General features: G+C 34.1%; 3 protein-coding genes and 1 non-coding gene across 6 annotated transcripts; 2 read left to right on the top strand and 2 right to left on the bottom strand.

The window, feature by feature from the left end:
- Positions 1–30153: 30153 nt before the first annotated feature.
- Positions 30154–32775, top strand: LOC132617714 (caffeoylshikimate esterase). The gene has a single exon (XM_060332787.1). The coding sequence runs from the start codon at positions 30236–30238 to the stop codon at positions 31190–31192; it is 957 nt and encodes a 318-aa protein (XP_060188770.1). The 5' UTR covers positions 30154–30235; the 3' UTR covers positions 31193–32775.
- A 443-nt stretch (positions 32776–33218) lies between these two features.
- TRNAQ-CUG (transfer RNA glutamine (anticodon CUG)) lies at positions 33219–33290 on the bottom strand. Its single transcript has one exon. It is a non-coding gene; the product is annotated as a tRNA-Gln (tRNA).
- Positions 33291–34954: 1664 nt separating this feature from the next.
- Positions 34955–47304, bottom strand: LOC132618056 (helicase-like transcription factor CHR28). 2 transcript variants are annotated; one of them, XM_060333112.1, is made up of 12 exons: positions 46931–47304; positions 42752–42791; positions 42339–42641; positions 40829–42048; positions 40311–40382; positions 39208–39285; positions 38210–39092; positions 37467–37597; positions 37157–37378; positions 36034–36582; positions 35736–35945; positions 34955–35535 (listed from the first exon to the last, which is right to left on the bottom strand). In XM_060333112.1, the coding sequence occupies exons 1-12, from the start codon at positions 47087–47089 to the stop codon at positions 35431–35433; spliced, it is 3972 nt and encodes a 1323-aa protein (XP_060189095.1). In that variant the 5' UTR covers positions 47090–47304; the 3' UTR covers positions 34955–35430. The 2 variants fall into 2 exon arrangements, with proteins under 2 accessions (XP_060189095.1, XP_060189096.1); XM_060333113.1 differs by having other exon boundaries at positions 42339–42638.
- A 15178-nt stretch (positions 47305–62482) lies between these two features.
- On the top strand, positions 62483–70451 carry LOC132617989 (protein GID8 homolog). 2 transcript variants are annotated; one of them, XM_060333057.1, is made up of 6 exons: positions 62483–62676; positions 64272–64431; positions 64532–64638; positions 69260–69391; positions 69591–69747; positions 70060–70451. In XM_060333057.1, the coding sequence occupies exons 1-6, from the start codon at positions 62626–62628 to the stop codon at positions 70179–70181; spliced, it is 729 nt and encodes a 242-aa protein (XP_060189040.1). In that variant the 5' UTR covers positions 62483–62625; the 3' UTR covers positions 70182–70451. The 2 variants fall into 2 exon arrangements, with proteins under 2 accessions (XP_060189040.1, XP_060189041.1); XM_060333058.1 differs by lacking the exon at positions 62483–62676 and adding an exon at positions 63943–64068.
- Positions 70452–72089: the final 1638 nt, after the last annotated feature.

Genomic DNA, 72089 nt, shown 5'->3' with positions numbered 1-72089 from the left:
TGAAAAAATATGGCTTTTGAGACTGTTTTTGATGAAATGACCTATGGTGGCTTTGAAATTAAAAGTGATCCCCCTTGGCTTATTTGGTCACTGGACCATACCTGGTTGTTAAATTAGTTAAATATGATCACTACTAGTTACTTAAGTTCATTTTAGAGTAGTATACTTGCTTGATGTGTTGAAAACTATCTTAAGTTAGTAAGTTTTTCCTTTAAAATAAGTTATGAAGCTGTTTGTTAAAACTTGAATGAAGTTTTTCTTAAAAACTAAATATCTTGAAGTAGCTTTTGGTTTGATGTTTATGGTCTGTCACTCTCTCTGTTGTCAAACTGCTAAAAATGATATACACTAGTGTTAAGTGCTTGATAGCTTGATTTGTGATTGGTATACTTACAGTTTTTTGTGAAAATAATCTCAAGTCATCACTAGAATCTAGTTTGTTAATTTGAAACTTTGGAAAACTGCTTAAGTGTCTATACTATATTGAAAGTGAAAACTGAATGGCTTTGATTGACTTGCTATCTTCTTTAAGTAGTTTAATGGGAATAAAAAATGGACTTAGTGTCTCTCTTATAGAAATTTTTAAACCTTGGAATTGTTATGAGTAGATTGGTTAAAGTTGAAGTCTGTGTTTCCTAAAAAAATGAATTATCATTAGTCTATGGGAAATTTATGCTTGCCTCATCTGAGATTTGCATAATTAGAACATGAAAATGGCTTTAAAGGTGTAGAACCCCACTGAATTGTAATCTTGTCTCTCTTTTACTTAAAAATAGTTTAAAATATGAACTTGTTTAACCTATCTTTGTACAATCTGCTATGTGTTTTGCTCCTGGTGCATCTTCATGACCTAGAGTAGAGACCATACACCCTCTAAGTTCTTTGCCTTAAATTTTCTGTAAGTTGGCATAATGTTTGTAGAAAATTATCTGATTTAAGTGACTTAAAATGGGAAACTTACCTTGAAATCTGCTATTTAGACCAAACTATGTTCATTTAGATGTTGTTTGAGGACCATTGTGATCCATTTAAGATGGAAATTGCTTCTGAATGTTACTATCTACTCCAACTTATAGTTTGACATTTCTCAGAACTTGTCTTTTGAAAACTGAGACTGTTATTAGCCAAGTATGGCCTTTAAGGATTAAAAGTTGTAAAAAATGAATCTGTTTTGACCCTAGAATGCTAAACTGTGACCATGAGTTACATTGTAATCTGTAGTTTTGATTGTTTTCCTAAGTCTGGAAATTAGAAACTAAATGGAACCTACTTCTGTGTCATGATTGCTTCTATATGATCCTTGTTAATTGTTGTCCTACCACTTAAAATGAACTATAGGATTTAGACTAGTGCCTCTTGTCTTACTTGTTTTGGTCATACTCATAATTTGATGATGTTTTGACTTAGTTGGAAACTGTGCACATCATTTAGTTGAATAAGGATCATTTTTAGGCAATAAATTAAGAGAATGAATTTGTTCTATTTTTGAAGTAGTAAGCTACGCCATTTGTTATCTCATAACTTACAAATTGTTGAATTCTTGAGACTGGATTCTAAAAATAAGGCAAGAACCTTTGTTGTGTCCTGCTTTGCCCTATTGATCCTTGTGTTTGTTGCTAAGCTGTGGAAGTAGGTTGTTGAACTACACAAAACAAGATTTGTGAATCTACTGTGAAACTGTTAAAACCAGAACTTGTTTTTTTTTTCCTTAAAGAATTTTACCCTGCACTGTGTTGGAAACCCTTATATGTATACTTAGTCCAAAAATGTTTTTGATCAGGTTTGGCACTGCAGATAGACATTTTAGGACACTATTTGTGTCACTCCCTAAACCATGGCCTGGGTGAAACACGGCACTCGGTGCCTTACTATATGTGACCAAGCGAACCACATGGCTTGTTGAATCATTATGAGACGTATCATAAGCGGAATAAGACATGAATGCATAGTGAGCCTTTGTAAAACATAGTAAGTCATAATATTAAATAGAAATACTTATTTAAATCATGAATGTAGATAATATGATAAATGAGCCAAAATGGCTAACCGACTCTGAAAGTCTGACATAACGTAACTGACTTGTCTAGTCCATGAAATCATTATCATGAGTCTGACGGGAAAGCATACTTGCTGGGACAAGGCCCCCAGCATACCTTAAATGCATAGCTAATCATAACATAAAGAGTTGACTAAACTCCGAATGAGATGGGGCTCACCAGTAAGCTAATAAGTCTAAAGTCCTACTGAGCAGGTGCGTCGTCCTGTAAATCTGAAGCTGCATTGTGAAATACAGGCCCCCGGGCAAATAAAAGGGGACATCAGCACATTGAATGTATTGGTAAGTAAAGCAACTGAATGAAATAACACGGGACATGAAAATAACATAATAGAGACTGAACTGAAACATAATCATAAACATGAGTACATATACATATATAACATGTGCAATGTATTGTGAGTAGAGAGAGTAGTAAATATGACTGGCAACGTGGTCTGGTGCTTGCGTCCTACCAGCAGAACACTCATACCTTGCTAGGGACATGAGATTTAATAATATTATGAAAGGATCCAGTCATTATGAGAGATTGTCCTAAGCATGGGTGGGGCGATCCTCATCCTACGGAGGCTACGTAGTTTCAGGCTGCTTGAAGCCTTCTCGGTAATTTATGCAACTCCCAAAAACATGAACATGGAAAATAAGTGGCACTAGCTGCCCATGGCTTTTCATGAATCATAACTTGCATGTACATGGGTATCATTCATATTATTCTTGCATGGAACTTATAAAACATATATAGCTTTTCTTGAAAATATCATAATAGTTCATAAACTTGCATGTAAGAACCCATGGAATGCAAAGTATGGGTTTTCATGTATTACAGACAAATTCTCAATAATCATAATGATGTATCAAGAACACAATGAGGAATTTATAACAATTTAATACATAATATAACATGGGGCGTGGACCTAGGGTTATCATGAATATGGTTAAAAACCCTAGTTTGTAAAGCTTCATACTTTATGGAAGAAGAAGCCTGGGGAAGAACAATGATATTTCCACACGTAGATAGCAACCCTACATACCTGGTAATGCTCCAAACTTGTATTAAAAATCTGTTCTGGGAAAAAGTATCCCAAAACCTAGTCTTGAATTCCCTTTAATTGGGTTTTCTTGAAAACCCTAGGTTAAGAATGATGAATTCTTGATTAGAATCCATGGATACATGTTAGAATTGGCTTAGAATGCTTAAAATAGGCTTACCTTAGTGTTCTTGATGATAGGAGAGAGTAGAGGTCGTTTTAGGGCTTGAAGGAAAGAAAAATAATGATTTGGACTGATATGGACGAATATATACTTTTCTGGAACATTGAATTTTACGCCCAACAAAATACTGACCGTGTTTTGTGATACTGGCCGTATTTCGGTCCGTATTTTTGGACTGCTTTGCGAATTTTCAGTAAAATGGCCATAACGTTTTGTACCGATGTCTGTTTGACCTCCATAATATACCGTTGGAAAGGCATTTCAAAGATCTACAACTTTCATCAAGGAAGTTTTCATAAATTCCCAAATAATAAAAGGGTTATGGTCGCTGCAAGTAAGACCTTCTACAAACAATTGAAAACATGCCTCGTGGAGTGGCTTCTAAATTTGTTTTGCCCAAAGACTCTTCTTATGACTTGATTAGTTTTCCAAAAACTTCCTCTATCTCCCATATTGGTTCCATTAAACCCCCCCCCCCCCCCCCCCCCCTCTAATTTACATGTTAAACCATAGCCCGAAGATTCGAGATGTTACAGTTTGAGACACAACTTGTCATTTGCTTGGAACTTTATGTCTAAAGTCTGTTTTTTTGATATAATTAGGAGAGGCATTATATGGAGACTTGGAAACTTGGCTTGATTATAACATAGAAAATGGAACTATATGTGTGTGTGCATACTGTTTTTGTGACTTAGTTGTTTATGCTTCATTTAAGTCCTAGAACCTTCACTATTAAGATAAGATGACTCAGATTGATGAAATAAGAGTAGAACTTGATATTTGTCTAGAAATTTGAAAAGATGAAAACTGCCTACTTATTTTTGTTGATCAGCTTAATACAGTTTCCCCTACCTAGTGTGATCAACTGATTTCTGAAACTTCTTTGTGAAAATCTACATGAACTTATGCACTAACATGGTATCATCTACAAATTACTGGTTGTAACTATTGCATTTGAATCATCTTCTCTTACCTTTTCTTACATGATACTTGTCTAAAATTATCTGAAGTTGCAACACTAAATTACTTATTCTCATTAGGAGATTCTGCAAACTTGAACTTTGAAAAAAGCTTGGGAATTTGCAGTTTTGTGCTTGTTTGTCTTTGATTTTTTCTTGAATTGACTGAGTTTGAACTGAAAATTTTACTTGTGAATCATATTTTTCAATCATGTACATCTACTTCTCTAAAACTGAAAGTTTGAAAACTTTAGTTGAGTGAAAATTGTTCTCATTTTAGACTGTATTGACCATGAACTTTAAGTGTTAGTTTGACCTCAAAATCTGTGCAATATACTATGTTTAAGATGCTAATTTGTCTAGTCTAAATTACAGACCTTCAGTTATTCGTGCATTATTGATCGACTTGCTTAAAACTTGCTCTACCTATTTGTTTGCATCACTATTAAGTTCTGAGTATTTTTGTGGAAATTTGGTGCCATTTTTGGGTAGTTTTTGATGAATAATTTGAAAAGAAACATGAGGCAAACATAGTATACAATAAGTACATGTGGAGGGTATGCCCCCTTAAGGGGTTTTGCTCTCTACATATGGGTATATCACGTAGTATATTGGTATATCCAGGTTCCAACACTTAGAAAAAATTGAGCTTATATGACTACTTGGACAACTTGGGCTAGTTTTGGGCCTAGGCATCGATCAGTTGAAGTTTCATTTTAATTTTTGTTGCTTTTGCATGAAAAGACCCTTTCCCTTTATAGTTAGGAATTAGGGGCTTGGCCCAATTGTTCTTGTAATTTAATTTTTGGCCATGTAATTTTATTCATGTCCTTAAGTCAAATACTAATGCATTATATACCCATCTTATTCTAACCCCCCCCCCCCCCCTCAATCCGTTGGTGGGTCCAACGAGACCCATTAACTTTCCTAGATCGATTCAACCTCATTATGGACGGCCTAAACAATTGGAGCAGATTTGGAGCGGACAAGTTTAAAATTGCATTTATTTCTGTTGTGCTTGGTAGGCCCAACCCCCTTTACCTCGTATTATTTACTTAGCGAAATTGATGAAATGTCTTGGAACCCTTTTAAAAATTGTCATGAATTTAGAGTTTCCAAAAATCATTTTTAAGTTTATAAAAAATGATTTTTGATAAATGTCAACGTGCAAATGATTTTTTGAGACTAAAACCGCCTTATGGGTAAAAATGGGCATTCTTCAAATGCAAATCATGATTTTGGACAAGAACGACTAGACAAATTTTATGGACATTTGAGACAAAAATGATTATGGACCGTGCATATGGACATTTGGACAAAAATTAGACTTGGATTATTTTTTGGGATAATTTGGACTAAAAGGACAAAAGTCTAAAAACATAAAATATGGATAAGAAGAGTATGCCAAAAAATAATTTTTGTATAACTTAAACTAAAAAACCTTTTTCTAACTCGGGTGGGCTTACGTAGTGTTCTGCTTAGGTTAACGCCTCTAGGTTTTAATATAGCTGTTCTAGTCCGAAACCTAAAATGCCCAATTTTGGGCAAAACTCTACCATTTTTATTTCTTGAAAAGAGTATTTTTGCATAAATGACCAACCTTCATTTGCAGAAATATAAAAGAAAAGAAGTTTTATCAAAAACAATTTATATCTTCAAGGCATACTATTAGAACCCGTGGGTCAATCGTATTTTACGGATCCTTAATACCGGGATGCCTAACACTTTCCCCGGGGGATCACCAGAACCCTTACCCATACTTTGGTATAGATTGGTTTCTTTTAAAATTTAACCGTTTTAAATGAACCCTTTGGAACTGGTTTTCCTAACTTACCTATAAGTTAGGTGGCGACTCTAAAACAATGTCCATTTAGAGCACCATCCTCGTAGAAGTTTGTTCTTTTTTCTTTAGATCTAATATAGCAAAGACTTAGTAGGCGTTTGGCCGTGAAAACCAAATATTTTTCACTTTATTTGAAATTTTTAAGTTGGTGTTGAAGATGGAGTTTTGTTTGGTTATAGTTTTTGCAAAGAATATTTGGTTGCTTAAATGTACTGAAAGTGAAAACAAGGTTTTAGGTGTTTTCTAAATTTCAAATACAACTTCAAGTTGTATTTGGAATTTTCATGGCCAAACGTTGATTTTCAAATAAAGTGGAAAAATATTCCGGAAAAAAAGTGAAAAATTATCATGAGCAAACGGGTCCTTAAAATAAAGATGGTAATTTGTTTTTTACACTTCGTTAAGCGTTTTAGATATTCTGACTTGGAAAAGGTAATAGGAAGAGAAAATGATCAAAACGGTCCATAATGTAAACGGATTCGACCATTTTGGTCCTTGATCTATACTGTATTACTTGATAAATATAGTCCTTAATATATTAAGTATAAAAAGAAGTTAATTGTTAGTCCAAATCCCTAAAAGTTAAGCTAATAGTTTGTCAACATATAAGATTGAAAATTTTGAATTTCCGTTGAATATTACTCCGTCCATTCCAATTTATGTGGCATTGTTTGAATGCGACAGTCACAGCGAATGTTACTTTGATCACGACTTTTTTATATACCCTTTAAATATTTAAATTGTTAATAATTATAATTTCTTGTGCTTTTATGTAGTTTTCAAATACGTAAATTTTACTTTTATAAAAAACTGTAAGATTTTATGTCTGAATGGACGATCACGATTAAGAAATTTGACGCTCGAAATTCGAATTATGTCGCATAAATTAGGACAGAAGAAATACTATTTTGTGTGGTAAGTTATTGTGCAATCAAAGAAAATTAACTAATTAAAGTGATAATTAATCATAAGTACTTATGATAAGACTAATGACTTATCACTTATCAGACTTAACACCTTGATGCTCATCCACATTAGTTAACCTGCAAGTTCCTTTTGATAGTAAAATTGGGGTTGGATTAAAGCTGCTCAACTTTAATAAACTTAAAAGAATTAAAATTGCGCGAGGGCATAATTAAAGGGTGAAAACAAATCTACCCAATATAAGGGGCAATTCTGATTAAATTTTAAACTGATAAAATCTTACCTGAGATCAACATCTCAAGAAATAACCAGATTGGCTCCATTGACAAATGAAAAAAGTATTACTAACCGCGTCTCAAAAGATGTAAAAGAAGAAATTGGTTATAATTTTTTTTATTACTAACCGCGTCTCAAAAGATGTAAAAGAATAAACTTCAAATAAAAGTATATATAAATTTTCTTTAAAAATATTTAAGGTTTTTTTATTAAAATTTCGGTATAGACTGCAAATTCTATTGAGTCATCTCCGCTTACATTTTGGTCTTTTTCAACTAGAGAACAAAATGCAAATACGTTGCGCAATTATGTTACCATGTAAACATCGGATTGGGTTCCTCTCTATTTTCCTTCTCTCCATTTTCCCCAAGTTCTATCTTGGATTAGAGACACATGGCATGGATTAGAATTAATGGTCAAGATTTAATTGATTAAAACAAGACCCTAACCATGATTACATAATTAATAACTTATCCATTAATATATTACAATATTTTTCTCTCTCTATCTATTTTACTTTTCCTACCCAGTAAAATATCTTTTCTGATTTACCCGATTATTTTTTGCCACTAAATTTTTTCCCTAATAGACCCATTATTTAATTAGTGATATTTTCCATTTTTTCAATTATGATGCTTACTAATTCACATAATACAGACCACATTATTCAATTGGTAATTGTATATTTCTGAAAGAGTTGTATACATTATGAAAAATATCACCATTAAAGAGTTGTCATGATTGAAAAAAAAAAAGATGGAATGTTAAAATAGGAAGAGAGAGAAAATATTTTCATATATTTATGGATAAGTTATTAATTATATAAACTATAGTTAGGGTCTTGTTTTAGTCAATTAAATCTTAGTCATTAATTCTAACCTATGCCATGTGTCTCTAATCTAAGGTAGAACTTGAAAAAAATGGAGAGAAGAGAAATAGAGAGGAGTCCAATCCGTACACGTCTATGAGGAGCTATAGTTAAACAAGTCATATATTGAATTTATATATATGATATTGGATCTAAGTTTATATAAGCTAAGACAAGGACAGAGAAAGTTGTAAATGAAACTTTGTAGGTAAGCTAAAAGTAATTTGGAAAGTAATAAGTGAATTAATATGAAATTGAGTTGATTGGCTCATGTCTTGATAGCGATATCTCCTTCTTTTTTTAGTATATTGGAAAGTACAAAATAAATTTAAAATCGTTCGAAAGCCATATAGCTGAAATCTTAATTTCTTTGAGCGCATCTACCGAGATTAGAAAAAAATATTTATATTTGGGACCTTCATTTTGCCAGAAAATTGACACATTGATTTATCTCCTTCCATATATGTCCAATAGTAGTTGGCTTTCAACAAATATTTACGATCTTCAATATAACCCGAAGAATGTGATACTACATGTCCTGCTCTTTGATAAGTTAACAGCAAGTAGACAGGTTTTCACTTCTAATTCTTTGTATGATAGAAAAATCTCCATGGCATGTACTTACAAGATGTGTTTCTTATAGAAGAGAAGTTGGTCGTTATTAGGTCTGACTCACTATCTCAACGTGTGTACAAACTTTAGCTCTAAAAGTTGGGTATGATCCAGTCAAGGTAGTGTAACTGGCATACAACCGACCTGTTTGGACATTACTAATCGTGAAAGCTATGAATGTAATGATCAGGTTGAAGAGTGAAAGGGAACAAAGCGATATGATATGTTGCTTGAGCATTGCGCTCAGGAGGTTCTATTCGACTTAAAGTGTACGTACAGGAAAAAACTACTCGGATCAACGTAATTAATCAAGATTGATGTAATTGAGACAGCTAATTAAGTTTGAGGATCGGAACATTTGAAACCGATCTATATATATGTTATATAACTCTTACGCTTTTATAACTCGTACTATTTTATATATTTGATGACCTTGTTGCTTACCTCATTGACTTGCTGAATATTCAATCGGGCCAAAAGGGATTCTGTATATCCTTAAAAAACACAAATACTTTTCAACTATACCATTTTGTTACATCTTTGTCTCATTGCATGGGCATTTGAAAATTAAGTTACATGTGTGTGAACCATATTCAGAAAAACGGCCATGGCTGCAAACCCTCTTCAATATTTGATGACTATTTAAGTTATCCGTACAAACAACAACAACGATGATGTGTACGTATTTTAAACATATATAGGTTTTAAATTTATCGTATTTGCTTAAATTGTAGTCTTTCTTACGATGACCACACATTATATATATTCTGAGCACTTTTCTTCCTCTTGCAAACTAATAATGGAATTAAAAAAAATGAAGTTTGAGATGCTTCTAACATAGTTTTTTTTTTATGACTTTTCTCTATTTCTGTTTCTCCTTTTCTACTTCATAATGCAAGAGCAATTAATCTCTTCTCAGTACGACTTAAAAGAGCAAACTAAAATACTATTCAACTACACTTTTCATTTTTGTTACATCTTTGTCTCGTTGCATGATATTTGAAAATTAAGTTACATCTAAAATGTTTTAGTGCGTGAACTTAGAGAAAAAAAAATTGCCATGCCTGCTAAAATCTCTTTCATATTTAATTTTAACGACTAATATAGTTATCCGTACAAATAACAACAACCATGATGTTTAATTTTGTGGGGGAAGTTTTGTTTCCATAAACACCGACGATGACGTACTGACTTAGCACGCTTGTGGCCCATGATTTCCACATTTAGAATTTCCATAGTCCGGCAATTTTCGGGAGAATTTAAATTCCTCTCTCCGTTTATTTTTACTTGTCCACTATACTAAAAATAAATATTCACTTTTACTTATCCACTTATATCAAGGAAAGACAAACTTTTTTTCATTTTTCACGCTTAACATTAATAACTCATATCCAAATCATTCTCCAAGTTCAATGAGACTATACACCAATTAATATGGGTGTTTTAGTAAAATACATACTTCATTTATTAATTTTTAAGAGGTGTACAAAGTCAAAAGTGAATAAGTAAAAGTGAATGGAGGGAATATATACTGACAATATAAAAAATGTAGACTCTTAGTACTTGTTAACTGTAATATTTTTATGGGATATTTATTTGGATACGCTAATTATTTAACATGTACCAATTTCGACAAACATTAGCTAAACATGTAGTTTCATATGGCTGAACTTCAATTATATGAAATTTCATACCCATCATATATAAAGTTATTCTAAAGTGGGTAGACGTGAAAATATTATAAACTTAAGGTATAACTTGAATAGTGGATATGTTTGGTCTGACTCTAATACCATAGTAAGAATGGACATTGTCCTAACTCAACCTAATAAAATAATTCATAAGGTGAGTAATTGAGTATTGTCCAAGACCATATAAGGAAATCAAATAACTCAATCTCCTACGACGTGGGAACTCAATATCAGTAATTAATGCCTACTGGTCTATAAAGTGATGCTTATTATAAAACTTTGTTAACCTGATTATTTACATATTTTTTGACGCGGTCGTTTCATAGAAAATTTATTTTTTGAATATGGAATGTATCATATCTCTCTATATATAGACCTGGTTTCCTTGCATATTCCTGTTGCACCTCGGAAAAATTTTCGTCCATGCACAGTGAATTGACTAACGAAGGGCATGATGCATACGATGTTTTGATAAGTAAGAAATAATATTTAATGATTCTAAATGAGATTTCAAAGACATTGGAGGTAGGAGACGAAAGTTGTTAAGGAAAGCAAGATATATGTTGTGTGTCGGGTAAGAATTTCGAATATCGAATTAATGATGGCTTAATGACATTTTGGAGAAGATTTATAATGTCCCTTATATTGGTAATGAAGTGTGAAGTAGGTGTCAAGAAGGACCCATAAGCCAAATATGGGCATAAGCCATCCAAAAGGGCAAGTTAAGGAAAACATTTTCGGATGATCTGACTTGGAGGGGCCGAAACGCTATTATAAAGTTGGAATTTGGGAAAATCACCACAGTATGAACGTTGTAGATAATTGAAAGATCTTTCTAACCATAGGTTGTGGGCCCTCACAGCATATCGGGAGCAAACGTTATGGCCATTTTACGGCAGATAGTTCATCACGTTCTGGCACAACATGCGACTCGCATGTTCAACATGCGACTCGCAGATGCAATCGCAAAGCTTGCCAGTGAGAGTTGGTCAGCTGGCATGATGTGCGACACAACATGTGACTCGCATGTTCGACATGCGACTCGCATAGAGTGTCGCATGTTGTGCCAGTTCAGAACCTTCTGGACCATTATATATAGACCCAATTTCGTTTCTAACTCATTTCTTTCACCATTTTGGTCCTAAAACCTTTGGAACCCTCTCTAAACTTTCATCCACAAGAAAAAATCAAAGGAACCAAGATTAACAACATCAAATCCATGAATCAAAGTGTATGAAACCCAAGTAAAGTTCATCTTCCTCAAGGAAATCCAAAGAGAGAAAGTAGGGTTTTGGTGCTAGAAGGGAAAACTCCACTCAAGGCTTGTTCAACCATCATTCAAGGTAAGTTTCATGACCATTACATGTTGTTTAAGATATTGGGAGGCTAAGGTACTCGACTTGTAGACAAGCATAGCAAATGGGTCATTCAAGGGTGAATAGTGTCATGTTTGGATAGTAGTTGAATTGAATCATGAATGATAGGGTGTTGTGAGTATGAATATGTTATAAATGACTTGTAAACCCTGAGATAAAATGTGATACGTGGGAAAATACGATATTGAACCCATAACCATAAATGTGATGAAATTGGATAGAAGTGGTGGATTTTTCTAAATGCACACAGATGATGATTGTTGATTATGATATTGTGAGTAGCATTGGGAATGTTGGGAGTTGATATAGAACATGGGAGAAGTAGTATAAACAAAGGAAGTGCTGCCCAATTTTTCCTAGAAACTAACGACGCGTTCTCATAGTTATTTAGCTAATGTACTTCACATTCTTTAATGAAGGTGACGACGTGACATCGGAGGTGAATGAGTGACCGATAGCTTAGCTAAACGACAAAGGTATGTGAGGCTAGTCCCTTTCTTTCTATGGCATGAATCCGATGGTATGATTCTCCTTTCTCTACATGAATTCTCTATATATATCCCGGAAAAATCAAGAATTTATGATCATTAATAGCTATATGAGACAAGAGATATGTTATGAGTCCAATGATGATAAGCTTGAGTTTAAAGATTATAGAGTTCATGTTATGACATTCCTATAACGCTAATGATGTCGTATGTTGTATACACTCACCTTATGTATTGTCCCTTCAAGGTGAGGCAGAACACTATTAAGTTACAGATGTCTGTTATGGCATACACCCACCTTATACACTACTTCCTTCATGGTGAGGCAGGATACGTATAGATGTCCATAACGAAGTCGAGAGATCACGACCCTACGTCACCCCGACAAAGTATAGTTATCCTTGAGTTCTTATGCATGTTTTATGATGATGATATTACACCGCTCCTATATGGACGGGCAGACATACACACCACTATAGTGGGCAGCTTATACCCCGGACGCGGGAGGCCTGGACGCAGGCTATGATTATCACACTGCTCCTACATGGACGGGCAGCTTATACATTATCACACCGTACCTATATGGACGGGCAGCTTATACATTATTGCATACATGAGATGATGATGATTATGAGTAAGTCAGCATGTGCTATTTCTTCTATAAGTTACAGTCATATATAGCTGCTCCGTATTGATGCTTCATTTATCTCATTGACGTATTTTCATTGCCATGCCTTCCATACTCAGTACAATATTCGTACTGACGTCCGTTTTCTTTGGACGCTGTGTTCATGCCCACAAGTAGGCAGGGAGGAGAGTTTGACCCAGATTCGTAGTAGCTGTCAGCTGTTTTGAGAGCACTCCATTGTTCCGGAGGTGCTCATGATTATCTTTTTGTGTATGTATTCACGTATGTGTATTTTGGGCATGACGGGGTCTTGTCCCGTCCTTATGTTTAGCACTCCAGTAGAGGCTCGTAGATACGCAGTGTGGGTTAGATGGTCTCACGAGATGCTATTTAGTATAAATGTTATTTTGATGGCCAAGAGGCATATGTATATATAGATATATACATAAGTATTTATGTTTTATATGAAATATGATTTTCCTACGATTTGAGTATAAAAGTAATAAAAGAGCATGAAATGAGTATGATGAGACATAGAACGAGTGGTGCTCGGTGGTTAGCCCCGGGTACCCGTCGCGGCCCCTAGCTGGGTCGTGACAATTCCACCATCAGTCTCTCAAAACATCACTTCCCAAAAGAGCTAAAGCTAGCTAAGATATCACCTCTTAATTAGCTTCTCTTTGCGATTCTCATGGATTCGTCATCATTGTCTTCCATTGAATCTCTTGTCAATGAGATCAAGAAAGAGTTATTGATCTCAAACCAAGATTTTAACAACACTTTTGTTACCCAAACATCTGCCCATGACACTGCTTGGTTGGCCATGATTCCTTTTAATAATCAAGAAGACATTTCTATGTTTGAGAGTTGTCTAAATTGGATTATCAACATCCAAAATGAGCAAGCGTTTTGGGGTGAACCCAATGGTGAAAATCTTCCCACCATTTATGCTCACCCTACTACTCTTTCTTGCATGGTAGCACTCAAGAAATGGAATGTGGGTGAAAGCCACATAAGAAAAGGTAAAATTAAAGTAGAGAAAAAATTGCAATTATTGTTACCTAGATTCTGTACTGTTGCTCGGATTCTCCAAATTACTATCGTGTTTGTGTCAGATTCTATAAAATTGATAATTTTTGAAGGGTCTAACAAACACCGGACAACATTCTTTGGAGAATTTGAGCAATATAAAATACCTAGATTTTGTGTTGCTCTCATACTCCAAAACGCCGTTGCACCCGTATCAGATCTTCAAACAGTTCATAGTTTTTAGATATTATGTTTGTGTTGGTGTATGTCAGATCCTCAAAAAATGCATAATTTGATGGATTCGACGGGCATCTGACAATATCTTTGAAGGATTCGAATAACATGAACGTGGATTATATCTGTCTCTTGGGCCTACTTTTTAAGTTGTCCATCTACTCTAATTTTAATAAAGATGCAAAATAAAAACATTCTCTGATCACCTCCATCTTTTGGATGAAAAAGACATCACTTGTCTTACACATCCAGCTCTATCCATGAGAACGGATAGAGCTGTACAGAAACATATGAATATATATCCCTCTAATTCACAGATGGAAAAGTTGTACAGAGGGATATGTTTTTTGTAATTCACATATGAATATATATATGTTTCGTGTCAAAAATATACGAACCCCGTAATATGTAAGCTTCATCCGCCTCTGACCAATACATGTACTAGATAACTTTATCAATGAAAATTTAGGAAGATGAAAAAAGATATCTAGCGTTTTCTTTTTTACTGAAATTTAAATCCTAATTTTCCATGGCATTTGCCTCATATTATTGAGATCACAATTACAATTATTGCTTAGCTGTTTGGCAGTGCCTTCAAGATCTCCAGTAGATAAAGAGCTAGAAATGCTTTGCATGGTTGATAACATACAAAGAATGGGAGTAGCTCAGCACTTTGAGAAAGAGATTCAACAAATTCTTGACCTGAGAGATTATACAAGGACTCATTGGCTTTTAGGCTTCTCAGATTGCAAGGCTACAAAATAAATCGAGGTACTTTAAAATTTAAACAAAAACATTATTATATCAATGTGTTTCGGTGTTTGGTATGACAGAAGTTATTTTCAGAAAAATATATTTCAAGAGGAGATTACCGTTTAGGCGTTTACTATTTGGTTACTGGTTAGGAAAAACATTGTCATCAAACACGAAAAACATGACTTTCCTCGCAGCCTCACTTATGGGCGAAAGTCATTTTCTCTTACAATTATCTTAACTTCTAATTTATCGTTTAGACATTATTATCGAAAGCCATTATTATGGAGAATCCATAAATACCTTACCAGAGTATGATGAACAATTATCTCTTTAGTAGAAGTTTAGTTCGGTCTCAATGGAAAAAATAACTAGATTTTTTTCAAAAAATATTACACCGAAATATATATTCCGAAATTATTTTCCTAACTTGCAAAATGACTTTAATTTTGTCCTATCAAACACACTCTGTGTGTACTATTTTACCTGCAACTACTGAAATTAAGAATTTCTTTGTTTGGCTATGGCAGGGAGTTTTTGTTGGTTTCTTAATCAACCACACACAAGGTGTGCATATGCGATGTACAATGTGTACAGAGCCACAGATCTAATGTTCAATGGAGAATCTGAAATGGAAGAAGCAAGATCTTTCTCCAGAAATTTTCTTGTAAACAATGACAATTTACCAGTGCCTCCAGCACTTCAAAAATTGGTTAGTAGTAGTACTACACAATAGTGTTTGAAAATGAAAAGTTTTTGAAGAATCTAACACATCCTAGTATATTATTTTCGAAGAGTCTAAACAACGTATATAAAAGTGTATACAATGGTGGAGCCACTACACTGAAGGGCGTTCACTTGAATACTATTCAAATAGAGTAAAAATCGTTTTTTTTTAAATAGCGATGAAGATAATTTAAAAACTATTTTAGATTCCAAATTCGAAATTTTTGAATAAATTAAAAATAGTGAAGCTTCTGGTTTTAACTCTATATTGTGGGGATAAAAAGTGTGTGTGTCTGTGTGTTTATTGTCCGCGGGGGGGGGGGGGGGGGGGGGGGGAAGAACCTTTCTTTACAAAACTTCAGGTGGCTTTTTTCACAATTGATGTGATTTCTTTATCACAAAAATAAAAAGATATCTGTGTCTCTCTCATTTGTTTCTTTGTAACTAGTTAATATTGACATTTTCATTTTATTATTCTGAAAGACCTTGTAGGAATGTACTTAATATAAAATTTCATTTTTTATAAAAGAAGAGAAAATAGAAAATATGAGGAGCTTCAACACCGCTCATAAGAAGTATACATTTTAATACTTTATAGTACAGCCCATTGACAAGTACACCTTTCTTTCTGTTTTGTCATTTTCTTTTACCTTTTTTACCATGACGTGTGAATTAAAAAGCCGAGTCTTGTCATTTTACGAGTTGTTTCAGAACAACGCAAGCTTAAAGAGACATGGCTAAACCCGAAATGATTGCCTAGATTTTATTTTATTTTTAAAAGGAAGAATGACATCAACAAAAGGAGTCAAGAAACCTGGTCTCTGCAATTCAGGTTAATAGTCTCTTTAGCACCTGCATAAAATTGAAACTGTCATTTAAGTGCCATGTCATCAAAATTGCTTCGCTGAAATGCATAAAACTTCCTCCAAACGTTACACCTTTTTCTAACCCGACCCAATTGTCACTTTTACCCTTTTCAAGTACCCATAATAGCTTCTCTATTCCCTTACTTAAAATCAGAAATTCAAATCACTCTCTCACCTCCTCTCATCGTCACACAAACCTGCTCTCTCTCCCTCTCTCTCAGAACCTTCTTCATCCTTCTCTAAGGTAAAATATCATAATGTCTAACAAAGAATTCACCTCTCAAGCCCCTTCTGAGACAAACCTCACCTCTTCTCCACCCAAATCTAAAAATTCACCTAAATTAAATCAGCCTTTGTCTTCCCCAAAACCACAAACTTGCTCAGATCAAAACCCCTTTGTCTCTTCACCAGAGTATTCTATCAATAGTCACTCCCCTAAAGAGTCAGCACTTCCTCCAAAACCGTCAGACCAAGTTGAGAAACCTAACTCTGTCAGTAGCGAACACACCGCGTCTGTCTCAAAATATTATTGAGATACTGATGAGATGGAGGGACAAGAAAATGAAGTAGAAGTAACTAGTCAATCTATTGAAAGAACAGAGAAATCTAGTCAAAAGAACAAAAATCGATCTCTCAAGACATGCATAAGGAAGAAATTGTGTGCAATAAGAAAGAGCAAACTGGAGAAATCAACAAGGGAATTGAGGAAGATAGTAATGTGAAAAAGGGTAACTCTCTTACTTCTGGTGTCATAGAGAGGGAGATAACTTAGTAGAACAATTAGCAGAGGAATCGCCTATAAAGATTAAATGGAACCATCTCTGGGATTGCTCAAAATCGATCCAGTAAGATGGATAGCGATGCCATTCTTATGGCAGGTTTTGTAAAAACCTTAAGTGAAATGGGGAATGTTGGACTCTCAGAAGAAGAAAATGAGAGACCCGTTCTTTCAATACAAGAAATGTTTGAATATGAACACATGACAATTCCTGTGCGCGATGAGACACCAGGTTCTCCCAACATGAGCCGAGACTTGATGTTAAATCCTGAACCTATATCCCACAATGTTGCACCCATGGCGAGATTGCAACTGAGAAATAGCATAGTCAAAATGATCAAGAAAATGAATCTGATGAAGAGAACATACCACTTGCTTCAAGTTAAGAAAAGGATCTAGGAGTAAACCTGCATCCAAAGTGAGAACTACTTTTGCTCGAACAGCTCACTTAACTCCTAAGACAAACAAAGCAAAAGGTACTAAGAAGATCAGAAGCACTCCGGTGAAAAGTCGATTGCTGATGAAATTGAAGTGGTGGATGTGGAAACTGCAACCGCAAATAATGATGATAAAGAAATAGTGGAAGAGGGAAGGTCGTTTCATTTGAGGAAGAAAATTCTGGAAAAAAAAAAAGAAATGAAGAAAAGAAAAGGAGCAGAAAACAAAGTGTCACACCAATTGGGGGTGATAAATCAAAATCCTCAAAGAAAAGGAAAAGTTTATGCAATGAGGAATCAGATTCCTCAAAGAAACAGAAAGTGAGCAAATCTGTTGCTCAGGGTGAAAATGAAAGAAGGGAAAATCTAAATAAGCAAAAGGTATTGCTTGGTAGGGTGGTCGACCCAGAAATCGCTGACAACTTTAGAATGAGGGAATTGCTTGAAATCATTAATTTTCATAAATGGAGTCATCTGTTTGCTCCACCAATTCCAAATACTTACGAGGCACAGGTAGTTGAGTTCTTTACAAAATCTCTACTACTCTGACGACCATGGAACCCTTATCGCATCAGTCAGTGGAACAGAATTTGAGTTAACTGAAGAGGTACTAGGAAAATTTTTAAAAATTCCCACTGAAGGAATAAGGACCATCATTAGGACAACTTTAAGAAACTTCAAGATCATGATTGCCCAAAACATGGTTGACAATGCAGGTGCGAGGGCAAGAATTATGAAGAAGGAAATAAAAGGAGAGTATCAACTCGTGTTCGAGCTGGTCAACAAGCGCTACTTCCTAGGTCCGAGGGCCGCACCATTGCCTCTATCGCATACCTGGTGCTTATAGAAGCATTAGCCAACTTTCAACCCATCAACCTTTTTACTACCATGTTTGAGCACATACTCAAGGTGGTAAATGCACCAGAAGAAAAACATGGATTTCCCTATGGTTTCTTTCTAACCAAAGTATTTGAGCATTTCAAGGTGAGAACTGACAAAGCTACCAAGGGATCCAAGAAACACATATTCTCCATGGCAACTCTAGAAGAGTGTGACTATATACCCAGGAAAGGCGACGTTGGAATCACCTCTACAATCTCGACTCTGCTTGAGGCACATGAAAGGATGACTACTGAACTGCAAAGGGTCAAAGCTGAGAATGTCCTTCTTCAGGCTTGACTAACCAAAAGAGAGAAAAAAGTTGGGTCCCAATATGACTTGAAGTCTGCAAGAACTAAGATTGAGAGGCTCAAAACAGAAAATGAGAAATTAATTCTGAAAGTAGATAAGCTCAAGGATCATATGCTTCAGGACCAACATGTCAACAGTGAATGCATGGACAAACTTCTGAATGCTCTGACCTCCCAAAATCCTTAATCTTCCCATATTTAAAATCCCTCCTTCTATGCTCTCCTATTCTGATCTCACATGTTTGATTTATATTTGATGCCTATGACTTTTTATGTGATGTACTTTCTGATCTGACTACTATGTTTTGATAATACATTGACTCATTTGGGCATTCATTCTGTTTTGATAAATTACTGGTATAACTTCTATCTTGTTGTGTTGATCTTGTGGAACTTAGTGTTACTTAATTTTTGATGATACCAAAAGGGGGAATAATAGGATTTATCATCAGTCATTTCTCTTTAATATGTGTATAATTGATGGGATTGATACTTTGATCATCACTGCTTCTTTAGTTGCTTATGGCCTGGTTCTCAGGGGGAATGTAACGACCCGTTTGGTCGTTATAGTGTTTTGACCCATTTAACCTTGTTGACCCTTTCCCCAAGTCCGGTTAGTATGATCTATGACTTAATGAAGTCATTGGGTTGGTTTCCGCAAGGTTCGAGTGTAAATTGAGTCATTGATGGAGAAGTTAGTTAAGTTAACGAGTTAGAGTTGACCACGGTCAACGTCGATCTAGGATGACCCTGTGACAATGTTTTGAAAGTTCCAACATGTTAATATGATTATTTTGAACTTGTCCACAAGTTTTGTTGAGGTTCCGAAGAGTTTTGGATGGGTTTGGGTTTTATCGCGCTCCTATTCGATGTTTTCGCCGTAGGTCTGTGGATAGAAATGATTCCATATTGATCAAATGACCTTTGTTTTGAGTTAGGTTTGAACCATTAGGTTTGTATCAAAATTACGAAGCTATATCAAAAAGAATCGTCGCGTTTCGCCTCCGGATGAGGGAGTTATGCCTTTTTTAGTGCGAACTGTTCTAGCAGGTCTGCTATAGCGACCAAGAGATTGTTATAACGGTACCGCTGGAGACCGCCACAGCGACCAACGGGGTCAGAAAGTCCTATTTTTATACCCCCAACTCCGAACCATTACCCACAAGACCCCAAAGTCAGTTTTCAAGAGAGAAAGAGGCAAAATTCATACCATTCTTTGGTGAAAGCATCTTAGAGGGTAAGTCCCCATCTTTATTTGTTCCTTTTCCTTTCTTCTCCAAGTTCCATGATTATTTTAAAGCTCCATTAATGGTGGGTGAAAATCCTAGAACTCTAGAATTAGTAAACCCTTAAATAATTGGTGGGTTGTTGATTAATCATCTAGGAGTATAAATTATCACTTTCTAGGAAGGGAATTTGATTTCTTATGGTTGAAATTGCATGTTGAGACTTAGGGTTCTAATAAAAATTGAAATTTTGTCCTAAAATCTGTTTGAAAGGGTAAATTAATTAGAATTCCATGAAATTAAGATTGAAGGTTAACTAAATAATGGGTAACGTAATTGTGCACTAAATTTCCCGTTTTACCCTCATAAACCCGGATGCACATTGTAGGGGTATTTTGGATATTTTTTTAAAAGTATAGCATTATGGGTATCGTTGGACTCGTTTAGACTCGTACAGTACTATTTTAACTATATTGTATTTGAATTTTCAATAAAATTATAGTTTTACCCTTGTGGCTCGGGTTTGGCTATTTTAGGTCCATTTTTGGGTTTTGAGTAAAACTATGGCAATATGGGTATTCTTAGATTCGAATTCTGACATAGAATTCACATTTGATGGACGTTAATCGTTTTGGGGTTCTCCAAAGAGGAAGGCAAGGCTATGGTTTGGCGATTCGAGACTGTTGCTCGACATTCTAGGTAGGTTACGGTTTACTTTAGTTAGACTTTGATTAGCGAAATGTATGAATTGTGTAGAATTTGTGGGAGAAAGCATGATTAGGTCTCGGACATGGTGTTTTGGTTGGGTATTATCTAGGTTGGTAAGACTTCTGATTTTGTAGGCTCGTTGCCATTACTTTATGTACTGAAATATGAGGTGTAGTTGTATTCATACTGTGGCGATTCGGAATTCTGGGCAGCAGCAATGTTCATCACGTTCTTCATACAGCTGCTCTGTAAATCCACCCAAATACACTTCAATCTCAACCAAATAGCCCAAAATTTCAGTTTTTGAACTCCTCTCGTCGAGGCGGTTCTTTTGAGATATTACCCACTCAAAATAGAGCTCATTTGCGGCAACCCGAAAATTCGAACTTGAAGCTTTGAGCTTCAACAATGGCGGACATTTGTGTTCTTCATGTTTCCAGACTTTATTTCGATGATTAAATACGTTTCCGGCAGCAAGGTTTGAAACTTCAAACACCTACCAATGGAGACCGTTGTTCACAATAGATTCAAATGGGTTGAATGTGTGTTTGTTAATGGAGGAAGAAAATGAGTTGGTTGATTTCTTGAAAAGATATTTATGATTGATGATAAAATTGAATGTGTGTATGTGTTAATGGAGGAAGAAAATGGGTTGATTGAATTCTTGAAATGAAGAAGAAGATAATGGATTGAATGAAGAAGAAGATAATGGATATTTATGATTGATTTCTTGAAATTGAATGGGTTGTGTTAATGGATTGATTTCTTGAAATTTAGAAAGTTCCAACGTGGCGCCAATGTGGCACTGACCTTGCGGAGAGTGTGCAACACTCTCCACCGTGCAACTGGGCATCTAATTTTTTTTGTGCCACGTCAGCCCAAAAAGGATACAAAAATACAGAAAAAATAAGGTCATGGGGGTAATAGGTCGCCCACAAAGATTGGGTGCGTCATAATTAATCCGACTATACGTTGGGGGTATTTGTGTATTTTCTCCTAACTAATCACACATAAAGACAATTTAAATGTTTGGCTCTAAATATATGTAGGTAAATAAAGTAATCCCTTCTCCACTTGACACAAAGTTTAAAAAATAAATGATTTTTTTAAGCTTCAGACCTTAATGAAAATATGTAATTGGATTAAAATATTTTTAGGTTTTGTTAATTATTAATATGTCATGTGAAATATCAAAATTAAAAAATATTGTATTAAATATGAAAATTATATTCTTTTTTAAGCAAATTAAAAAGGGAAAAGATATGAAAAGATTAAACAAGGACAAAATGTAATCTGTATAAATGAGTTAATAAATGGGTTATTACCGAACACTAGCCAAAGTTTATATCGATTAAGATGAACTTGGTTAACTGGGTGATAGTCTAAACAGCTCAAAATGACCATCATTTTTCCAAATTCAAACTTAACCATGATTTGATGATCGAATTTAGATCTAATATAGCAAAGACTTAGTAGGCGTTTGGCCGTGAAAATCAAATATTTTTCACTTTATTTGGAATTTTTAAGTTGGCGTTGAAGATGGAGTTTTGTTTGGTTATAGTTTTTGCAAAGAATATTTGGTTGCTTAAATGTACTGAAAGTGAAAACAGGGTTTTAGATGTTTTCCAAATTTCAAATACAACTTCAAGTTGTATTTGGAATTTTCATGGCCAAACGTTGATTTTCAAATAAAGTGGAAAAAAAAGTGAAAAATTATCATGAGCAAACGGGTCCTTAAAATAAAGATGGTAATTTGTTTTTTACACTTCGTTAAGCGTTTTAGATATTCTGACTTGGAAAAGGTAATAGGAAGAGAAAATGATCAAAACGGTCCATAATGTAAACGGATTCGACCATTTTGGTCCTTGATCTATACTGTATTACTTGATAAATATAGTCCTACTCCTTAATATATTAAGTATAAAAAGAAGTTAATTGTTAGTACTAATCCCTAAAAGTTAAGCTAATAGTTTGTCAACATATAAGATTGAAAATTTTGAATTTCCGTTGAATATTACTCCGTCCATTTCAATTTATGTGGCATTGTTTGAATGCGACAGTCACAGCGAATGTTACTTTGATCACGACTTTTTTATATACCCTTTAAATATTTAAATTGCTAATAATTATAATTTCTTGTGCTTTTATGTAGTTTTCAAATACGTAAATTTTACTTTTATGAAAAACTGTAAGATTTTATGTCTGAATGGACGATCACGATTAAGAAATTTGACTCTCGAAATTCGAATTATGTCGCATAAATTAGGACAGAAGAAATACTATTTTGTGTGGTAAGTTATTGTGCAATCAAAGAAAATTAACTAGTTAAAGTGATAATTAATCATAAGTACTTATGATAAGACTAATGACTTATCACCTTATCAGACTTAACACCTTGATGCTCATCCACATTAGTTAACCTGCAAGTTCCTTTTGATACTAAATTGGGGTTGGATTAAAGCTGTTCAACTTTAATAAACTTAAAAGAATTAAAATTGCGCGAGGGCATAATTAAAGGGTGAAAACAAATCTACCCAATATAAGGGGCAATTCTGATTAAATTTTAAACTGATAAAATCTTACCTGAGATCAACATCTCAAGAAATAACCAGATTGGCTCCATTGACAAATGAAAAAAGTATTACTAACCGCGTCTCAAAAGATGTAAAAGAAGAAATTTGTTATAATTTTTTTTATTACTAACCGCGTCTCAAAAGATGTAAAAGAATAAACTTCAAATAAAAGTATATATAAATTTTCTTTAAAAATATTTAAGGTTTTTTTATTAAAATTTAGGTATAGACTGCAAATTCTATTGAGTCATCTCCGCTTACATTTTGGTCTTTTTCAACTAGAGAACAAAATGCAAATACGTTGCGCAATTATGTTACCATGTACACGTCGGATTGGGTTCCTCTCCATTTTCCCCAAGTTCTATCTTGGATTAGAGACACATGGCATGGATTAGAATTAATGGTCAAGATTTAATTGATTAAAACAAGGCCCTAACCATGATTACATAATTAATAACTTATCCATTAATATATTACAATATTTTTCTCTCTATCTATTTTACTTTTCCTACCCAGTAAAATATCTTTTATGATTTACCCGATTATTTTTTGCCACTTAATTTTTTCCCTAATAGAACCATTATTTAATTGGTGATATTTTCCATTTTTTCAATTATGATGCTTACTAATTCACATAATACAGACCACATTATTCAATTGGTAATTGTATATTTCTGAAAGAGTTGTATACATTATGGAAAATATCACCATTAAAGAGTTGTCATGATTGAAAAAAAAGATGGAATGTTAAAATAGGAAGAGAGAGAAAATATTTTCATATATTTATGGATAAGTTATTAATTATATAAACTATAGTTAGGGCCTTGTTTTAGTCAATTAAGTCTTAGTCGTTAATTCTAACCTATGCCATGTGTCTCTAATCTAAGGTAAAACTTGAAAAAAATGAAGAGAAGAGAAATAGAGAGGAGCCCAATTCGTACACGTCTATGAGGAGCTATAGTTAAACAAGTCATATATTGAATTTATATATATGATATTGGATCTAAGTTTATATAAGCTAAGACAAGGACAGAGAAAGTTGTAAATGAAACTTTGTAGGTAAGCTAAAAGTAATTTGGAAAGTAATAAGTGAATTAATATGAAATTGAGTTGATTGGCTCATGTCTTGATAGCGATATCTCCTTCTTTTTTTAGTATATTGGAAAGTACAAAATAAATTTAAAATCATTCGAAAGCCATATAGCTGAAATCTTAATTTCTTTGAGCGCATCTACCGAGATTAGCAAAAAATATTTATATTTGGGACCTTCATTTTGCCAGAAAATTGACACATTGATTTATCTCCTTCCATATATGTCCAATAGTAGTTGGCTTCCAACAAATATTTACGATCTTCAATATAACCCGAAGAATGTGATACTACATGTCCTGCTCTTTGATAAGTTAACAGCAAGTAGACAGGTTTTCACTTCTAATTCTTTGTATGATAGAAAAATCTCCATGGCATGTACTTACAAGATGTGTTTCTTATAGAAGAGAAGTTGGTCGTTATTAGGTCTGACTCACTATCTCAACGTGTGTACAAACTTTAGCTCTAAAAGTTGGGTATGATCCAGTCAAGGTAGTGTAACTGGCATACAACCGACCTGTTTGGACATTACTAATCGTGAAAGCTATGAATGTAATGATCAGGTTGAAGAGTGAAAGGGAACAAAGCGATATGATATGTTGCTTGAGCATTGCGCTCAGGAGGTTCTATTCGACTTAAAGTGTACGTACAGGAAAAAACTACTCGGATCAACGTAATTAATCAAGATTGATGTAATTGAGACAGCTAATTAAGTTTGAGGATCGGAACAGGTGATACCGATCTATATATATGTTATATAACTCTTGTGCTTTTATAACTCATACTATTTTATGAAAGGACTAATCATCTTTGCAACACCCAATTCATCTTCAAATAGTCACCGAAAGCTTAGTCCATGAAGAAAGCCCAAAACTCTTTCCGCTTCTTGAAATTGGAAAACTTGGGCCTTTACTCAAGGCCACGTATGATTTGGAAAATTTCACAAACGATCATTTTTAGCCGATGTAATTGAAAAAATATTGTCTGGGAGTTTCAAAATTCACAAAGAAAACACTAAGATAATAATCTGGAGTTTTACTGGTAGAATTTGAAACTTCTGAGACCATACTATTTTTTAAAGATAGAGTCGAAAAGTGATCCGTACGCTATTCTATCAAATAGTCACTTCATCCTCTATTTTTTTTTTCTCAATTTGTGGACGGGTTATCAACAATCAGCCGAGTAAAGTTGTCATATTTTGTTAGATTAAGCAATAAAATTTGCGGCATTTGTCGATAATCCAATAGGTTTGTAAACTAGGTGTCTAGGTTGATTGATTCGTTGTTGCGCTTGGATCAAATATATTTTAGGGAAAAAGACATTGAGAGGCCCCAAGCCCAAAAAAAAAAAAAAGGCTGAAAAAGGCACCATTTTGGGCCTAATACCGCGAGGTGGCCCTTCGGCCCAAATTAATACCAAGCGCTAGCCGCCAGCCATTTACTAAAAAAAAAAAAAAAAATAGGACTATTGTACAAGAATGATACAGTTTATATATATATGCTGGAATTATATATACGCTTTCTATACAAGAATGATACAGTTTATATAATGTATATGTATGATACATTGTCTACACGTATGATATACTTTGTATACAAAAATGATACAATTTATACATAAATTATACAACAATGATACATTTTCTATACTTATGTATGGGATATGTATAATATGTGAATCAATAATCAATGTACAATGTATATACTAATGTATAATATATGTATGATTAGTGAGTATACGTTAATGATACATTTATTATACACAAATTACACAACAATGATATAAACCTATGATACATTCTCTATACATATACGGTAGGGATACATATTTTATACATCAATGATACATTTTTTTATAGGTATGATACATTTTTTATACCTATAATACATTTTCGATACATCTTCTATAAGTATGATACATTTATATACTTATGATACATTTTCGATGCATTTTCTATACACACCCTGTAGGGATACATATTTTATACATTAATATTATAGTTTATATACATATGATACATTTTCTATACATATACAATAGTGAGACATATTCTATACAACAATGATACAATTTCTATACACATGCTATAGGGATACATATTATATAAAATAATATTACAGTTTATCTACGTATGATACATTTTCTATACATATACAATAGTGATACATATTCTATACTACGACGATACAATTCTATACATATGCTAGAAAAAATCTAAAATTGTCATTGACAAAAAAGGAAAAACCTGTGAAAGTTAATTAAACGCCATACAAAATGGGACAATGATATTATTGTAAAAATATAATTTAGCACTTGGTTAAAAGTAAAGAAAGGTGAATCAAAAATAATACATTAATATTTTAATAGGTTCAACGATTTTTTGAGTTAAACAAAATAATAGTATATTATGCATGAATACAAAATTAGAAGAACTAGCTAAAAAAATATTTCAAAAGTAATTCCTAGCCTGAAAGAAATAGGTTCCTGGTTTTTGTAGTACTATAAAGAGAATTGAGTTGCAATATGATTGCTATTGTTTCATTTTCTTCCATAGAAAAATTGCCAATGGTGTTCTAAATTAATGTTATAACACAAAAATAATAAAAATAAAACATTTTTCTATTAGTATCCCGTCATACTAGTAGTCGCAGTTTTGATCTTCATTTTCTTGTCCTTTGATTCGTGCAACTATATGTTAGTCTGTGTACCACGATTATCGTATTTATCTGTGGTAGCTACTGTTTCTGTTTTCTCATACTGCTTTATCATGGCTTTTTCACTTTCGTTAGTTTCATTTTCGTATTGCTTTGAACTGTTCCTGCTTATCTGACCTTTTCTCATCATGTTTTGCTCTTGAGCCGAGGGTCTTCCGGAAATAGCCACTCTATCTTCCGAGATGGAGGTAAGGTTTGCGTACATTTTATCCTCCCCAGACCCATACTGTGGGATTTCACTGGGTATGTTGTTGTTGTTGTTCTATTAAATAGTTGTGCCAAATCAATATCCAATATTTTAGGTTGATATGAAGGGTCGAAAACCTGTTGGGCTTATATTTCGGAAAGGGTCAACTACGTAGTATATATACATCTTAAGGAGAAATATTTATGAAACGTGACGATAGTTTTATATTTACAAAACATAACATTACAAACCCTATACAAAACATGCTTTTTAATATATATATATATATATATATATATATATATATATATATATATATATATATATATATATTATTTATTTATTTATTTATTTTAAAAAATATTTTTAAATATCTTTTTCGCTCAAAATGTTTTGTATGAAATGTGTATATCTCGCTCAAGACTTAGAATTTCATTCACATTTTTCATATATAAAGTTCATATTAGGTTTATGGAAAATTAATACAACTACAACAACATTGTAACAACTTTCATACAATATTCAAGGCTTAAAGTTTTCGCTCACAATTTTATATATGAAAATTATATTAAAAATTTCTCTCACATATACACATTTCATACATATTTCATACACAAAAAATTGAGGTAATTTTTTAAGCCTTTGAGCAAAAAAAAAATTAATTTTTTTAATTTAAAAAAAAAATAAAAAAAAATATATATATATGAAAATCCTTTATGTTTCGTGATATATCATTATGTTTTGTAAATAAGGAAAACTATCGTCACGTTTCGTAAATATTTCTCCTTAATATGTATGTATATATATATAGTTTTCCCTTTCGGAAATGGTCGCCATTTATATATATAGTTTTCCCTTTCGGAAATGGGCACAAATGGCGACCTGTTGGATTTAGTTTGGGGCTAACAAATGGGCTTACAACATTATTGGGCCATCGGATTATGTCCTTTTCCCTATATTTTACATTTGTAAGTTTGGAAGAAATACGAGGCTCCCCTCAATAAGTTGAGGACAATTTTAAAAAAATAGTCCAAATCTAAGGGACTGGCTTTGAACATTCTTGTCTAAAGTGCCAAAATTCTCTCTCCCAAAACCATGAAAGGCTATATGGAACATTCTTGGCCGGTCTAGCATAGCATACATACAACTAACTTTTATAATTATCATTTTTCTGATATCGGAAATTTACTTGTCCCATTAATAAAAATCTAGGCCACATAAAATTTATTTTATAGGTGGAAACACTTCCTAGTCCCTACTAGAGATTTATTTAATCCCAATGGTCTGCTTATACTTCATGATATGTGGTGGAATAGATAAGATCTTTTTATGATTTCACAATTATGGTTACACTTTCCAACTTAAACAATGAACACCCTAGCCAAGTGGAGTCGCTTTCTTTACTATTGGGTAAATACTTATGGATATTCTGGCACATGATGTTTACACAAAATGTACTACTCCCTTCATTTCATATTAGTTGCAACATTACTAAAACTTATTTGTTATTCTACAAATCAAGATGAATTAATTATTTTTGTCCGATTTTACCATTAATATTAAATGTCCCTGAAAATAATCAATATTGATTATATTGCATTTTATTGAGAGAAATAAGGGTGAAGTAGTAAAAATAGACTTTTTATTATGTACTTAAGGAATGTGCAGGAAAACTTAATAATTAATATGGGACAAAGGGAACAATTTATCATAATTAAATTATAAATTAATTACTAATTTAGAGAAAAAAATGCATATAAAATATACTACTACGCATTTATTGCATTCTAATGTAGATAGGGCAATTTGCACGATTGGCCTTCGTTGGGGGTGGTCTTTAATTTTTGCTCCTCAAATTGTTGGTCTTTAATTTATGTCTTTTGCCTATAATACCCCGAGGTTTTGGGTTCGAACACCGGCTTAGTCATAAAAATAAAAAAAATCACAAGGCAAAACTTTGTCTTAAGGCATAACTAAAAGTATGTCGGAGACAACAGACTTTGCAATATAAGGCAAACTTTTAGTTATGCCTTAAGGAAAAGTTTTGCCCCCTCCGGCAGACTTTGCCTTGAAGCATATATATATATATATATTATTTTATTTTACTTTTCAATGTAAACTTTTAGTTATGCCTTAACTAAAAAGTGTGCCCCAAAGACATAACTAAAAGTATGTCCATAAGGCGGAACTTTTCCTTAAGGCATAACTTAAACTTTGTCTTATAAGGCAAAGTCTATGCCTTAAGAAAAGTTCTTGCCTTATGGGGCATAATTTTGTTATGCCTTAACTAAAATTCTGCCCCATAAGGCATAACTAAACTATGTCTTAGGAAAAATTCTGCCTTATGGGGCAGACTTTTAGTTATGTCGGATCCGGCATAACTTTAGCTTTTCCTTAAAGATTGTATGCTGGATCCAGCATACACTCCCCCAGTCCTGCCTGGCGAAATTATTTTTTTATTTTATGCCTGAGCGGGGGTTCGAACCCAGAACTTCATGTATTCGTCTATCTTTCCAAGCAAAGGGCAAAATTTAAAGACCACAAATTTGAAGGGCAAAATTTAAAGACCACCCCAAGAGAAGGGCAATCCGCGTAAAAAAATGTAGATACCATGTGTAGGTAAACTATTATGTTACACATTCTTTGCTTGCCGGCCTGGCCCAACTTTTAAATGCGAATATGAATAAAACTTTATGTAAAGCATTAAAATAAAAATAAAAACATGTCATGACCACTCTTTTTTTTGGTGTCTTCTTCACAGCCAAGAAGAACAAACTTTTAATGTGCTACAATGGAGGAAAACCAAAACAAAAACAAATCTCTCCTCCATTACTGGGGAAACACTTCAGAACAAGATTACTATAATCTCCAAAACATTAAATCCACCAATTCCTTTTTCACTTCACCAAGAAACTTAAAACTTTTCACTAAATCATGGCTACCCCTTGCAAAAACCCCTCCACGTGGCATCATTTTAATGGTCCATGGTTATGGAAATGACATCAGTTGGACATTTCAAGAAACCCCAATTCACTTAGCTAAAAATGGATTTGCATGTTTTGCCCTTGATATTGAAGGACATGGTCAATCACAAGGTTTAAAAGCTTATGTACCTAATATTGACTATGTTATTAATGATTTGTTGTCTTTTTTTGATTTTATTATGACCCAAAATCAAGAATTTCAAGATTTGCCTAAATTTTTATATGGTGAGTCAATGGGTGGTGCTATTTGTGTTTTGATTCATTTAAAAAGGCCAAATTTGTTTAAAGGTGGGATTTTTATAGCACCCATGTGTAAAATTTCTGATAAAGTTAAACCAAGATGGCCAATTCCTCAATTTTTGACTATTCTTGCAAAGTTTGCACCTACTTTGGCTATTGTACCAACTGCTGATTTGTTGGACAAATCTGTAAAAGTTCCACAAAAAAGGGTTATTGGTGGAATGAATCCTAATAGGTATGTTGGAAAACCAAGATTAGGTACTGTTGTTGAACTTTTAAGGGTTACAGATTATGTTAGTAGTAGGCTATGTGATGTAAATTTGTCATTTTTAGTGTTACATGGAAGTGCTGATGTTGTTACTGATCCAGAAGTGAGTAGGGAATTGTATGAATTGGCTAAGAGTAAAGACAAGACTTTGAAGATTTATGAGGGTATGATGCATTCTCTGTTGTTTGGAGAAACTGATGAAAATGTTGAGATTGTTCGTAGCGATATATTGGCTTGGTTGAATGAGAGGTGCTGAGAAAATGTTTACTTTGATTCAGAGACGGATCCAGAATTTCGAGTTTATAGGTTCTGAATAAATTATTTATATATATGCAGCGGATTCGTTAATGGAAATGAGTTTCGGCCAAAGCTAATGATGTGGATTTTATTCATATCTAGTTTATATTGATCACATTTCTAGTTAATTAGTGTGTGCCATATTTGTTAAAGATGCAAACTTTAGAAGTTTATCTGTAAGAATGATGTGCAAAGATATCAAGATTGCATTCTTTTAGCAGAATTACAAAAAGGCAGACAGGTGCATGAATCATTCTACATTTGCTTATGAATGGATGTCTTACAACTTTGTTGAATCATATTGTTCTTTGTTGAATCATATTGTTGTCTGGAGAGACTGATGAAAATGTTGAGATTGTTCGTAGTGACATATAGGAATGGTTGGATGATAGATGCTGAGCAGGGGCTGAGCTAGAGGGATGGAAAGCGTTCATACGAACCCCTTGCTGGAAAACTACACTATATATACAAGGTTAAATTATTATTTTTTCAAGGTATATATATAGTAGTTGATGAATTCCTTGGTGTAAATCCTGTTTCCGCCACTCGTGCTGAGAAGTTTGTAATTTGGATTCTATTCATATTAATCCCATTCAAAGTTCATTAGTGTGTGCCATATTTGTTAAAGATACAAACTTTAGAAGTTCTCTCTCTAAGAATGATGTGGATTGGATTATCTGTATTTGGGAGACTTTCTTGGCAAAGCTTTCCATTTAGACCAATCAAGATTGCACATTTTCTTATGAATGAATTATTTGGATGAATCATATTGCTGCATGATTATGGAAAGCATGTTGTTTATGCTTAGGTGATTTCTTTTTATTTGTCTATGCTTTAGTGGTCAAAGTTATACTGTAGTTGTGCGGGTGATAGCATGTACGCAAGAGAATCATGATTTCTTTCTATTTGCCTAAGCTTGGTGGGCAAAGCTTTCCGATACCCGTGTTGGTGGAATATAACATATGCTCGAGAGACATGCGGATCCAACCTGCCATTCTTTATTACATGGGAGTTCTGATGTTGTCACTGATCCAGAAGTGAGCAGGGAATTGCATCAGTGCTAAAAGCACAAACAAGACAATGAAGATCTATGATGGTTAAGATGCATTCTTTGTTGTTTGGAGAGACTGATGAAAGCAGCCCAGTGCACGAAGCATTCTGTGTTTGTTTATGAATGGATGTTTTACAACTTTACCTGGCAAGGTAGGGTAAGGTATGCGTACACTCTACCCTCCCCAGACCCCACTTGTGGGATTACACTGGGTATGTTGTTGTTGTTGGATGTTTTACTACTTTGTTGAATCATATTGTTGTTTGGAGAGACTGATGAAAATGTTGAGATTGTCCGTAGTGACATATTGACATGGTTGAATGTTGGATGCTGAGCAGCGCGGATCTAAAGGGATGGAACCCTGAAAATTCTGTCTCCACCACTCGTGATAAGAAGTTTGTACTTTGGAAGTTTTTTATCTAAGAATGATGTAGGTTGGAATGTTGGATTATTAGTAATTCTGACTTTCTTGGCAAAGCTTTCCAAATAAACCAGACAGCAGAATCAAGATTGCATATTTGCATACGAATGCGTGTTTTACAATATGTTGAAACATATTGTTGAATGATGCTGGAAAACATATTGTCCATGCTAGATGGTTGGGACCATTTTCGAAAAACAAGCAAAAGAACTAATGCTTACTTTCAATCAACTGCTTTTAGCTGTGTAAAAGGTTATTGTGGAAATATGGATTATGTCATTATGTATAAAACCATCTACCTAAATCAAATCCATATTTGTGCTAGAGATACACTACCTCTTCATAGAGTAACAAGACAAAAAAGTATTCAATTTATTTCCTTTCTTTTTTCTTTTTGAGAAAGAGGTAACATTTCCTTTATGTGCCTTAATTTTGTGACTTTTATGGCTAAAAAATAAGACACTATTTTGAGCACTGGAAAAAACTAGTTTAGAATTTTAGCAAAAAGAGTAGAGGTCCCACCGAGATTTGAACTCGGGTTACTGGATTCAGAGTCCAATGTCCTGACCACTAGACCATGGGACCGTCTTGTTGTTGACTATTAAAAATGAATAATTAAGTCTGCACTAAAGATTTTACTCACTCCTCCCGAAATAAGTGCCCCTTTAGTGAAAACAAAAATTATGTCAAAATAAGCGTCGCTTTAGAAATTCAAGATACAAAATGAATACTTGTTTCCAACTATACCCTTGTATTAAAGAAGGCTGAATACCTAGATAGCTCCTTAAACTTGGCATGTTTTGTACGATACCCTTATAAACTTATGGAGTGACCAATTAGATAAGACACTTTTCTACCAAGTTCAAGTGGTAACGCCGAAAGTTTATAAGGTTATCTTACAAAATATGTCAAGTTTAAGGGGTTATCTAAGTATTTAGCCATTAAAGAACTACTTCTTCTTAATAGTGCTAAGTTCTCAAGAAACATCAAATAAATAGGGGTAAATTAGCAAACTATATTTTGTATTTATCGTTTTTCTTAAAAGGCGTGAAATGAACTAAAGCGAGACTTATTTTGAAGACGGTGAGAGTGCTTTTCTATGACAAATTGGTTATTACTACACTTAATCCCCCCCATGGTTTTTCGTGTGTATATGTATGGATTTCAACGTTAGAGTATAACGATTCTTTTGACTCGATCTCTAAACGTGAATTACTTTATTGTATTTTTTGTTTAGTTCAAGGTTAATGCTGGTGCTTCAAGTAGGAGATTGAATTGTTTAAACTTGGGTTCCGTGTTGGTAATGCAGATCTAAGTTTGATTGACGATATTAAATAATAAAATCTATATGTTATTTTATGCAGGTTAAAATATATGAAATGAAAAATGCATGTATTCACATAGATTAACGTATTTAAACACAAAAATATCTATAAAGTAGATGGTCTCTACATAACATTCCCTGTATCACTAGTTGGTGGTCCTCTCAAATTCCCCTTTTGCGTCGACAGGTAGAATGAATTCTAAAGTTTCTTATTTAGGTGTAAAGTGAGAGAAGAGGAAGAATGGGCACAGCCAGACTAGCGAGAATAATAAATAGGTATTACACAATCCTTGCTGTTGCATACATTTTCCATGACTTTACAGATTCATTCAATCAAACCCACTCAAAGGAGGACCACAAGCTCGGGGCTCAACGAAACAGAAAGTGTTGGCATGTTGAAACTACTTGAGAGTTAGTAAAAAGCCCGGCATTCATTTCTTTTGTTCCTCGCGTAACAATTCTAGCATTATTATTCACTGTAATAACAATCCATTGATTGCATAAACACTTCCTTCATCACCCCATAAACAATCCATGTATTATAACAGTCCACGTTCGGCATAACTAGCATGTGAACCAAACAGCCCCTTAGTATAAAAACCATTTTTGTTCTGTCCCCTGCCTGACTTGATTGCCATCATTGTCAGCCACTTAAGGTGTAATAATGGCTGACAACTTACCCAATAAAGATTCCATAATCTCCGCATAACTAGCACGTGAACCAAACAGCCCTTTAAGTACAAGTCATTTATGTGGTCTCTCTCGAGCCAAACCTTGACTTGATTTGCCAATCACCATTATTTAAGTAGTCAGCAGAAGGGAGAACCACAATGTTGTAGAACAGAATTGGCAGGATCCAAGAACTTTACATTACATCCAAGGTATAAACCACAATAACTCAGAAACAAATTATAGAAACTTCAAATGAAAAAGAATTGCCATGATTGTCATGGTTCTGTATTAAGTTGAAGGTAAAAATTTACAACCCGAAAAGCTAGAAACAAATATACTACTGTCTACAACTTAAAACTACTAGCAATATATCCTATGTCCTATCCCAGGAAAAAGGAACAATGGCAGAAGCCAAAGGAACTATCATTTACATTTTCTAAGCAAAGAATCTACAGAGACTGATCTAAGTCTCATCCTGATTTCCCACTAAAATCCAACCCCTGCACAGGGTAATCAATAGCTAATAAAAAAAATGGATCATATGAATCTTTGAAGATATTCTCAAAATCATCTTTTAGTCAGGTCACCTTTTCTGTCAGTCAATACTATGGAACCTAAGAACCAAAGCCTCAATTGTATTTATGCCGTGAAACCAATTTTCAAATAAAAAAATTTAAGATAGCCCAAGCTGCATCTAAACATCAGCTTACTGCAAAACTGAGATGCCGATTAAATCTTGAAAAGGTACTCTAAGTCCTCCACAGTGAGACGAGTCTGTCGGCTACCAGTCTCATCCTCTCCAAATGCGGAAGCAACCATTTCTCTTTTCTTTTGCTGTGAAAACCAGTGTTACCACACATCAGAAATCTCGAATATAGTGGAAGTGAGAAACCAGCAAAGATAAAGAAAAAGGAAACAGTAAACTGGACTGTTAGGATTTGGACAAATAATGAAATCCGTGACCTTCAACGGAAACACTTTAGGCATGATGCTAACTCAAGAATATACAGTGAAAAAGACAAGTAATGTAATACCTGAAGAGCCAAAATACGATCTTCAACTGTATCTTTTACAGTCAACCGCAAAACTGTAACCGGACGGGTCTGTCCAATCCGATGAGCCCTGTCGATTGCTTGATCCTCAGTCGTAGGGTTCCACCAAAGGTCCAAGAGAAGAACATGACAAGCTGCAACCATGTTAAGCCCCAGGCTTGCAGCTTTCAGAGACATAATCATGACTGTTACCTGGCATAAAGCTTCAAAATTTAGTCCTGGGATTTAAAAAATAGAAAAAGAAAAATAATCAGTACCAAGAAGATGGATATCTTATAACCTCAGGGAGTGTGTTGAAATCCTTCACAGCCTTGTCTCTGGCAAGAACAGACATTGTTCCGTCAAGTCTACGGTACTGAATTGAGGAAGTTTTCAGACAAGCTTCAAGTAAATCCAACATCCCCGTCCACTGAGAAAAGACAATTGCTTTCTCTCCAGCTGTTGTGGTTGTGTCTTTGGAACTTATATCACATGTATTTTCTGAAGGAGAAGCTCCTTCATCATCTGATCTTGAAAGGCGATTGCAAGCCTTAGGTTTAGACAGAGATTGAAGCACCTGAAGAGCAGCTTTAATCTTGGATGAATCATATGGGCTACAAATTGAACTTTCAGCCACTTGAGAGCCAGCACAGTCAGGGTACTTTTGCAGACTGGGTTGATCAGATAGAGAACCACTTAACATTGCTTTAGTGAAAACTGAAGAACCGCTCAGATGAGCTTTGCAAGCTGATACAGGACACTGAGTGTCATCACCGGTTAGATGCTCACAAATACACTGATTGCAAAAGACATGTCCACAAACTGTTACAACAGCATCTTCAGGGGGATCCTACAAGATTGTCACAAAAATGCATAAGGAGGTAAAGAAGAAACAAGGAAATCAAAAGATGTCACATATCAAAAGCCTAATCCATTAGAGTGTCTCAATATAAGAAAGGTTTCCACATGGAAGTTTAGTTGTAAAAAAACTCTTTTCTAGGTGCAGATCTCAATGCTTAAACCAAACCATGCATGCATTTAACAAAGCATCAGCGCTAAACTGAACCATGCATCCATTTAACAGAGCATCAGTGCTTGTGCACATAATCTTCATAGATGTACCCTAGTTAATAGAGAACCTGGCAACGCTTGAAGTATCTGAAAATTGAAATTAAAAAATCCTTTTTTTAGATCATTCTTCCTTCAAATTAGAAGAGGATATATCATCAAAAAGTAGAGAACAGGTTCAATGGGGTTGTTTCTTTTAAGGGAAAAGTTGAGACAGATAACAGTTCGCTACAGAGAGCAAAAGCCTAGAGGTGAACATTCTAAACTATAAACTTGCAAAATATGGAGCAGCAACAAGAAAGGACTAATAAGATTGATATAAAGTTACATTGAAGAGCACTCAAATGATAACATACACTGCATATGCCACAAATTGCTAAAGAACCTTCCAAGCAATTCAAAAGATCAGTTAGTTTCTCTCGTGATAATTTCTTGGCCTCCTCAACAGATAATCTCCAAACAGAACCAGAGTTGGACCCTCCAACAAGAAGAGGGTGATCACAAGCTTGTCTCAGTCGTAAAAGCATCAACAGTATGTTGACATAATTTTGTTTGACTGTCCCAGCAGCAGCATATTCCTGAATAGTCCAGAAGTTGATATGTTAAAGGAAGAGAAGAATTAAAAGCCGAAGATCTTGAAGACCAATATAAAATATCTAAACATACAGCAAACTGAGCACGTGATTCAGCTTCAAGTCTGCAGTAGAAATCTCGTTCCTCATCCGTAAAATCAACTTTTTTTAGTACAATTGTTTTCTTTGGAAGGTTGATAATGGGTTCTCCATCAATAAATGTACCTACATCAGATAATGACAGTGTTAACTCTCAATGTAGAAATTTAACAGTTATATGCTTAAATTGATAAGTCAGACATGTAAACAGTACAACAGTCAAAGCAGAAAATGACCCAGAAAACCAAGTTGAATTTGTCGTGCTCATTACTTACGACCACCTCAAGAATACAAACTGCTGACTGGCAAATGATTTTTAGTGCTAATTCTTTAAATTTTTACAAGCACCTCCGGCAAGCAAATTGGAGGGATTAAAGAAGACAAGTAATAAATTGAGGATGCACTAAGAATAAAGTGAAAGATGAGGAAGATATTGTAAATTATTTTGATAAGTTGCAACTTAGAATGTAAGTTGGGCAGCATATAGCACTTTACTTTGAATCATGCAGTATACTGATGCGGGTAGCGTAAAAGAAATGTTGGGGCAACGAGGAGCTAGAAGAGTGCCTGCAGACCCTCTACCCTTTATCAGTATTGAAATAGAAATACACATGAATTGTGTGGCGTCAAACAAAGATGCAAACAGAAGTTAATCATACTATATCATATTAGAAGCAAGCCTGCCGGAATGGTATATAGCTTATAGCGGTAAGTGCATGCAAAAGTTATTATTTTCACCTTTAGTGCGACGAAGCATAACAGTCTTCAGAACGGCCTGCAGCTTTCTGTACCCGGTTGTTGGGTGTCTTTGGATTGGAACCTTGATTGTGGAGCAGAATTGTTTATACACCGCATATGGGTCATATTTGAGAAATCTGAAGTAACTGTAAAGGTCATCAACTGCGTTCTGGATAGGTGTCCCCGACAAACACCATCTACGTTTAGCTCGGAGACCCCAACAAGCCCTAGCTACTTGGGTTCTGTAATTCTTAATGCTTTGAGCCTCATCCAGCACGACCCTATACCATCCCACCCTGGCGAGAGGGCGGGCAGTGGCTTCAAGCAATTCCTTCTCCATTTCTTTTTTTGCCTTTGATGAACTTTTCTTTGAGCTCGAAGGAGTTTTTCTCTTTTTACTAGAAGATGATTCATGAGTTGCTTTTCCTGTCTCATCATCATCTTCTGCAAGAGGCTGCTTAGGGACCTCCATGCTTACGATTGAATATGTTGTGACCACCACATCATATTTTGCTAGTTCAATCGGGTCCTTTGTTCTACTGCTACCATGGTATACTAGAACAGAGAGATTTGCTTTGCTTGTTACCTTATTGTGCAACTCCTCAGACCACTGACGGAGGACACTGGTAGGACAAACAACAAGGGTGCCAGCAGCTGGCCTCCCTTTTGCATGCAAAGAAGTTTTACAGCCCATGCTAGAATTTTCATCAACTTGACAAGAATCGGCACCTTGCTTTGACTTGTCAAGCTCACATAAAACATCATCGTCGTCCAAATTCAATGTCTCCGTTTTAATTTGTCTGGTGATGGCTGTAGAAAGTCTTGAAGATGGAGACCTTTCTTTGAGTATTAGTGCAATTGTTGATACAGTTTTTCCAAGTCCCTACAAAAAAATAAAAACAAAAGACGATCACTGAGAGAATGGCAACCAGTCGGAAGGCAATGTTTATCATGCAGACAGACCAAAATTTGATAAATTGAAAGCGTCAAAAAATAACCTGATCATCAGCAAGAATCCCACCACAACAGGGTACACCAGCTTTTTCCTTCTTAGCCATCCATGATAATGCAATGCGCTGTGCATAAATTGAACAGATGTGATTCAGATAATTCCTCACATAAATACAATATCTAATACAATTAATCTTGTTTTTCCCATTGTAGGTTCTCCTTCAGATGGAGGAAGAAGCACTAGAGAAACTAAACAGCTTGCTATATGTGGCTGCTAGCTTATGATGCAAGTCTGACTCAAAGAAATTTACAAAGAAGGGGAATGAATATTTGCAGCAGATGCTACTTATTAAAAGGAGGACGAGTAAAGCAGCCATCTTTGTTTGCACTGCACAATGGAAGGGCAACTGCGGAATCTGTTTTTCAACCTTTTAAATTGTTTTATGTCATGCCTTTCACTGTGAAAGACCTGTTGGCTTCTTGGAGCAGATGTGGGATCACAAAATCAGCAAGAAGATTATGTCATACAGTGCCAGCTTGTGTTCTGTTGGGTTTTGTGGGGCGAGAAAAACTCCAGGTAGCTTGAAGGGAAAACTGTTATAGTACAATGCTAAAGTTCAAATGTCTTTGCTTTTTGGGGCAATATAGAATATACAGGTTGTATAAGATGAAAACAGCATGTTCATAAACTCACTACAGGAATAGATTTATGTATAGACAGGAATGACTCGTTTTGTTTTTGCACAGGGATTACCCTGACTTTGATATCTACGAAGCACCGTTTTAGTGCTTTGCTGTTTTATATTAATAGCACCCTTACTTACCATTTCAAAACAAAAAGTTGTACATTTCAGCAAATACACAATATATCCATCCAATAGAATAGCTCAGAGAATTCACATATCATTGATAGATTTGTGAGCAATTAAGTCAGTTTTTTTTTTTTTTTTTTTTTTGAGCTAATGAAACTATTTTAGTAAAATTTAATTCTCTCAATCCCCAGGAAATTGCACCAAAAATTCAAGTGGACCCACTTAGTACAACAATATTGATGATCTCCAATCTTGAAGGATAGATTCAGGTATATGCAGCACTTAGAAAATCGAATCTCATAATTCCTATAAAGATAAACCATGAAACAGTACTCAACCTGGTGCCTCAATAGAGGAACAGCCAAAAGACCATCAGGTGGACTCTCTTCTGATTTCGGCTGAGAAAGATCCTGAAACAGATAACACAGTCCAATCACAATTTACTTCTTAAGGTGAAAACAAGACATGTTTTCCCAGAGGTGCAAAAGGCACCCATGCAGTGTCATCATTTTCCAGCAAAAAGAACTATAAACACAGACAACTTTCACAAGTCAGGAGAAAAGTTTTCTGTAATGCTCATCCACATACACAGCAAACCATAAATTGAACGGCAGAAAAGTGCAGATCCCTTGAATTAAATATGCTTAAATGGTTTTAACTCCTATCTTTGCAACTAATAAAACTATTACCAACAAAAATACACGAGAACAAATCATTCAAGAGGGTAACTAACATGACGAGAAATAGTTAAGGAATAGATAATAATTTTAAAACAGGGTAACTAACATGACAACATTTCAGAGCACAGTTCTTGCAGCATGTCTGCATTGAGATAGTGACAGCTATTAGTCCTCACCTGCAAGGCAGCTCGATAAATAACAAGCTCGTCATTTGACTTCGGCCTCATTTGTCCCACTTCAGGCCTCATTTGTCCCACTTCAGCTGGAGCAAAAGAGTCAGTAATTGTAGTACGCTGTAGAGCAACAAGAGACTTGCCATTAGCACATGGATTTGCCTTTGCAGGTGCACTTATTTCCTCAAGAATGCATAGATCATCATCATCATCCTCACTATGGCTTATTTGATTCAACGAACTTCTCTTAATTCCTTGATGAGTGATTGTAGATAGACAAGAACCATTAACTTTCAAGAAAATGCGCTTTTCGCCCTTTGCTAATTTTGCACAACCAAACCGTTGCTTCATTGAAGTTGATGACAATGGGACAGATTGTTCTCTAACCTTCACATCCACGTGCTGATCATGAGGAACCAGAATGGGTTTTTCTAAAGAAGTTTCTTCTAAATTATCAAGGTGATAAGAAGGCCTATTATTTCGATTTGAAAAAGGTAACTTAGAAGGCCTATTATATTGAAGTACATCATTTTCATCCTTTGGATAAACCAAAAGATTATTACTTGACAGGGAAGTTACAGGAGCAGAACAAAATGAATTTGAGAGCTCAGAAACTGTAGACATATCAGCACCACCTATCAGTTCACTTTTGTCATTCTTTCTATGAAACTGCTGATTTTGAAAAAGGAAACTTGACTGATTGCAAGGCAAAGGCTGAGGAAATATCTTTCCCATCGTATTGCTGCCTTCTAATCTGGAGAACAAGTTGCCACTATTTAATAGTGTTTGGTCACTACCACTATAATAGGCACTGAGCTCCCCAACACCAAAATTTGGAGTCATATGACACTCAGGAGCCCGCTGAATTCCTTCACCTGTTCTTGTTGTCCAATTCCCACATGCTATTCCAGTGTCTGAGTCGGCAATCCCAGTTGTATGGTCCAGTTGTTCATCCATTACATTTAGCATCTTATCATTGTGAGACAGCATTTCAAAATCAAGGTTATTTGGTGCATCCTGCTTCAAGAAAGAATATGTATGGGGAGTTTGTGCATAATTATCCCAATTTCCAGGCAAAGTATCAGAACTCTGACATAAACTAAGCCTAGCATAGTGTTCATCATTTGAAGATACAGCTACTTCCATGCTTGCTGTTTCCTCTGCAGCTAACGTTCCTGAGTTATTCAACTTGTTCTGTGCAGTTGATTGGCTTAGCAGCAACCCTAAAATGTCAATTAGGTTCTATAAGAGATCAAAACAAAAATGAATAGATAAAAAAATTCCGACAGAAAAGAACCTCAGAACAAAGATGAGAATAACAGAAACGCCAACTACAGAGAAGGTCAACATACAGTCAAAGAAAGATTCTCGCTCTGGAAACCAGTTTTAGTAATGAGTTTCACATATTGTATAGCTGACATCTCTATTCTTTATTATCATTGACATGATCAGTATTAACACCAACGCTAAAACAGCCACAACTAGTGGACATCTAAAGGTTGAGTTTCCTTACTTTCTTGCTGGACATTAGATGAAGTGCTCCGAGAGATATTATCCCTATCACTGAACCATTCATTGTCCTGAGCAGGTGTCCAACCAGTCAGGCTTTCATAGAAACTATGTAGTGGAGAGCCTATCTCTAATTGAAATCCAAGCTTTTTGCCATCAACAATTGAATTCCCGGCGGAATCAGATGAGCCATCTGAAACACCAGTCCTTGTATCTGAAGCTTCTGAGTTGGACGAAGGGGAAACTCCAATGTGCCCAAGAAATTGAGCCCTTGAAGCTGAAGATCTCTCCAAGTCTGAATAACCTACTTAAAAATAATCAAGAATCAAATATCATGATGAGTAGTAAGCAACATAATCTCATACCAAATTAATAACATCAAATTCCATAAGTATCCAAGCAGGGTTACCAACTAACCTTGTCCCACGTCATTTGGCAATAAATCCTCCGGCATACTCTGCAAATCAATACTCAAATATTAAAATAATTGACAAACTGGGGTAAGAATTGTAAGACCAAACTATTCACTACATACCTATTCATGGAGATGTCATACTTCTAAGCATGCTGTTACCAACCATTGGTATTAAAGCAGCTAACAGTTTACGAATATACTTTCAGTCATACTGTGTTAAAGAAATTCAGCAAGGCTTTACCTAAGTATTCAAATAAACTACACGTCATCATCCTTACTATTTATAGATTCAGCTAATCAAGTTAGTTCAGCAGCTCTTAGTTAACCCAACCTAGTTAGCTCCACAATGGACCATACCAATCCCAATCAGACTCAACTGATACAAGTCTCGACTTGAAAATGGGACAGCAGACACCCAGTCCGAATTATCAACTAAAATGGTTCTGGATTTCATTGATATGTCTTCTATGACTAACTTTATGCAATAATCACACAACAGATCCGTTTTTGCTAAGGAGTTATTGCTCTCGTCCTAAATGCCAATTAAGGACCACTAGCAGAATTTAGAGGCAAGTAGCCTTATTAGAAGCATCTATAGTTATGGCTCTGATTCTGCACATGCTATCAATGGTTACGTAGGCAAATGTTATAGGCGTTATACAGATCATCACTATGACTATCAAGATTGTAATACGTATTGACAGTGCTTTTCAGTGAAGTTACATGTCAACTATCAAGAGTTGGTAGTTGGACCAACTCTGTTGTATGAGGCAGAGTGCTGGACAGTCAAGAACGCCCACATTCAGAAGATGAACGTAGCGGGCACAAAAGGAGAGATATGATTAGGAACAATGTTATACAGGGCATGGTGGGAGTGGCCACCGTGGCAGACAAAGATGAGGGAAGCGAGGTTGAGATGGTTCGGGCATGGGAAGAGGAGGTGGGTGGATGCGCCAGTAAGGAGGTGTGAGAGGTTGGTTGTAGCAGGAGTTAGGAGAGGTAGAGGGAGGCCAAGGAAGAACAGGGGGAGGTGATTAGACGGGACATGGCACAGCTTCAGCTTACTGCGGACATGACCCTACATCGGAAGGTTTGGAGGTCGAGGATAAGGACATAAGGTTAGTAAGTAGCGGAGTGTTGTCGCATCTTATGACTAGTATTATTTAGTAATCGTGTAGTTCTTATGTATTACTATTTGTGGCTTCCTTTGCTTTGTATCTTGCTATCCTGCTGTCAAAATTTTCTTGCACCTTGTTTCACTAACTTTGAGCCGAGGAAAGGTTTGCGTACATCCTACACTCCCATACCCAATTATGGAATCACTGGGTATGTTGTTGTTGGACCTTCAACTAGCATAGTCTTAGCATTTTGACATCTAAAAATTTTATTGTTATCACCATGCTCACCGCACAACAAAAGACCAACTGTCACCTCCATAGCCATGTATCTCCATTAACTATCGAATCTAGCTAATTATTCGCAAGCTCATTAATCGGTCTTGTTCCTACACAACAAAATAATGAAGATAAGGTGCACTTAAATTCTTTATCTAAAAAAGAGGTGCACTTAGATTCTTTCAAGATGACACTTGCACGATTAAAATGACATTTCACTGTTCACATATAAAAGTGCTAAAATCTTCTATCCAGGAACCTAATGCAACACAACAAGGTAAAATATGCAAAGTCCCAAAATTGCCCCTACTACTCATATAAAGAGAGTAGTGGTGGGTTCCACACGTCTTATGTTTTCTCTCTCTTAGTAAATGAATGAACTCTTAAATCAAGTGAGCCCAACCAAAAGTCATGTCATTACGTGTATATAGAGAGCTAATTTTAAATAGTTTCCAAATAGAGAAAAGTACAACAACATAATACCCAAATAGAGAAAAGAGTCGTTCTTTTTAGGACAAGATGATTAGGAAAGTATGTCACACAAAATGGGTCAGAGGGAGTAGTAAATAAAGATAAGCAATTGTATCCAACTTAAATGACAAATCTCTAGCTAGTGTGTGGCCATAAATTTTGGATCAGATTTTGAAAATTTATCTTCAAATATCTATTTGGTCATGAAATTTGATCAGATTTTGAAAATTTATCTTCAAAATATTTTCAAGTTCCAAAAACTGGCTCAAACCAGTATTTGGGAGAAATTTCACTTCCACTCACACAATTTCAAATCTTTTCCAACTAAAATACATGTCCAAATACAACTTCAAGTTCCAAAAATCTTTTTTTTTTATGACATGGGAACCCGCAGCCGCTACCCTTCGGGTGCGCACAGGGTAAACCCAGCTCTTGTGCAATAGCTCGCAAACCACATAGGAGAGATAACCCGCACTAGGCAAGCCCCGTGCGACGAGCTCGACCCAAAAGGCAAAATCCCTTGCTGTCGTAGGCAGGGGTTTCGAACCTGAGACCTCCATTATGAAAGCTCCATGCTCAACCAACTGAGCCACCCTTGCGGGTCTTCAAGTTCCAAAAATCTAAAAGTGACATTACTGTTCACATCTAAAAGTGCAAAATTCTTTTAATTGAAGGTCTTTTCACGGAACTATTCTTTCTTCTAGATGTTGATTTTTTTATTTTTTCTAAACTTATCTTATAACGCGCAGCAGGTATATAGTATTCCAGTACAAACATAAAAAGAGTCACTTCAACGATAATCTATTGTGGCTATATCATATCTTCTCCATTTCACTTGGCAGTATAGCCAATTTTAATGAAGACCTCTATACCGGAACCTAATGCAACACGACAAGGTAAAAAATGCAAAGTACCGCAATTGCCCTTACTACCTGTAATTAAACCAGTGGTAGTGAGTACCACACATCTTACATTCTCTTTCTCGTATTAAATGAACGAAATCTTAAATCAAGTGAATACAAACAAGTCATGTCATTATGCATAAACGGAGATGCTAATTTTAAATAGTTCCCAAATAGAGAAAAGTGTGTTTTTTTTTATGTAGGGTAAGGTCTGTGTACACCCCATCCTCCCCACCCTGTGGGACCATACTAGGTATGTTATTGTTGTGATGATTCATTTTAGGATAAACTAATTCGGAAAGTGTGTCACACAAAATGGGACTGATGGAGCAATAAATAAAGATAAACAATTGTATTTTTGTCATTTTCAATGTTTTATCTAATCCTGATATAACTTATCTCAGATTAGTAACCAAACAAGGAATAAGGAGGTACTGAATTTTTATGCCAGAACTATTTATGTTTCTCCATCATACCAAACGAATACGTTAACTAATTCCGGTACTATTATTCCACGACCTGGTAGAGATAACTTATCCCGATACTACTTTCTTATCCCGTTATTACTTATTCTAGGATTAGTAACCAAACAAGGGATAACGCGGGTACTAAATTATTATCCCAGAACTATTTCTGCTTGTCCAGTATACCAAACGACCCCTTAATAGTTCTTAGTTCATCTGTTTTCACAATCAGCAGTACTTTGATCCCAACATGCAGTGCTGAATTGTATAATTGTGATGTAATCTGATAACAAACTGTCCCATCTAAAATTCTTTAGGGGTCATTTGGTTTGAACACAAGTTATGTTGGGATAAGTAATACTGGATTAATTATGTTGGATTAGTTATCCTGGTATTATTTCTTATTTGTTGTTTGGTTTGTTGTATTAAAAGTACCTTCTACCTTATTTAGAAGAAAAAGGGTTTGCGGGACCTCAGGGTTGTTTTTGTCATTTTCATTGTTTTATCCTGAGATAAATAGTCCTGAGATTGTTATTCCACCCTCTGCTAGGGATAACTTATCCTGATACTATTTTTAATCATGGGATAACTTATCCCAGTACTAAATTTTTATACCAGGACTATTTTTCCTTATCCAGCATCCCAAACAACCCCTAAAACTTTAATTCTACTATGAGACATTCATGCAGAGCAAAAAACACTAGATCAAACACAAATTGGAAAACTCCGTGCCAAGTCAAAATCACCGCTCCTTAATTCCAACTTTCCACATGGCATGTTTTAAGACCACAAGATTAAAAGGGCATTTTGGTACATCCAATATCTCTTTCTTTTTTACTTTCTTAACTTCCGTGTCAAGCCCAACATCCAGACAAACAAATTAAACCATAAAACTTTAATTCTACACTAAAAACAAAAACTAAGATTACAATTGAGATAACAATTTTTACCTGCTGAGTAGTAACAATAGGTGGATCAGATTTCTCATCAATAATACTCAATAAATCATCAAGATCCATACTTGGCCCATCAAAATTCAAATCAAAATCAACTGAAGTTTCTTCAGATGATAACCATAACTCTGACGATGCTTTATCCGCCATCATCATCTCAAACAAACAATTAAAATCACTCAATTTTTATCCCCAAATCAAAAACCTAAAAATTCACTCCAAAACGACACCGTTTCATCAAGTTTCTATAGCTGTTGTGATTCAAATGTAAAAAACTAAAATGGAACGGGGAAAAAAAAAAAGGGGGAATTAAATGTGTGTTTTTTGGGAAGAAGTTTCGTAGAGGTTTCTTTTCTTTTTTCTCACGGACGCGTCTTTTTTACTTTTTTATAATAATATGAATTTTTTGTTTTTATTTATATATAATATATATATATATGTTATGGTGAGGTGAGGTTTTGGGGGGAATTTTTTTTATTTATTTATATATTGTATTGATGGGGAAGAGAAGATTTTAGAAGAGGAAAGTGTTGACCAGGTAGGTTTTTGAGAGTTTTTATATGTTTTTTAATTTGGTTTTTCATTTGGCGCGCGGAATTTATAAAAGTAATGAAGATTTTGTTTAATTGGTTTTAATTTGATACGGAATTTTAAAAAGTAAAAGAAGATTTTGCTTGTTTTTATTGTGAGGTTTTTGAGGGAATTTTGATTTGATATTGTTGATAAGGAAAGATTAGAAGAGGAAAGTGTTGAATGGGTAGGTTTTAAGATGTTTTTTAATTTGTTTGTTGTATGGTTTTTTATTTGGCGCGGAATTTATAATATAGGATTTATAAAAGTAAGGAAGATTTTATTTGTCTGGTTTTGACTTGATATAAAATTTATAAAATGTAAAGAAGATGTTATTTGTCTGGTTTTGCCTTGATAAAGAATTTAAAAAGGTAAAGAAGATTTTGCTTGTTTCTATTGTGAGGTTTTTGGGGGAATTTTGACTTGATATTATTATTGATAAGGAAAGATTAGAAGAGGAAAGTGTTGAATAGGTAGGTGTTTGAGAGTTTTACATGTGTGTTTGGATTTGTTTTGTCTGATTTTGATTTGGCACGAATTAAAAAAAAAAAAGTAAAGAAGATTTTGATATGACGCGAAATTTATAAACGTAAAGAAGATTTTTAAATTAGATTTTATCTTGGCACAAAATTTAAATTATAAAAGTAAATAATATTTTTAAATTAGATTTTATCTTGGCACAAAATTTAAATTATAAAAGTAAATAATATTTTTAAATTAGATTTTGTTTGTCTGATTTGGCTTGGTATGAAATTTTATAAAAGTAAAGAAGATTTAAATATTGCATTCTTCAAGTAAAGATATGTAGAATATGTTAAAATATTTTTTAATCTTATGATCTTAATTATGTTGGATGTGTAAAGTTGAGTGAGATTAAAGGTCAACGGGTTGTTACAAAAGGAAAGAAGAGATATTTTTTTAGAAACAAATAAAAATTGAAACAAGGTGAGTAATTTTTATTTGTTTTATTGGTTTCTTAGGAGGAATCCAAATGTGAACAAGAAAAGGTTTGTTCAAACTAAGGGCGGCGTATGTATTGTCAGTTCAACTTTAGCTGTCTTTTCCTTTATTTGACAAAGCTTTGGCTATCTGTCTTGTTCTTTTTTTATAAGGTAAATTAATTAAACAGCATGTGCTCCAATTCGGCACAAAGGAAGTGTTATTATTATTACTTGTGTCTCAATTTATGTGACACCGATAATAATAAAATTTGGAGAAGATAGAATGTAAAGAGATATTACTCCTATTTTTATGAGATAGAGAGATTGTTTCTGATAGACTTCTAGCTTAAAAGAAGATTAATTACATGTCATTTAAATGGTCATACATTTACTCCCTTCGATCCAAAATAATTGAGGATTTAGCCTTTAAAAGCTGGTCCAAAATAATTGAGGTTTTTAGTCTATCGAGAAGGTATTTCATTCTTTTTTCAATTTAAGCTTGATGCATTCTTAATTTAATGAACAAATTTAATGTTTGTTATAGTTTCAAAGCCCCTCTTAATTAAGAGTATTTTAGTAAATACACCTCTTAATTTTTAGGAGTAAGTGAATCCTTAATTCATGTGCCCAAGTCTAACACCTCAATTATTTTGGATCGGAGGGAGTATTACTTTCTCCGTCTTAAATTATTTGTCACGTTTCTCTTTTACACGTCTATTAAGAAAAGTATTCCTTTCGTTCACTTTTACTTGTTCAATATTCTAAAAATACAGTCTTACTTTTACATATCACTTTTAACACGTCAAGAGAAAACAATTTCTTTTTTCCTATTTTATCCATAATATTAATTACTCGTTTCAAATTGTTTTCCAAGTTCATTAAGAATATACACTAATTAATATGAGTATCATGGTAAATTATATATGTAATTCATTTATTATTTCTTAAAGAGTGTGCAAAGTTCATAATGGACAAGTAAAAGTGAATGTACGGAGTATTAATTAGGAGGGGTTCTAATTATTTTATGCTTATTTATATCTTATGACATAATCTTTACTCATTAAATATTTACTCTATTTATGTGTCATCTTCTCATAATTGAGGTGTTTGCTCAAGAACAATTACTACTAAGGGTAAAATGAGAAAAAAATTAATTTTGTCTTAAACTTTAAAATGACAAATAAATCTGAGACAACTATTTTTTGAAATCACGACAAATAATTTGAGACGAAGGGAGCAATTATTATTCTCCCAGATTATTTTTATATGTCCTTAAAGTTGTGACATGTTTATTTTTCTTATCTCTTTTTAGGTAAGTAATTAGTGTTTCTTTTGTTTCAATTTATGTGATGTTGTTTGTTTGACTGTGCGCGAAATTTAAGGATGAAAGTTAAAATAAGTTATAAATATTTATGTGGTTATAAATCATCTCGTTAAAGATAAAATGACAAGTTTTGAATTACTCCGTCCGACTCAAATTTCTTTTAACTTTAGTTGTCTTTGCTTTGTTTGTTAGACTAATGGGTATTTACTTTTTTGACGTTTCATTTTATCTTCTACAATGGAATCCTCACCGAATTTAACAAAGGAATTTCTTTTGAAATTTGAAAAACAAAAGGAAATCATATCATGAAACATAAATGATTTGTGCTGAACAATAAATTTTGAGAATAAAAGTAATTATTAAATACAACGAATAGTTTTTTTTTTCATAAAAGACAAGTGATGGCTCTAGCTACATAATAATGAATAATTAGTCACTTTACTTATCTTGTTATTTATTGAGTAAAAGTTAAGCGAAAGAAACCATTAATTGTCATCCATTTGTATTGAATGTTTACGTCTTTTGTAGAAACCAATCTTCAATAATCACCCAAGAAAAGTGAATCATTTACTTAATACCTCCCTCTATTCATGCCGTTGATCAATATAAATATTTTACCTAATTTAAAAACATATTAGAATCTTGTCCGTGCTATATTAGTTACCCATTTCGCGTGTATAAACATACCAATTTAAGCTTTATCCTATTTTGATTAAATATATTTATCTAATATATATGTTAGAATCAAAATGTATATTGATTGACAATTTTTTTCTTAAGATAAAACAATAGTAAGGGGATACATGATTCTCTAACCAAATGTCTTTTGACTAGGGGTGTCAAAAAAAATACGAAAAACCGACCGAACCTAATCATACCGAACCGATTTATAGGATTTTTTCAATAAAATTGTGGATTTTATTTAAGCTTATAATTGTCCCGAACAATTAGGGCGATTTTTTAATTTATAAAAAAAAAACAAAAAATATTTCCGAACCTAACGGAATAGTCTTACATGTATGAAATATATTTTATATATTAATAAATATGTTAAATATATCTTAATATTACGTTTCAAATATAAAAATAAATTTTGGCCACTGAACTTGGGATCTTCAATGGATTGGATTTAATTTCAAAATGATGCCTCATACTCCGATCATATACCAAGTAACCAAGCAATTAGTTGACGGCCAAACTTACTTTTTTATATTTACTATTGCATTCCCATGAAAAGTTTGAAACTAGATACTTCAATTTATTGCCTTGCTTCTTGATAGTTAGTTAATATTTCAGTTTAGTTACTTTATGTAGTTTTTTAACAGCTTTTACGTTAACTATTTCAGAAGAAACAAATAGAAGTTTTATTTTATGGTATAACAAATAGCTTTATGAAAGTCTGCATCGTTACTTTTTAATAATGGTGTATTTTGAGAGGTGACACATTAAAAGTAAAATAATCGAAAATTAACCGAATCGTACTGATACCGAAATGATTGGGATGGTTTTAAAAAATATAATTTTGGTTATACATTATAAAAAATTGAGATGGTATAAATTTTTAAAAATAACCAACCGAACTGTTTCATTAACACCCCTACTTTTGACGACCCCCGACACAAAAAAGAGAGAGAGAGAGAAATGGAAGATTACTAAGGATATCACATAAACTTCGATGCAAAAACCATAATATCACTATTGCATTGTCATCACTTTTTTTTTTTTAACAATAACAATAACAATCCTCGATGAATGTGCTTCAACACAATATTATTAATATAGTAATTTACTATCTCATGTTTGACTAAGCACATATTGGTATTTTGCATGTTTACTTAAATTAGTGATTAAATATTCAGTCTCATGTAACTACCCCACTAACCACGTGATTGATATTCAGACTCATGCATAACTACCCCCATTAACCACGTGATTAGACATGTTTTTTTTTTTTAATTTAAGCATCCAACTAACAAGCTTTTCTAAGCTATCAACAATTCTTAGCGCCTCTATCGATAAACTTTCAATGGCGATTTGATGCCATGACTATTGTTAGATTCCTAAACAAGATGTTCGGAATGTAGCACAATTATAGTAATGGTGTTGAATGTTATTCTATTATAGGCTTAATGGGGAGCGGAATTGACTTGCAAGAGATAATCTCAGTCTTATAATGCGCAACACAAATGTTATTTGATTGAGATGAGCGGGTTGACATTAAGGCACAAAGAGAAAGTCACGGACAAGTGAAGGCCAAGCTCAAGAGAGGCAAGACATCTTGGTAAGGACTTGACAACAAGTTCAAAATTTGTAAATGTCAAACTCAAGTACACTATACTTGAGCTCGAAACTCATGTATGTGAAATTCCATCATAATGTGATGGAGCTTGGGTTCAAACTTCTACAAGAAAAACTTCAGCAAACGGTGTTAGAGTGGAGCATGAATTGTGTAAGTTGGAATTTCAAGACAATGTCCTCGAGTTTCATCTTTATAAGTTTGAACTCCATGATATTATTGTGGTGTTCACTTTTATATAGGTATTACCCATTATATTATATTGTTTTTTACTGTACCATCCATGAAATTACTTCATCATCTTGGCAGTTAGCAGTTTGAAACGTCCCTCAACAAGATGCTTTAAGAAAGCAACCATCAACTACCACAACTGGCCTGCAATACTCCCGAGGAATTTAGAGCGACAAAAGCATACAGGAAATTACCTTCATCTGTTTTCCTCAAACTATAACAACCGAACTTGGATTTGAATGCATCAACTATATAGGTAACTTGGTACGTAGTTTAACATACGACTCTCACAGGTTCCCTCGTACCATCTCTAGTGCCTTTAGCTTCGCTCTATGAGCCTTCCAGTAACTAATATCAAGGCTAGAAACTTTTTTCATGTCGCTTATTATATTTCGTGTATACAACTTTTGGGTCAACATATTTGTCCATTGTCTTACTCCCAATAACTCTCGATGTGGCAATGTGTTGCGGCACTAGTCTATCCCTTGCAGAACACGTGTGGTCATCCATGAATCGTCTCATTTTGAAAGCAGATGACTTGTGTAAGGTTGAACACTTGAATCTCCACGTGCACTGGTCATTAACACACACAAGAGAGTACCTAAAATGAGTAAAATCACACATTAAAGTTACAATGCTAAACATACTAATGGAAAAAAAAAATTGAACGCGTTTTATTGCAAAACACCAAATTGTATATATTGTTGGCCAACTCTATCACAGCCTATAGATACATCATGTTTATTAGTAGTAGACATTAAACATGCTTTGTCCACATTAAGTCAACTGATTGAAGCAAAAAGAATTAATTTGAATGAAAAAGTTTAATAAAAATAAGGCTTAAGTCATAGACAAACTCTCGAACTTATCTAGAAATTCCGCTTAGACCCTCCTACTGTGACCCCTACCATCTGAACCCTTCAAAACCATTTTTACTGTGCCACTTGGACACATTTCACTACACGTGTTTTACACTCTCTAAAGGAGCGTGACATTTTGATTCTAAGGACAGGTGTCAATAAAGGGGGCAATTTTTACTCAACTTCATCTCCTTCACCCGTAGACCACCTTCTCCCCCAAAAACAACACCTTCTTCATTTAATCCACCATCCACACCTTAATAAATCTATCAAATCAATGGTTTCTAATTACCCAATAGAATACTTAAGGAATATTAATGTCACTATCTGGTGGTGGCACCGCAGTGACTCCGATTTTGAAGGCAGCTGGGTTGGTGGTTTATGAAAAATAGCAATTTCAGATTTCTTTCTCTTTTTCTGCTCTTTGCGCCACCACCACTACATATGCTTCACTGCTAACACAATCTTCTTGTTGCCATGGCCAAAAGGGTCGGTAACCCCCGGTGTTTGTTGCTGGAAAAAATGGAGATAGCCGATTTTTTTAGGACCTAGATGTTTTTTTCCAGAACAAAACAAACCATGGACCAGATAATTCTCATAGAAAGAAGCAATAATCGATATTTGAGGGAACATAAGTAATGATACACCATGATTTAATTGAGGTTTGGTCATGGAGGAAACTTCAAATGGTAGCATTGATAAATGTGGTGGAGCCGGCGAAGATACAGTGGAAAAATGCAAAAATTGTATTTTGGGTAATTAAAGAGAGATTTGAATCATTAAGAAGAGAAGAATTGGCAAAAGAAATCGGAAAACGGCGATGCTACAGTGAAGAGCCGATTTTTTTTTTTTTTAATTATACAAAAGCTTATTTAATTAATTGTTTGGAATTAAAAAAGGCCACTTGTCTTTTATTTATTGGATTCTTTGCCACGTCAGCGCGTGTGTACTACACGCATAGCACTTTGTTGATTCTTTATGCGAGGGGAATCTAAGTGACACAATAAAAGTGGTGTTGGAGGGTTTGTTGACACCCAATTTTGTCCCGCCTTTTCTCCGAAATACTTATTTACGCTTCTAATATTTTGGCAAATCTAAAAAATGTATTTATATTTTTTACTATAATTATTAGTTTTTATTAATACCGGCATTGCATTATGCTGTCATTATCTTTTATTACCATTTCTACTACCATTATTATTATTATTATTATTATTATTATTATTATTATTATTATTATTATTATTATAATTCATAATTTTTTATCATTTTACCAGCTTATACACACGCATCGCATTTATCTTCGCGTAATTTAATAATAGCATTTACTTACTGTTGAATCTCAAATATATTATTGCCCGGCTATTACGACGTCATTTTATTTTCATCTAAATATTAATAAATACATACTTTTATATCAGGGGATATATTAGCACACTCAGTACATGATTAATTTAAAATGGGTTTCTTATGTAAATTTAGAAGCCAAACTATTTCTTCCACCCAGCCCACATTTTCAATCAATTCAGCCCAAATAATTACCCAAACGGACCAGCCCATACCCGTTTAATTTTGACCCGGACCTGACCCATCCATTTCAAAATAAGGGAAACCCAAAATGGGTTTCCCTTTCATTTTCGTCTCCTTCACGCCGCCTCCCCCCACTCTCTTCTCTCTCATTTCTCCTCTTTCCCGCTCCCTTTCTCCCTCTCTACCCTACCCCTTCGTCTCTCTTCTCCCTCCATCATGTCTCTCCACCTTCCCCTGTCCCCCACCACTGCCGTCTCCACTCACCACTGTCCCCCCTTTCCTTTGTCCCCCGCTCCTTTCCTCTTCACGCTCCTCTCTCTCTTCTTCGCAAACAAACCCTAGAATCGCCCTATAAATAATCGTTTCCAAGTCAGTTTAGAGGAGGTTGGAAAATGGCAAGAATCCCTTTACAAAAAATGAGTTCTTGAACCCCGAAAAACCCCCCAAAAATTGCCTTGCAAAAGGACCAGATCTGGAACCCGAAATCCCTATAAAAAAAAAAAAGCTTTCCAATGATCAAAAAAAAAATTCCCTGAAAATTTTAAGTTCTTGAGTTGCCAAGATCCCCGAAAGAGTAGAGTCTTTTATTAGCCGCCTTAATTTTCTCTAAAAAGTTGATATTTTGCAATTTCAATATTTCTGGTTTTTTCATTCGAAAATATTAAACCATTCCTTTTTATCTATTTGGGTTGTTATTTGGAATTCGAGGTATATCGGAGGCTCGAATCCCACTTTGCTGCACCCGAAGCAGGTGATTCTCCTTTCCCTTTCGCGTTTTTTTTTTTTAATTTTTAATTTTTTAATTTTTATTTTAGGCTTGTTTGTTCTGTGTCGATTCATTTTCTGCCTCTATGGATTTGTGTATTCAGTATCTGTGTATGTGTTAGGACAATCCATGTATGAATCATATTCATGTTCAGTTCGATTTAGTCAAAAGGAATATGGTTATGGGAGATAATTTACCTAGTTACTAAACATGCTAATCAGGTCGGTAAACATCTCTTCTTTTGTGAATTTATCAGTAAATTAAATGCTCTCTGTTTGTCTTATGTGTTTTAGGCGTTTCATGTGTTTGTTAGTTAGCTTGTAAATTAGTCTAATAGTTGTTAGGAGTAACAGATGTTATGTTGGTTTCTGTTTGGGTTAGGTTGATGAGATTTCATATCTGTCCAGCATATGAATTATTTGGTTTATTGGCTAAAACATGCTGAGCGATTGGTTTGATTAGTATATATGGAGAACGTATTTTATCAACTAACTTCAGCCTACTTGTTTAGGTACATGTTATCCATGGCTAATGTGATTAGTTATAGGTTCAGTTTGGTTAGAGATTTGCTAATCATGTTTGTATGCCTAAATCTTGTATTATCAGTTAGCCCATTATCTGTTTAAAAAAATATGAATCATTTATTTATGATGTGTTGAGTCAACTGGTCCAGTCAAACATGTTCATGCATTAATTCGTTTTTTTTTTGTTAAATCTGAAGCTGCGTTGCATAAAGTTTAGACAGTTGAGTTGAAAATGATGGCTGGTCGAGACACTATTATTCTTAACTATTGCTGCCCTGAGTCCAGTTTTCTATGTTATACAGGGCATGTCATTTAATATGTGGTCATGTAGGATAGGGTAATCGTTGTATGCTTATCTTGATGGTTACTCCTCTAATTGGTAGTGGTTTGAGCATGATTAATAGTCATTTAATTTGATGTTGGCTAGTTCCTTTGTTGCTAATAGTCTAAGTATGATTAAGAGGTTATGTTTTTTTTTTTTTTTTGGATTGATTAGTTCAGCATGTTATCTCAACTGCCTTAAAGTGTTCTTTAGGTCAGTATTTATGTTGAATAAGTATTCTATGTTGATTAATATGGCTGTCATGATAAGGTCGGCCATTCCGTAATGAAAAATAGGTGTTGATTGTTTTCAAAAAATGTAGGCAGAACTTGTATTAGTCTGGCAGTATCTTATTGATAGGAGTAATATTGTAGTTTGGAGCAAATAAGTTAGGTGCTCTAGTAAGCTTGTTCCATGCATGATTCCCTGTGACATTAAGGTTGGTCACATTCTTATGTGCTATTATAGCTTAAAGCAGTCCTAGACAAACATGGTTTTACCTTTGATTCAACTTGTGCGATCAGGCATATTCCTTCAAGTCTAGGTCATAAATATATGCTTACCCTGTTAAGAGGCAGTTGAGTACCCATCTTTCAATAACTTCTGGGTGTAGTTTCAAACCTGGCTGCTAAATGTGGGAGTAGTTCAAGTTCTGGTCTTTCATTTGTTTAGTATGGTCTTGTTGTCGCTCTTGTTAAATATGTGTCCATGATATGAGTCTAGGTCGATTGGTTGGGTATTCCAAAGTCGCAGAGTGTGTGTAGAAAGATTGTTAATGCAACTTGTAGCATATGTGAATCTATATAGTATTATGGGAAAATTATGATACATGGTTGCGGTCCTATTTTGGTCAAATTTTATGCATACATGCTCTATGTATCCCCCTTGAAATCTTTGAATTATTTGTTAGCTTAGTTATCATTTTGTTGAAGTAGTTGAATCCAATACGATATAAACCATGTCAAGGATAAAATTTGAGAAATATAAGAGGATTGCCATTCAGTTTGTATTTTTTCTTTGTGTTGTGCCAGTGTCTTAGAACACAGGCAGTGGGATATTTGTTGTAGGTTCGAAGTATCTTGAAGTCTTTTCGAATGAATGAGTGAATATGCATTAGTTAAGCCTTGTAATGTATTCCATAGTATCAGTATACACCTTTGTTAGAATTCTGCATATGTTGCAAGTATATCTCGTTGAAGTATGTTTAGGAATGCGTATACATGAGGTATACTTAAATATACACCGTATATACATAATCTACAGATTCGTTTTGAGTTTATATTTTATATATTTAGCTTTATTTATTGGTTATGTACTAATCCTTTTCCTTTCATTTTTATGCATGACCATCATATACGAGTCCGAGGGACTCGTTCTTCTTCCACATTCGGTGTTGGGCTAAAAGCCCAACGAAATCTCCCGTGCCAGCCCATCCACAGTACATAAAAAAGAAAATTCTGGGTCAAGGCCCAATAACAGAAACAGTCTGCAGCCATTGGCCTAAATGGGCTGATTCATTCAATTTCATACCACTGGGCCAAGGCCCAACAGCAGCAACAACCACATCAGTCTTAAAAAATATAATTGGGCCAAAGCCCAACAGTAACGGATTGCAGTAGTTCAAAGAATGGGCTAAACCCGTTCAATTTTATTTATTCCTCTATTTTATTCTTTTAAGCATTTAATTTGTATTATGCAACTAACTCTTTGTTTGTTTTATTTTCTTAGTTTAGATAAATCCTAATGAATTAGTAGGTTTAGTTTTAGTAATGGGTAGTTTAATCTAAGGAAACAAACAATTAATTCCATAAGTTTTATTCTCTTCTTTCCATGTTAAAACTATTTATAATGTCTAATATTTATTTTATTTGGAACAATTGATTTGCAAAATAACATGACTATATATTTTAAGTAAAGCGAATCATATTTTATTCTTACTGTCATAGACATTTCTAAAGCGTCACTAATATGTAAATATAAATTCAAGTATATTTTATAAATAGCTCTTCAAGTTTGAATCAATCATAAAATTTTAGCAAAGCACAGTTAATAAGAAGTATCGTATTTTTATACTCCTAAAATCAATCAATACCCCGACATTTCAGTTATTTCAAATATTTATTAAACATTGCACAAATCCACATTTTCTTCTACTTATATATTTTATGCAATCTTATTTTTTTAATAGCATTATTATCTAAAGTTTTGCAACATTTATAAGTTTATTTTAAATGGCATTTGAAGTTTCCTTTTATGCAAATTATTATACTTTCTACAAATCTTATTCTAAATAGTATTTTTTATTTAAAGCCCTAGCAACTTTTATAAGTTTTATTTTAAAAGGCATTTAAAATTTTCTTTTAATGCAGATTATTATATTCTCTCTAAATCCTATTTTAAGCAACATTCTTATATTTTCTTAAAAACCTTAGCAACATTTCCTAGCCCCTTTTCTTAAAATTTAAGCATCTTATCTAACCTTAATTAATTAACCTAAGTTTGGCCGGATAACCGTAGTTAACGGATTCTAAAGGATGCCTAACCCCTTCCCTTTAGGATAATAAAGAACTCTTACCTAGAATCACATTGGTTAAACAGACTATTAACGGAGGTTTAGTTTTAACTTTACCTTAGTTAACATCTAGGTGTCCTAATTCACCGTTAAATTAATTAGGTAGCGACTCCTTAAATAAAACAAATAGGAATCACCAAAATGTTGTACTCCTAATTTAACCCGGTTAAAAACGGGGTACGACAGGGTTCAAGTGGTAGGGGTCTCAGTAGGAGGGTCCAAATGGATTTTATGGACAAGTTCGAGGGTCTGTTTATGACTTAAGCCTAAATATAATCTTAATTTATTTAATTATAAAAGTATATATCGGCTAACTGTATATATCGAATATTATATGCCGTCAACTTTAATGTATATATAAACTGATTACATATTATATCCAGTCGACTTAATGTATACATAAATGTATTCTTAATTTATTTAATTATAAAAGTATATATTTACTAACTTGTAAATATTGTTGGCAAACTCCATCACAGCCTACTGATTCCTTCTTGAGTTCACCTTTTCCATTTCACATCAACTGATTGAAGCAAATAAACTTAATTCAAATGAAGGTACTCTTTCAGAGTTTTCTGCTCATTAGTAGATCTGAGACTATAAATAGCTTTATGAAAATATTTGGAGGGAATTAATCCTTCCTGAATACAGTTTAAATCTGCACTGCTATCAACTAGAGCAGTAAACTCCTTTTTAAAATTATAATCAATTAAAAGAGTAATTTTTATATATAAAAAAAAAATTGTTATCTCAAGTGATTGGGGAAATTCTTTATCCTCTCTATTCTCTGTACCTTCGATAGTTGTTCCTTCAATGGCTGGAATTTCTATAATATGTTTACCTTTACCCTCAATTCTCGAAATCCTTTCACCCAGAATGATATTATGTTTTTTGAGATTTGAAATCTCCTTTTTGAGATTATCAATCTCTTTTTCCAAGTCTTGAACTATGTAGGAGTACTTAAAATGTTTCTCCTGTGTCCAAGAAATCTCTTAACTTCAGACATGGTGTATGGGCTAACTGAAGCAAATAGACTTAATTCAAATGAAGGTACTCTTTCACAGTTGATGTATACTTTTATTTTACTACAAAAGTATAAATCAACTAAATATATACATCAAGTATTTTCTACAATCGATTTCATATATACATAAACTGATTATATTCGTCAAAATGCTTTGATATACACCAGCCAATACCTAAAACAAATACAAACGATTTAAATACAATACAAAACAAACGAATGCAAAATAAATTAACATATGGAGATATATTTGCCATACACTCGTACCTTGAAGCACTCAATCTTTCAACCTTAAGCTGAAACTTTTTTCGAATTGCGTAACTTTTCATGACAATAACTAATGTCTCCTTTTCCTCGTAAAGTTGACCTTTCGCGAGAATATTACCAGTAACACAATCTATTATATCACATTCTTTAAAAAATGTGGCTTCACGATCAACCACATTAATATATTCAAGCGAAGGGCCAATGTCAACACTACTTATTCCATGACTATCATCAATTTGGATTCTATCAGCCCCAATCCCAATAATGTATATCACTAGCCCGCCAAGTTATACACAATGGATAATCTTTAAAATTGTCATTTTCTTTCTTCAACTCGATGTATACGTGCAATCCCATATTATTGAGTATCAACAAAGGTATCAAACCCTCATCAATTTTATACCTAATTTCTAAGGAATTGACGGCAGTATCCACGTTCAGATGAGTAGAAATTATATGAATAAAATCTTAAAATCAATATATGTATTGATAACAATGCTTTCTATGGTATAATCCACAAACCTATTGTTACTATCTCATTCTTCGCTGTGCTGAATCAAAATAGGTAACGATGCCGTCTTTTTTTCTCTTGATTTCTAATATTTTGAATATCGACTGATGAGCCTTGAATGGGAAGAAAAACTATGCGCTTAACTTTTCTACAGACCCAAATTTCATTGCATAGAGTTTGGAGAATATAGAATATTTGATATTGTGCCGCAAACACAACTCTCCGTATTTATTGAATTTAAACTCAGTTACTATTCGTTAAATAAACACATACACGTTAAATAAGGGAAAAGAACGATTGCATCCATATTATTAAGGTGCCCCATTACTTAAATGGCTACTTAACGCCAATTTTTCAAGCCTAATATATGCTACCACGACTTGGGTTTAAAATATGTTAATACTATGTAGTACTTGTACCAAAGCGTCAATTACCTTGATTTATAAATACTTTTTAACTTATTTACGTGTTTGGTAAATACTAAAGTGCTTATAAGTCAAAATCAGCTAAAAGCCCTAAGCTGGTCATTCCAAATTTAAGAGGATGTTTGATTAAACTTATAAGCTAGCCAAATTGACTTATACACACTTTTTAGCTTATTTATGCGTTCGCTAAACACCGAAAGACTTATAAGTCGAGTATTCATGAGCCAAAAGTCATAAGTTAGAGCCTGATTGGATTGACTTATTTTAAGTGTTTTTAAGTCAAAATAGCGTTTAAGCACTTTTGTATAATTTGAATAAAATAAAAATAAGTTAAAAGTCATAAGTTAGAATTCCTAACTCATGACTTATAAGCCAAAAGTTATATACCCAACTAAACAGGAGTCATCCCCATCTCATAGTTTTTCAACTTATATTTGATCAAATATTTTATTATTTGTCCTTAATTTTTTTTTTTTTAATTCTCAAAATATCTTTCCCAACACAAAACTCTTTACTTCCTCTCCATTCTGTATCTTTTGTTTCTCCTTTTCTTTAATCGTACTTTTAAATAATTTTTGTAAATTTTTTAATGGTATTTTAGTCAACAACAACAATATACCTAGTATAGGTATTTTAGTCATTCCAACAAAAATATAGCTTATTCGTCCTCTTTCACCAAACACATCAATTGTTTATTAACAATTCAACACTTTTATCTAAACACATAACTGCTTATTTATAAAAATCAATTTCTATCTCTTAACTTTTTTTTTTCAATCTTTATTTATCGTCATACTCCCTCTATTTCAATTTATGTGAACCTTTTCGGAGTACGAGAGTCAAACTTTATAACTTTGACCACAAAATTCGAAATAGATTTTTCAAGTTTGTAAAAATAAAATTTATTATTTAGAAACTACATAAAAGTATTATAAGTTATAATAATTTAGAATAAGATAAGCTAAATATGGTCAAAAAACCACCTCGTAAACTTCCCAAATAGTAATAGGTTCACATAAATAAATTGAAACAAAAACAGAGGGAACATTTAAAGCCTATTCCACAAAAAAAAAAAAAAAAAAAATTAGCCTATTTGGCCAAACTTATTTTTCTCAAAAAATACTTATTTTATAAAAAAAAATAAGTGTTTGGTCAAGTTTTTTAAAAAAAAATAAGTACTTTCGGGAGTAGCAGAAGCATTTTTTTAAAAACTACAAAAAATAGTTTTTGTCCAAAAATACTTTTGAAAAAAATTCACTGTAAAAACACTTTTTAAAAATTTGACTAAATATTAATTTATGCTTAAAAATACTTTTTAAATTAATTAATTAAATAGAAATTATTTTTCAAAAAATACTGAATTTAGAAGTTTGGCCAGCTATTACTCACACAATATTGTTAAGAGAAAACTAGAAGATTCCGTACTCTATTGCCTCCCAGGTTAATTAATTTTAACTCCGGTGAAATCGGCACCGTAAAAAAGTAACTCCGGCGAGTGTTTAAATGGTTATTAGTGAATAAGTTGATTGATGTCATTGTTCTGGTCTGTTATTTGTGAATTAGCTGAAATCGAATCCATGGTACTCTTACTTCTCTTTCTTTTTATTATTTGTTAATTATGTTTACTTCAGCAAAATATTGCATTAGGTTTACTTTGACATGAAATTAGTCTTGATATTCCATTGTTCGCTTTTCCAGAGTCAATTTGACTAATCTTTGAAGCTAAATTGGATTAGAAAAGTATGATATTGAACGAAAGTAATTAGGTCTTTTTTTTTTTTTGGAAATTATTTGTTCAGTGTGTGTTAATTATGTTTAGTTTAGCGAAATATTGCATTAGGTTTACTTTGACATGAAATTAGTCTAAGTTTCATTCATATATTACATTGTTCACTTTTCCAGAGTCAATTTGACTAATCTTTGAAGCTAAATTGGATTTGGTCAACTTAATGTTTGCAAATTATAATTTAAGATATTGATTTTAGTATTGCTTTGTCCATGTGATTTTAGTATTGCTTTGTCCCCTTTTAACCCCTTAAATTACCATGAGATTTTGCACTTATGGATCATCTGGAGGTCGACATGGAACATGAGGAAACCATCTCAAGCGGCCTTGTTCTCATTCTATCCTTCATGTGTGCTACTTGTACCTTCTACTGGATGTGATCATTTTATTTGACCGCACATTCATTTTGACATCCGCATCTATGCGACATTCATCTTGTGGATGTGTTGAATCTTAAAAGTCCAATATCCACTCCTTATAATATTGTTGGTCTAACAATCATTCTATAGAACTTTTTTTTCACTTTGGTAGGTATCTTCCTATGGCTAATATTTTAGTAACACTTCTCCATTTCAACTAACCTATATTAATTATATGTATCCATACCATTCTTGCCAATGTTATTTCTTTCAAACCCGTTTTGAAAGCACTTTCCTGAGCCGAGGGTCTATCAGAAACAACCTCTCTACCCCACAAAGGTAGGGTAAGGTCTGGTACAACCTACCCTCCCCAGACCGTACTTGTGGGATTACACTGGGTATGTTGTTGTTGTTGTTGTTGTTGTTCTTGTTGTTGAATCCATACCATTATTTTGGAATATCGAGGCTTGATATCTTAGAAGGTTTTTTCACTAGGATGCCTATTCCACTATGTTAAACGAATCGGTAAGGTGTGGAATGTACTTGATGCTATTGGATATGCTATTCAAAACCCGTTTTGAAAGCACTTTCCTGAGCCGAGGGCCTACAAAGGTAGGGATAAGGTCTGCGTACATCTTACCCTCCCCATACCGTACTTGTGGGATTTCACTGGGTATGTTGTTGTTGTTGTTGTTGTATCCATACCATTATTTTGGAATATCCAGGCTTGATATCTTAGAAGGTTTTTACACTAGGATGCCTATTCCGCTGGGTTAAACGAATCGGTGAGATGTGGAATGTACTTGATGCTATTGGATATGGTAGTGGTAAGTCCACTTAAGTTGAGTTCTGGTCCAATTATGTATATGAGTCAGATACTTACTGGCTTGCCAAAAGCTGCATATGGCTTAACTTGTTAATAACTGTTTCATTCATTGTTCATATAAAATTTCGCTACCACCAAACTTACAGGTTTTAGATGGTGCAGCGATACATTTATTTTTATTTTTTTGGCTTTCCTCTTTTGCAGGCAACATCAAAGAAAGTAATTACGAGAGAAGAGTGGGAGAAAAAGCTCAATGATGTAAAAATTAGAAAAGAAGATATGAATAGATTAGTGATGAACTTTTTAGTCACAGAGGGTTATGTAGAAGCAGCAGAAAAGTTCAGAAAGGAATCTGGAACAGATCGTATCCTTCCATCATCTATTTTGGTTGCTCATTTCATATTATTGTACGAACTTATGTTGTGCATATGTACATCGAGATGCTTCTCCTTATGAATTTATAGCTGATATTGATCTTGCCACTATCACTGATCGAATGGCGGTTAAAAAGGCTGTACAGGCTGGTAATGTAGAGGATGCAATTGAGAAGGTTAATGATTTGAATCCTGAGGTATGACTGCTCTCTTTTCCATTTTGAATGCCTTTTCTACTTATCATTCAGAACCAAATTCATCTTCATCTTTCAATCGTTTTTGGTTGGAGCAAGTTTCTAAATGTTGATGCCAAACACACTTCATAACGGTGAAGCCATGTTTGGTATTAACATTCACAATAAAAATTATGTTTTGAATGAACTAGGCATGTCTTTTATCTTTGGAGGAGAGGAAATGAGACTCACTTTATGCAATATTCGTAATTGATATATTTGTTTATGAAACGGAGCAAATCAGTGCTAAGCAGCTAAGGTACTTTTGGCTGACTTTTTTAATATCGTATCTCACATTTAGGATAGAAGAAACCATTTTATTGTGACTCGGTGTATTTTGTTCCAAAAGCGGGAAAGATATTCTCTCGAATTGCAGTTTGAAAGATTGTTCAGGAGTTGCACGATAAAATTGTGACTAGAAACACTGAAATCTAAGGCCAGTCTAGTACGAGTCACATATACAATCAATCTCAGTTCATAAAATTACTAATACTGTTTTAATTGTAATCTTCTCTACATTTATTCCCTTGTTGAGTCGAACCCCGACCTCATGGTTGGAGGTGGACAGCTCTTATCATTAGACTATCCCTCATTTGTCACTGCTAATAGAATGATTGAAGAGAGCCGTGCACACATTACGTAATGAAAGCAGACGTCATTTGAACGTGACCTTTCAAGTGGGAAGCTCTTTGATGATACTATTCTATGCCAGTCCTTATAGTAAGATTGAAGCAGCAACAATTGGTGTTATTAATTTGTACTCAACTTTCACGATTTTGCACTTAGTGTTAGGTTCCGTGAAACTCTTAATTTTAGGTTTTGTCATTACTTATTTCTGCAGCCACATTGCTAATTCATAAATTTGTATCCCTTTTAGGTTTCCCATTTCATATAGCTATAATTTTCTTTTAATTTCATAAAAGTAGATATTATACAATGAATACTACATATTTGACTTACACTAGCTAAATATGTAAGTTTCTAGGTGTTTGGAAACAAATTGGTTGATATCCGAAAAAAATTAGTATTTGAAGTTAAGTTAAAAAGCATAGGTTGAAGTTATGTTTGGACATGAAAGCACAGTTGAATTTTTGTGAGTGAAAATCTAAATAAACCTGAAAAACTCTTAAAACATGCATTTCAAACTTCAAATTCCAAATTTCAAGTTTGGAGATGAAATATGGGCTAGTTTGATAAACAAATACTTATTTGAAATATTCTCCAAATATCATTTCAAAAATTTGAAACAAGATCTATGGACAAATAGGGTATGCTTCCATGTAATAGAGGTGAAAGCGAACTGGGCCAGCTTGGAGGAGTTATTGCACCCGCCAACCTTTTTTTAGAAGTTTTAACACCTCACTATTATATCTATGTCCATCTTGGACAAGGTGCTTTTCCTGCACACTCTTGAAATTTGCATCAACATCCAAAAGATATGAGAATGGCTATACGTATAACACTTTTTGATAGGATCCAAGAAAGCTTAATTCCATTGAAGACTAAGGAATATCAAGATGCTTTAAAGGGCTTCAGTTGGCAATGAAAACATATCTTGTAATGGAAGAATAGCTCCAACCCAAAATAGATATTTTAGGGAAGTCTTACAACTATTTGGAGGCCCAAATTGAAGATCAACATGAGTTGGATTGTGGCCCATGATCTGTCGAATGAGGATCAAGTCTAGCAGCCCAAACTTGTGTTTCTAAAAGCTTATTTAGTTGCTATATTGACTGCAATTAAAGCTTTATTGAACAAAGTGTTGGTGGTCTTCTACGCACCTTGGAACAAAGTGTTTGTGGTCTTCTATGCACCTTGAAATTTCAGATTATTTAATTTAGTTTGACCACATTTGAAGCATAGAATGTTCTTTCTTTTCTTTAGAATGGCAGCCACCATTTACTCCTATATAAAGGAGTGTTTTCTTCTTCATCGTAACAAAGTTTGATTTAATATTAATATTAATATTATTAAATTAACAAAGGAGCTCTGCTACCACTTGATAATAGTACAGATAGCGGAAGACTTTAGAATTAGAAGTTAGAAAGAGGGAAGGATTGATTCTTGATAGAGAACACAAGTTCAAGATTTGATTGTTGAAACCTTGTTTAATAGTAAAAGAAGCAGTGAATCTAGTAATAATTATAATAAACCGAGCTATGGTTCAAAGTAGAACAAAAGGGCAAACCTTATAGAGAACTTCAAAGCTCTCCACAAGCCACAAGGCTAATAATAGTAATATTAAATCAAACTTTGTTACAATGAAGAAGAAAATACTCCTTTATATAGGAGTAAATGGTGGCTGCCACCCTAAAGAAAAGATAGAACATTCTAGGCTTCAAATGTGATCAATTCCCAAGGTGCATAGAAGACCACCAACACTTTGTTTCAAGATGCATAAAAGACCACCAACACATTTTTTTTTTAATTTTTTTTTGGGAAATTGACCACTAATGCTTTGTTCAATAAAGCTTTAAATGCAGTCAACATAGCATTAAATAAGCTCCTAGAAACACAAGTTTGGGCTGCTAGACTTGCTCCTCTTTGGATAGATCATGGGCCACAATCCAACTCATATTGATCTTCAATTTGGGCCTCCAAATAGTTGTAAGACTTTCCCAAAATATCTATTGCTGGAGCTATTCTTCCATTACAAGACATGTTTTCATTATCAATTGAAGCCCATTAAAGCATCTTGATATTCCTTAGTCTTCAATGGAATTAAGCTTTCTTGGGTGCTATCATTCTCCCCCTCTTAACCTGAATCTTGGTGGTGACCTTATTTGCTCCTTAACGGATTGAGCCTCCATGGTTGCTATCACCTTTTTTAATAGTTTAAAAATATTTAGGACATTTGAAGATTTTATCCTTATTTGGTATCTTGTTAGTTTGATTAGAACAAACTTATACTTGTCCAAATGGTTTTCCTGATAGAGGTTTGAAAGTGTTGTGGAGATGTTACAAAAATACGGCTTAAAGTCATCTCGAGGACTGAAAATATGCTAAACGGATGGACAAAGAGTACCTTGGTTTTTGTATGTAGGAAAAAGGAAATTTTCAAAGTTGTGTGGGTAGTTGTCATATTAAACTTATGGGTTATATCATGAAACATTAAAAACGAATTATAGAGCATAGACGTAGGGATGCGACAAGGGTGATAGAAACGGGTTGGTAGGTCTACTATGGACGCTAAATGTTTGCTAAGAAGATTAATAGAAGTTCTTGGGGGAGAAAATAAAGGATCTTCATATCATATTTATTGTCCTGCAGAAAACATATATAGAGAGAGCAGAGAAAGGTCCTTCGATGGAGGTTGAAAAAAAAAAAAGGTATGCCACACACAAATTGAGAAAAGAAAGGAATCCCTATTGAATATATAAATGCCATCAAAATATGTATAAAAGAGCAGTCATAAGTGTGAAATCAGTTGGAGGGGATAAAGAGGAGTTCCCATATCTTGGGCCGTGGGCTTACATTGGGATCTACTTGCTTACGTTAGTTTATGGATGATTTAAGTAATAGTATACAGAATAGGGTCATGGTGTATGCTATTCATGGACGCTATTATGTTAGTTGATGAAATTAGCAAGAGCCAATTAAAAGCTTGAATTGGAGAAACATTTTAGAGAGTAATGGTTTTAAAATAAGTAAATTAATATAGAAGATATGCTCTTCAAGTTTGTCCAATATAAAAAGAATACATTGACATTCAAATCCAAGCAGAGGCAAAAATCAGTAGGTGATTTCTTCACATCTACCTAAGCCTTGGCGGGCAAAGTTATTGACATGTGTGGTGGGACTCTGGGAGATAGCAGGTGTCCGGTTGAATAGTCGAGGTGAGCACAATCTAGCGTGAACACCATCATTATAAAAAAAAAATTTGACGTGAGCCTTAATGGAATTGCGGTTTCTAAATGCAAATAATCAATTTCATAGTTGATTCTATATGTTACATCTCACTGAATTCTGATTTCTCCTTTAAACTCTTTAAAAAAAAGAGCCAGATATCCTTTCATCAAAAAAAAAAAAAAAGAGCCAGATATCCATGAGATGTAAATATAGGATCAAATATGATGATTGAAATGGAAGAGTGCTATGGGGAGTGTTTCTGATAAGAAGCTAGATATCCAGTGATATCTTTTCTTTTGTGTTCTAGTTTTGTGGGATTAAAGGAGAATTTCTTGAATAGAAATGAAAAAGGAATAAAAAGTTGAGGACAAAGTCCTCCTATTATTACCTTATAATATATTTGATATCCGATCTAGGATGTGATAACCCCAAGCATACCCCTTACTACCCCTTTCCCCTAGGAAAAACAATTATGGTAGGTGCTTCTCTCTCTCCCCCCACTCTCTTTATCTTTCCTTGTTTTATTGTTATTGTGCAGCAGGTGTTTTGTACGCATGCATGCTTTGTGTGTTTCTTTTAACTTCCTCTTTTATCATCTTAAAAGCCTACTGATTAAGAGATCTTCAGACTTGGGAATTGAAATTTTGCAAAATGGACGCCTGCTTATCATGAATTGCAACTTAGGTTGATAGTATTTTTGGTTGATCTTAACCTAGTTTTACCTTCTTGAATGCAGATACTGGATACAAACCCCCAGCTCTTTTTCCACCTCCAGCAACAAAGGCTGATAGAGTTGATAAGGAATGGAAAGGTTGAGGAGGCTTTGGAGTTTGCTCAAGAGGAGCTAGCTCCAAGGGGAGAGGAAAATGTAACTATTAATATATAAATCTTTCCTCTTCATTTCGCTAAATCTCTTTGGGACGTATGGCAAAATCTATATTTGTTTCGGATGACTTGGCTTGAGATTGAAACTAACTTTTACTCTTAGAAAAAAGCTTTGGTTGACACAATCCTGTGTGTAACCCATCCTTCTTTAGTGCATGATGGATTTGACTACTTTTTTGCAGCAAAGTTTCTTAGAAGAATTAGAGAAGACTGTTGCACTATTGGCCTTTGAAGATGTATCCAACTGTCCAATTGGAGAGCTTCTAGATGTATCGCAGCGGCTAAAGACCGCAAGCGAGGTCAATGCTGCAATCCTCACCAGCCAAAGCCATGAAAAGGGTTAGTCTCCTTAGTACTTTCCATTAAATATCATAGTTGATGATCCTCCTCACATTTCTCAGGAAGAGGGTTTGGTTTGTGTGTGTGTGTGTGTTTGGGGGGTTTTTTTTGGGGGGGGGGGGGGGGGGGGGGTTGTTGGTGCATTTAAAGATTTTCAAAGTCTGCTGTGTTTGAAAAAGCTTTTGTTGGTTTTATATTTGGCACACCCAATCAATGAAAAGATTGTGTGTGATATAACATAATTAGGAATATTTATGTGTATAAGATCATGGTATGAAATGCTATTTTTATGATTAATCTTTGATTAAACAGATCCAAAGCTACCAAGCCTATTGAAGATGTTAATATGGGCACAAAATCAGCTTGGTGAAAAAGCCGTTTATCCGCGCATAAATGATCTATCGACTGCTACACTGGAAGATCCTGCTGTTTGAAGGATGACTGTATGTTCCTTGATACATGATCCACAACTTGCTTGTATCGCACTTTTACTGAAAATTGCTTGAAGATGATGTATCTTTCTTCTTTTAATATAATTATAGCTGCTTGTTACTACGAGATTCATTTTTATTATATCATGGTTTCTCAAATTGATGTTAGCCTGGTAGATTGACGTGTCTGTTTATCAATCGGTGTACATGAACATGGTTTGTACTTGCTTATCGTACAAGGTTTCATAAATTGATTTGTGCTTTTCATAATCATGACCTTTGTGTTTGAAATTTGTGGAGTGTTTATAAAGAAAATAAGCTATTAATCCCAATCTGTCAAAAACTCAAAATAAAGACACCGATACATTATGACTCCATTCCAGAATTCAGTCAAAAATCAAAAACTTCAGAACCAAGTCTTCCTCGTCAATCCCTTTTTGATTTCTCCAAAATGTTATGATGTTTCATTTGTTCACCAGATATGTTTGACAATGTACTAAAATCATATTTTTTTTGCAGTAATATATAAACAGAATAATCAAGCGCTATCCAAGTTCCGTGAATGCCATATTGGTTTAAATTTCTAAATCCCTACAGTAATAGGAACTCACTAAATCAAAACTTATAATCGAGCATGACTTCAATAATGTTTTCTCATGATCTCATCTACCTAACAGTGACAAAGCCAGAATTCTATATAAGGCGATTCAAAAAAAGAACTTGGAAATGTCACAGTTAGAATTTGAACTTGTGATGTGAAACAAATTTTGAACCCATACACCATTACACTAGAATCTTGAATCCCTTTAACAATTTATATATACCCAAAAAGTTTGTTTAATTTTTATATAACTAAAAACATCATTTTTGTGCTATTAACCGGGCATACTTACCCTGTGAAAGAGATTCAGATGAACCCTTCCCTCCATCTTGTTCCGCTGTTGCTGCCTAAGTTCGGTGGGCAATGCAAATACATGTGATTATGGAAAGCAGCTTGCTCGACAGAATAGTCGAGGCATGCACAAACTGACCCGACACAACCGTTATAAAAAAAAAAAAAAAGATAAAAGAATGACTGCAGTAAAATAAAAACTCAAACTATTCAAATGAAATGAGCTAACAAGTGAAGCAGAAAATGATCATATGATGAAATGGTAAGAATTTTTAAGTCTCCATCCATAGTACATAAACCAATGTAGTAGTAGTACTGGTTTTAGAACAACTCTGAAGTTTAGTAGCTTGCTGCTGAAATGTCCTAAATGCCCTGTCTCTGTCTCCCATATCAAAGTTTCCATCATCAAAGTTGAGAGCATAACTTGAAGGATCATACTGGAATTTACCTTGTCTTTTCTTCTTCACTGCTAAGTTCTTCACTACTGCTCTCATTCTCCCAAATAAACACTTGCATTGCTTCTTGCTATAATTGTTTACCCATAAAAAGCTTCTCACAAATCCACCCATGATAAAAATCAAGAAACAAAAATTAACTTGCAAGATTTGATCCTTTTGTGTTTAGCTCAAGTTCACATTTGTAATCTATCAAGAACAAAGAAAAGGCCAAAAGGGTGTTTGAACATGCCAATCTTGGACATGAAAAGAGACTGAGGAAAGCAAATCCCTGCAACAACCTATGTTCTGTATAGCCAGGTTTAACTAGCAAGTTTTGATCTTTTTGTGTTTATTTCAAGTTACCACATTTGTATATAGCAAAAACTATCAAGAACAAAGAAAAAAGGCCAAAAGGGTGTTTGGAAATGGCAATCTTGTACAAGAAAAAAGGAATGAGGTAAGCAAAATAAACTTGCAAAGATTTGATCTTTTTTTGTGTTTAGTTCAAGTTCTCACATTTGTGTATTGCAAATTCTATTAAGAACAAAGAAAAGGGCCAAAAGGGTGTTTAAATATGGCAAT

Source organism: Lycium barbarum, chromosome 11 (genome assembly GCF_019175385.1).
Source record: "Lycium barbarum isolate Lr01 chromosome 11, ASM1917538v2, whole genome shotgun sequence".
In the NCBI taxonomy this organism is placed as follows: Eukaryota; Viridiplantae; Streptophyta; class Magnoliopsida; order Solanales; family Solanaceae; genus Lycium; species Lycium barbarum.
This window is presented reverse-complemented; position numbering and strand designations above follow the sequence as displayed.

Bases quoted from the DNA above. Each gene is read 5' to 3' on its own strand.
- LOC132617714 (XM_060332787.1), top strand. From the start codon at position 30,236: ATGGAGGAAAACCAAAACAAAAACAAATCTCTCCTCCATTACTGGGGA.
- LOC132618056 (XM_060333112.1), bottom strand. From the start codon at position 47,089: ATGATGATGGCGGATAAAGCATCGTCAGAGTTATGGTTATCATCTGAA. The intron at 39,286-40,310 runs GTTGAGTACTGT...ATTTATGCACAG, and splicing joins TTCCTCTATTGAGGCACCAG to CGCATTGCATTATCATGGAT. The intron at 35,946-36,033 runs GTTATAAGATAT...GCTTTATGCCAG, and splicing joins ATTTCAACACACTCCCTGAG to GTAACAGTCATGATTATGTC.
- LOC132617989 (XM_060333057.1), top strand. From the start codon at position 62,626: ATGTCATTGTTCTGGTCTGTTATTTGTGAATTAGCTGAAATCGAATCC. The intron at 64,639-69,259 runs GTATGACTGCTC...TCTTGAATGCAG, and splicing joins TTAATGATTTGAATCCTGAG to ATACTGGATACAAACCCCCA. The intron at 69,392-69,590 runs GTAACTATTAAT...ACTTTTTTGCAG, and splicing joins CTCCAAGGGGAGAGGAAAAT to CAAAGTTTCTTAGAAGAATT.